The 72,089-nt window shown below is 42.7% G+C and overlaps 1 protein-coding gene across 5 annotated transcripts; it reads right to left on the bottom strand.

Annotated features, from left to right (window-relative positions):
- Positions 1-32,627: 32,627 nt before the first annotated feature.
- On the bottom strand, positions 32,628-69,559 carry LOC126284670 (UDP-glycosyltransferase UGT5-like). Of its 5 annotated transcripts, none has more exons than XM_049983774.1 (6): positions 69,486-69,559; positions 64,397-64,719; positions 62,233-62,810; positions 48,067-48,289; positions 33,631-33,850; positions 32,628-33,496 (listed from the first exon to the last, which is right to left on the bottom strand). In XM_049983774.1, the coding sequence occupies exons 2-6, from the start codon at positions 64,635-64,637 to the stop codon at positions 33,199-33,201; spliced, it is 1,560 nt and encodes a 519-aa protein (XP_049839731.1). In that variant the 5' UTR covers positions 64,638-64,719; positions 69,486-69,559; the 3' UTR covers positions 32,628-33,198. The 5 variants fall into 5 exon arrangements, with proteins under 5 accessions (XP_049839731.1, XP_049839733.1, XP_049839732.1 ...); XM_049983776.1 differs by having other exon boundaries at positions 64,397-64,699; positions 69,486-69,543; XM_049983775.1 differs by having other exon boundaries at positions 64,397-64,709; positions 69,486-69,541.
- Between the last annotated feature and the right edge of the window lie 2,530 nt (positions 69,560-72,089).

Here is a 72,089-nt window from a genome sequence, read left to right as displayed (position 1 = left end):
TGTATGCTTAATTATATTACTAGAAACAAGTTTTTATTTAATGGGTATATGAATTAAATGCAAGATATTAATCCATATTTATCATTTTTCAGAAAGCAATACCGTGTAAAAGAAATGAATTAAACAACCACAGTGGTTTACTATGAAATGGAAATTTTACCATTAGAATGAACGAAAGAAAATGCAATACTATGCCATGAAGAGTAAATGGATCAGAATTAACAAGCATTAACCAGAATATACTATACACATCGCATGATAGCAGTCTTGACTAATTAATTTTCTTTCAGAGTACAAGGCGATTGATGCAGACTGTCAGACAGAACTTCAGATGTTAATTTTAGTGATGAAATATGCTAGAAGTAAGAAACTCTATACTATATGAAATAATGAATGATAATGAATAATTGTGTGAAGTAAATGATAATATGAATATGTGTAATGAAGTGTCTATTTTTTGCAGATGATAATAAATGATGATGAATAGTTATATGAAGAATATGCTAATATGAATAATGAAGTTTTTCTTTGCAGATGATGATAATGATGTAGTTTATATATTTACTGTTAGTTAAGAAATGCTATGTAGTTATTTAAGTATTTGCTGCAGTTCCTTTTGACAGTAGGTCTTATGTCGCACAGTATAATGACTGAATGTTTTGGAAAAGACAGCTAGAGTACATTCATATTAAGTACATGTTTCATTACCTGTTAGTTCGAAGTTCACTATTTTTCAGCATAATATGCATTTCTTCTTTCAGCTCAATAACCCTTTTTGTATTTTTTCCAGGAGAAACTTTTCGTGACATAATATGCCATAAGTAGTTAGTTATTAAACCTGTTCTAGTACTTGCATTTTGTTACCCAGTTGTGTCTATCATTTATGAATGTGATCACATATACTGTACTTGTTTCATAACGTTGCTACAGCTGACTCATGACTCATGACGTTAATAATCCTTATTTCCAGCAATAAGTCAAAAGCAAATATTTTCATGCCCCAGCAATTAATTATCCATCCCAGTGCAATGCATTACCAAAAAAAAAATTATTCCGAGTCCCAACTATCACTAGTATACAACTAAATAATGCTATCAGTTTAAGATATATTTTTAGTCCTAAAGACAATGCAAATTTTCTGTATAATGATTCCATTATATCTATGTATTATTGGAATACCGACCTTGAGTAATAGTTCCAATGTCTTACATTTTAAATATGTCTTATGTCACTTACATGATATCGTATATAAACACCAGTAACTTGATGGTACACTCAATAACTCCTGTTTTAAATGATGACTTGTGAATAACACTGAATAGTGTTTTGTAACACTATATGAATACTTTGTAACTAGCCAGTGAATGTCAATAATTCAATAGCTCCTGTTTTAAATGATGCCTTGTGAATAACACTGAATAATGTTTTGTAACACTATATGAATACTTTGTAAGTGGCCAATGAGTGCCAATACACTATATGAATACTTTGTAACTAGCCAATGAATGTCAATAATTCAATAGCTCCTGTTTTAAATGATGACTTGTGAATAACACTGAATAATGTTTTGTAACACTATATGAATACTTTGTGACTAGCCAATGAATGCCAATAATTATTCAGATCGGTTGATACATTAGTGTTAGTCTATGATGACTAGCATAAGACTTAATGTGTCCTTCACCTTCTGACCTAATTACTGCAATATCCGTTTATCCTGTCCATCCTCGTGATCATGGAGCACTATGTTGGTTTTTGCACTAATTCTACGTTGCTGCAAGAGTATGGATTCTACAAGAATATGGTGTTGACATATCAAGCTGTCCACAACCTTGAACGATGGAGATGTTATTATGGTCCCACTGTTTGGTGTACCTAATGTACTACCAAAATGATAACATTGAATATTAATACAACATTTTAGTGTCTTGGCTACACTGATAAATACTTCAGGGAAGAGAACTTCAGATTGTCTCACTTGGTGTTGTGGTTCTGTAGAAAGATATGGACTTTCAGTGCAGCTACGTGCAACCTACTGTGCTACAACCATGATGCAATCCTTCCCATTCCTTTCCTAGTTTTTGTAAAATGGTGAAGACTTATACAGTGCGTTAAAATTTTTGTAAAACGGTAGAGACTTATGCAGTGCGTGTGCACTTTATTTAATTTCTTAATGTTTTCAGTTCATGTGAAAAAATGGTAAAAACTTATACAGTGCATTTAAATTCTTGTAAAATGATAAAGACATATACAGTGCGTGGGCACTTTATTTCTTTTGTTAATGTGATCAGTTCATGTAAAAAGGCTAAACACATATACAGTGTGTGTGAACGGCCAGTGTCGGTTGGCCAGTCAGTGTGCTCCCTGCCGCCGTTGGATAAGCAGCTGCAGCAGCAAGTCGTATAACCCTAGCTTACTTATTTGTTACATAGTTTAATTAATTTCTTTGCGTGTTTTTGGGTACTTGCATTGTTTAATTCATATATTTCGGGCGTATTATAGTATTTGACAGTTGTAGCATCGCGCTTTAGCGTTTACTTCGTAGATTCTTATTCAAATTGCGTGTGAGTTTCGTATAGGAGGTGCAATTTCGAGTTTTAGTTACTGTAATCGTAAATTCAGCAGATTGTAGCGCAGTCGTTAGGCATTTGTACAGGTTAGTTGATACATTCTTTGCGTGTTCCGCTTGCGTTATCTAGGCACCGACTCGTGTTTCAGTAACTGTTGTTAAACATCGATTAGAATGGACAGGGACTGCGATTGCTGTGTTCGGATGAGGGCTGACTTGGCATCCCTTCGCTCACAGCTGCAATCGGCGCTGACTTCGGTCGCGCAGCTTGAGGCTGTTGCCAATGGGCACCACTGTGGGGAGCCGGACTCGGGTATCACGGGGATGTCAACCTCATCCCGTCTGTCCCCAGATCGGTCTGCCGCTGTGGTTGCCCCGGTTGCTGCCCGCAGTGGGGCTGAGCCCTCGCCTGTGGTTGATTGGGAGGTCGTTCCAAGGCGTGGCAGGCAGCGAAAGGCGTCCCCGGAAGCTGACCAGAAAGCCTCCCCGGTGCGTCTGACAAACCGGTTTCAGGCACTGTCTCTGGCTGAGCCAGATGCAGCTGCCTGCCCTGTTTCAGAGGATCATTCTCAGCCTTCAAGGTCCGGGCAATCGCAGAGGTTGGGCTTACTGGTAGTTGGGAGCTCCAATGTTAGGCGCGTAATGGGGCCCCTTAGGGAGGGGAAGAAATCCAGTGTGCACTCCGTGTGCATTCCGGGAGGAGTCATTCCTGATGTCGAAAGGGTCCTTCCGGATGCCATGAAGAGCACAGGGTGCAGCCAGCTGCAGGTGGTGGCACATGTCGGCACTAATGACGTGTGTCGCTTTGGATCTGAGGAAATTCTCTCTGGATTCCAGCGGCTATCTGATTTGGTGAAGGCTGCCGGTCTTGCTTACGAGATGAAGGCAGAGCTCACCATCTGCAGCATCGTTGACAGAACCGACTGCGGACCTTTGGTGCAGAGCCGGGTGGAGGGTCTGAATCAGAGGCTCAGACGGTTTTGCGACCGTATTGGCTGCAGATTCCTTGACTTGCGCCATAGGGTGGTGGGGTTTCGGGTTCCGCTGAATAGGTCAGGAGTTCACTACACTCAGCTGGCGGCTACACGGGTAGCGGAGGCTGTGTGGCGTGGACTGGGCGGTTTTTTAGGTTAGAAGGCCTCGGGAAAGTGCGGGATGGGCTGCAATGTCAAAGGGTGCTTGGCAATTACAGGACGTGCTTGGATCAAGGAACAGTTGGAATTATAGTTGTAAATTGTTGTAGTTGCGCTGGAAAAGTCCCTGAGCTTCAAGCGCTAATAGAAAGCACAGAAGCTGATATCGTTATAGGTACAGAAAGCTGGCTAAAGCCTGAAATAAGTTCTGCAGAAATTTTTACGAAGTCTCAGACGGTGTTCAGGAAAGATAGATTAGGCAGAATTGGTGGTGGAGTGTTGGTGTCTGTCAGTAGTGGTTTATCTTGTAGTGAAGTCGAAGTAGATACTCTGTGCGAATTGGTGTGGGTGGAGGTTATACTTAACAGCCGAATTAAGTTAATAATTGGCTCCTTCTACCGACCCCCAGACTCCGATGATACAGTTGCGGAACAGTTCAGAGAAAGTTTGAGTCTCGTAACAAATAAATACCCCACTCATACGGTTATAGTTGGTGGGGACTTCAACCTACCCTCGGTATGTTGGCAAAAATACTTGTTCAAAACCGGTGGTAGGCACAAAACGTCTTCCGAGATTGTCCTAAATGCATTCTCCGAAAATTATTTAGAGCAGTTAGTCCACGAACCCACGCGAATTGTAAATGGTTGCGAAAACACACTTGACCTCTTGGCCACAAACAATCCAGAGCTGATAGAGAGCATCATGACTGATACAGGGATTAGTGATCACAAGGTCATTGTAGCTAGGCTCAATACCATTTCTTCCAAATCCATCAGAAACAAACGCAAAATAATTTTATTTAAAAAGCGGATAAAGTACCACTAGAAGCCTTCCTAAAAGACAATTTCCATTCCTTCCGAACTGACTATGCGAATGTAGACGAGATGTGGCTCAAATTCAAAGATATAGTAGCAACAGCAATTGAGATATTCATACCTCATAAATTGGTAAGAGATGGAACGGATCCCCCGTGGTACACAAAAAAGGTCCGAACGCTGTTGCAGAGGCAACGGAAAAAGCATGCGAAGTTCAGAAGAACGCGAAATCCTGAAGATGGGCTAAAATTTACAGACGCGCGAAATTTGGCACGTACTTCGATGCGAGATGCCTTTAATAGGTTCCACAACGAAACATTGTCTCGAAATTTGGTAGAAAATCCGAAGAAATTCTGGTCGTATGTAAAGTACACAAGCGGCAAGACGCAGTCAATACCTTCGCTGCGCAGTGCCGATGGTACTGTTATCGACGACTGCGCCGCTAAAGCGGAGTTATTGAACGCAGTTTTCCGAAATTCCTTCACCAGGGAAGACGAATGGAATATTCCAGAATTTGAAACACGAACATCTGCTAGCATGAGTTTCTTAGAAGTAGATACCTTAGGGGTTGCGAAGCAACTCAAATCGCTTGATACGGGCAAGTCTTCAGGTCCAGATTGTATACCGATTAGGTTCCTTTCAGATTACGCTGATACTATAGCTCCCTACTTAGCACTCATATACAACCGCTCGCTCACCGATAGATCTGTACCTACAGATTGGAAAATTGCGCAGGTCGCACCAGTGTTCAAGAAGGGTAGTAGGAGTAATCCATTTAACTACAGACCTATATCATTGACGTCGGTTTGCAGTAGGGTTTTGGAGCATATACTGTATTCAAACATTATGAATCACCTCGAAGGGAACGATCTATTGACACGTAATCAGCATGGCTTCAGAAAACATCGCTCTTGTGCAACGCAGCTAGCTCTTTATTCGCACGAAGTAATGGCCGCTATCGACAGGGGATCTCAAGTTGATTCCGTATTTCTAGATTTCCGGAAAGCTTTTGACACCGTTCCTCACAAGCGACTTCTAATCAAGCTGCGGAGCTATGGGGTATCGTCTCAGTTGTGCGACTGGATTCGTGATTTCCTGTCAGGAAGGTCGCAGTTCGTAGTAATAGACGGCAAATCATCGAGTAAAACTGAAGTGATATCAGGTGTTCCCCAGGGAAGCGTCCTGGGACCTCTACTGTTCCTGATCTATATAAATGACCTGGGTGACAATCTGAGCAGTTCTCTTAGGTTGTTCGCAGATGATGCTGTAATTTACCGTCTAGTAAGGTCATCCGAAGACCAGTATCAGCTGCAAAGCGATTTAGAAAAGATTGCTGTATGGTGTGTCAGGTGGCAGTTGACGCTAAATAACGAAAAGTGTGAGATGATCCACATGAGTTCCAAAAGAAATCCGTTGGAATTCGATTACTCGATAAATAGTACAATTCTCAAGGCTGTCAATTCAACTAAGTACCTGGGTGTTAAAATTACAAACAACTTCAGTTGGAAGGACCACATAGATAATATTGTCGGGAAGGCGAGCCAAAGGTTGCGTTTCATTGGCAGGACACTTAGAAGATGCAACAAGTCCACTAAAGAGACAGCTTACACTACACTCGTTCGTCCTCTGTTAGAATATTGCTGCGCGGTGTGGGATCCTTACCAGGTGGGATTGACGGAGGACATCGAGAGGGTGCAAAAAAGGGCAGCTCGTTTTGTATTTTCGCGTTATAGGGGAGAGAGTGTGGCAGATATGATACACGAGTTGGGATGGAAGTCATTACAGCATAGACGTTTTTCGTCGCGGCGAGACCTTTTTACGAAATTTCAGTCACCAACTTTCTCTTCCGAATGCGAAAATATTTTGTTGAGCCCAACCTACATAGGTAGGAATGATCATCAAAATAAAATAAGAGAAATCAGAGCTCGAACAGAAAGGTTTAGGTGTTCGTTTTTCCCGCTCGCTGTTCGGGAGTGGAATAGTAGAGAGATAGTATGATTGTGGTTCGATGAACCCTCTGCCAAGCACTTAAATGTGAATTGCAGAGTAGTCATGTAGATGTAGATGTATGTCATTTGTTAATATATTTTGTACTCATTGCGTATATACTTTGTCATTTCTGAATATGTTTTGTACTCAGTGCGTGTGCACTTCATTTAATTTCTTAATATGTTGTGCACTTATCAATGATGTATATACTCTGTGATTGTAGCCTTAGTAAACTAAATAGATTATAGAAAAATTTGTTGCTCATGGCAAGTCCAATTGACTCACCATCGCTGCCAAATTTTTGCCCCCAGTGGAGGGTTATGTAAGAGGTCCATAATTAAAGAATTTGTTGCTAGCGCACTCGAGCTGATGTAATTTCGATGTATTGCTCACACGCAGCCTGCGATATGTAAGCTAGAAGAGAATCTGAGACCAAAGAGCAGTATTGACTGCAGTAGGAACTGTGTGGCAGTAGGAGTAAGTTGTTACTAGCGAGCAGTCGTGTCTGGTGTATCGTGTTGGCTGGCCCGGTCGTGTGCAGCGATGGCAGAGCCTGAGCGTTGTAGGATAAGGTAAAAGCAGCCTCGCGCATATGTGGTAATATTAGATCAAGTCCCATGTAAATATTTTAAAAAATCTGTTAATAATAATCTTTCTCATAAAAAGTAACTTTTGACATTTATCTCAATTTAAAGGATTCACTAATTTCTGCAATCCTTGGCAATCCCGATTATTGAAAAAGAAAAGTCAGTTCCTTCCTTTTTTATAAGACAAGTCTATCGGCCAGCATTGCACTTAGCTGCGCCAGGAAAATTTCTTATAGGAGCAGATATATACGCGTTATTCGGCGACCTAATTAAGGTAAGATTTTTCAGTTTATTCAAAATGATGTATCAGGGCCATGACGCAGTATTGCTGACGTCCAAAATTTACCAGGTTAAATTGACTGTCAATTATTGAAAGGTTATAGGTTTGTCACATTGTATTATATTTTCACTGTTGGGTAGTTACGCTAAATGAGAGTATTATTCATAATATTTTATTTTGTGGGGAGGTTACAACATATACACGTTGCAACAGTTTTGTAATCAAATTCCTGATCTTCCTTATGGAACTTCGCTTTAAAATATACAATACTCAGAAAATCTATCAATAAATTTATTGTACTTTTATAAGTTGAATGCAATTTTCGCGTTTCCTGCATTATTTATGTCAAACGCCAATTTCTTGTTACATTTCTATAGTTCTATCCTTACAATCATTCTAATTACCGAAAAAAAAGTCCCACAATTTTGGATGGAAAAGTTGGAAAATCGCAAGCTCTTGCAGGGTTAACGCATAATTAACCGTCTCTCATAATATGATAATCTTTTTATTTATTTCTTTAATTATCTATTTAAACGAGCTTACAGCCCCGACTATTGGAGAGCAATGCATTTACGTTTCCTTTGTCTCTTCCACCTTTCCTTCTGTAAATACGCGCGAGAATTGTGAAGTAATATTAGTGGTACGCTTATAATGAATAATTTGGTACTGTATTGTGCGTAGCTCAGTGTTAATCAAACCATTTTGACGCTGCACATCATGGAATCGCCATTATAACTTTTCTGTAATTACTACATTTTATTTTACAATCAATACGCAGTGCATGCGGGTGGCAGTACTCGCAGTTTTTAACGATATTACGATGTCAGGGCACTTCTCATGCACAAGTCAGGCTCTCCTCCTTCATGTCCACACCTTACACAATTACTAACAGAAAACCTTCTGTATTGCGCATCCATCAAAGAATTTTGTAAGATACTCCACCACAAATTTTAAATGTAAAATGAATATAACCAATTGTCACGCAGATATATTAGAAAAATTCCAACTGGATATTATGAGCTGCACAAGACGAAACGCAGAACAAGCTTAACACAAAAATTGTAATTCAGAGTAGGAGAAGAGGAGAAATGTTTTGAACGGTCTGTAAGAATAACTGACACACCCAGTGGTTACGGTTACTGCAAGCCACACCACACGTTGGGAAACAGGCCCAAATTGCTACTAGTTTACTGTCGACTTGAGATTTTCGCACACAAATGTTTTATTCATATCTTACGGAAACTAGCAGTACGGCAATAAACAGCCTTTTAAACACGCCGCTAACGGCAATCAAGTAATTTACAGCAATGCAACAGTTTAAAAATTTCTTTTAAAAACGGCAATCAAGTCATTTATAGCAATACAACAGTTTAAATTTTTTTATGTAAACACACACACACACACACACACACACACACACACACACACACACACACACACACACACAGAAGAAAACAGTACGGCAATAACAGCCTTTCAAAACACGCCGCTAACGGCAATCAAGTGATTTATAGCAATACAACAATTTAAAAAAATTCTTTTTTAAAAAAAACCACAAAATTCAAAACAAGCCGCTAACGGCCATCACGTAATTTATAGCAATACAACAGTTTAAAAGATTTAGTGAACATTAGTAAACAGGCTACTAAAGTGCATACAGAACTTTGTTAATGAAGTACGTTGAGGTAGTGAAACTACCAACACCTCCATTAAAAAGAAAAAAATCAAAGGCCTCAGAAAACACACGATTAATGGCAATAAAGGAATGGAGGATTTTAAATAGTTTTTAAACCAAAGTGTCTTGGAATATCATTCGAACATCACAGATATGACGGAGCCGTGTAAGGCGGCCACAAATCACCCACTCAGGGATGCTCAGGCTAGGCAGAATACTGACCAATTTAAATACGCCCGTAAACACAATTGGCACTCACAAGCTGGTCACTGCACCGACTTTTGGCCAGCGAAAACTTGTAATAAGATGGTTTAACTTGCTGACAGAATTAGAGCTAACCTCGTGCAAGGAAACACAGTCCTGAATGAGCGACCATATGATCAACCAACAAGAAGCCTGAATTTACTCATAACGCACGACAGAATAGCAAAACCAACTGCCAAAACTACACATGCCATCGGGCAGTAACGAGAGGAGGAGGGAAGATAGCTGTCTTCAAGTACACTGGTGCCGGGGACAGGAAACCCGATCGGCGGAGGCCACAATGGAGAAGAGACACTGGTTACGCAAACGTATTACTTAATGATTAAATCTTCCACTAACTTAACTTGCAATTATGCTCGAACAGGCGGTACACGACCTCCGATGGCAAGGATCCACAAATCCGACCGCGCACGCGTCGCCAGTGTACCCAACACGCCACGGTCACGCGACAACACGCTCTGTCACCGGAGTTCACGTCTTCTCTTCAACGTTGACGGGTAGTGACCGCTCCTTCACGTTAGCTGTCCCCTTTTAAACTTCAGGATTTAAAGAAGCTTGTTAACGCCACACCAAGGCGAAATGAACAGCAACTACTCGTGGGGCGATTCTGTATACAACCGACACGCGGGGAGCTCTTCCGTCAACTCGACCCGCTCGTTACACACAGCCGACATACATCACGTGGCGACTCGGTACAACCGACCACGCCTACTCCGCGCTGGCGAGCCACACTGCCCTCCCGCCCACCACACTCTCTCTGAGCACACGCTCCTACTTCCGCGCCACCACCCGAAGTTACCACCGGTCGAAGATCTTATTTCCTCCATAGCAGTTTCCCGAAAGCAAGAACGCGGATATCGATAGCAGAGGGAAAAGACAACCAAGCAGCCACTTAATGACAGACAACATATCAAACAAACACGTAAGGGGATGAAAAGGAAAACCAATGCACTCTAAATACAAGGTGTAACACGAGTCGATACACGGCTCAATCACATTGATTCTCATATATGGTGATGAACCAAAGTTTGTGGCTACGTGCTTAAAAGCGCATTGGTGCACCTCTGGAACGCAATGATGCAGTGATTATGCGTACCATGGATTTGACAACTCCTTCGTCGTTTTCGTTCTCCGGAGGTGCGTGGCACCAGGCGACTTCGTAAAAGTCACTCAATTCCTGTACATTACAGGCTGAAGATGTAGCCACACCCATGGCACTCAATACCATCCCAAATGGAAACTGGAAATTTATGGTAAGTTCCCATGGGACCAAACTGCTGAGATCATCAGCCCCTAGGCTTACACTCTACTTAATCTAAAAAACTGACTTATGCTAAGGGCAACACACACACCCATGCCCGAGAGAGGACTCGAACCTCCGACGGGGGCAGCCGCGCGAACCGTGGCAAGGCGCCACAGAACGTGTGGCTACCCCGCGCGGCCTTGCCAGATGGTTCCATCAGGTTCAGACCAGGCGACTTTGGTGGCGAATAGGTAAAGGTGAATTCGTTGTCCTGCTCCTCAAACCACTGTAGCATGCTTCCGGCACTGATGCACGGATAGTTTACCTGCTGAAAGAAGCCACTGACGTCGCGAAAGACACCACGGATGAAGGGATGCACGTAGTCCGCAATGATGTCACGTGGCTTACAGTCTAAATGGCGCCTTCTATTAGTGGCACGTATACTATAGAAGCCCATGTAAGTGTCCCCCAATAACAAAACACCATCCCTACCAGTCTGCGTCTGTGGCGTGGTGCGTATTTTCAGACTGTGGGCCTGATTTGACAGCGAATGTGGATACCACCATCGAAGAAAGAAGGATCCTTTATTGTATGATTATATGATAGCGGAACAAACACTGGTAGCAGTTGCTTCGGTAAAATATTTGGGAGTGTGCGTACGGAACGATTTGAAGTGGAATGATCATATAAAATTAATTGTTGGTAAGGCGGGTGCCAGGCTGAGATTCATTGGGAGAGTCCTTAGAAAATGTAGTCCATCAACATCGACCTATACTTGAGTTTTGCTCATCAGTGTGGGTACTGTACCAGGTCGGGTTGACTGAAGAGATAGAGAAGATCCAACGAAGAGCGGTGCGTTTCGTCACAGGGTTATTTGGTAAGCATGATAGCGTTGCGGGGATGTTTAGCAAACTCAAGTGGCAGACTCTGGAAGAGAGGCGCTCTGCATCGCGGTGCAGCTTGCTGTCCAGGTTTCGAGAGGGTGCGTTTCTGGATGAGGTATCGAATATATTGCTTCCCCCTACTTATACCACCCGAGGAGATCACGAATGTAAAATCAGAGAGATTCGAGCGCTCACGGAGGCTTTCCGGCAGTCGTTCTTCCCGCGAACCATATGCGACTGGAACAGGAAAGGGAGGTAATGCAGTGGCACATAAAGTGCCCTCCGCCACACACCGTTGGGTGGCTTGCGGAGTATAAATGTAGATGTAGATGTAGATGAACCTGGTGTAGTAAGAAACCGACTTCATTTGTACGGATTCGCGAATATTCTGTTCGTCAACAACGCATAAATATCATTGCTGCGCAGTCGCTGTGTTCACGAAAATGTTGCGCTGACACTACACGCCCACACACCGCGCGATCTGTGCCCCAAGCGTTTCTTTATTGTTTGAGTTTGTTGCCAATCGCTACGTCGCCGTGTCAAAGATAAAATGAAAGATTCGTTAATTTGTGACAGTAATGATCAATGTTTACAGTTCATGTTGGATGACGAAATTGTTGTAAACATATTGCAGGCAAACGAGTAGCAGAAAACGCAAGAAGACGAATCAGAAGAAAGCGTAGATGCAGAAAATGATGCAAAATCATGTCGTGCGGAAGCATTTCAAGCCCTGGGAACATATTTCAAATCGTCCAAAAAAGAAATACGGTGTGAGTTTCCTATAATTACAACGAATTCGTGATTTAGGAAATATGAAGACAAAAAATTGTTGACGCCTAATGACAGTTACCATACATGTTAAACAAAATTAAATATGACTTGTGTTAGGTATTTTGTTATTAAGGAGGCAGTATTTTACTGATTTTAAGAAAGCCTGTAAGCACATACGAAAATGTGTCTCCAATATCTTAACAAACATTGATTTTTGTTGATATTAATAAGTTTAACATATGTGAGTGACTTCGCTCATCTTTCTGAGGTTAATAACAACGGGTCCGGTTTACTCAGTCTCCACTGTAATGCATCCTACCAGGATTTTTCATTGATGTAATGTCATTGCTTCCGTGCCCACTGCAATCCTAACTGACGGTATGGTTGATTGAAGAAAGATAGATGTACGGGTCATCTGCTCGGCTGTCCGACGTTCAACGAACAACGGAACACTTGTCCCTCCCTACACTGTAGTTCGTCGTCAGATATGACGCACATGCTCACAAATCCTGCCTCACAGAGCACGAAAGCCTCCGGTCTCCCAGTCCTGTGACGAGGTGTGGAAAAGTACAACACATTGTCGTGTACTTGTGGTTACACTACTCACATTCCACAGACGCTCGTTCGCAGGCGCTGTGCCATAAAGATCTTCCCTTTGTCGGCCTCTTTTATGTCAGTGGATATTCCCGTTTTTGGCCCATATCGTCGCTAAAAAGTGTTATGACTTCCTTTGCACACTGTGTGGTACTTTAATGGATACAGGAGCGAGTAACAGATGCCGTTCATGAACAGAGAATTCATATATTAATTTATTCTACATATACTGTAATATAAAAGAGTAAAAATAATATACATAAATTTGGTGCTGAAGCTGCAGCCTTCAGCTGCTAACGCTAGATGTGGGAGTAGAAATATGTAAAGATACAAAAGATTCCTTTGCCCCTCCCCCCATAAACCATGGACCTTGCCGTTGTTGGAGAGGCTTGCGTGCCTCGGCGATACAGACAGCCGTACCGTGCGTGTAATATCAACAAAGGAGTATTTGTTGAGCGGTCAGAGAAGCATGTGGTTCCTGAAGGTGGGCAGCAGCCTTTTCCGTAGTTACAGAGGCAACAGTCTGGATGATTGACTGATCTCACCTTGTAACATCATCCAAAACGGCCTTGCTGTGCTGGTACTGCGGACGGCTGAGAGGAAGCAGAAACTATAGCCGTAATTTTTCCCCAGGGCATGCATTTCTCCTGTATCGATAAATGAAGAGAGAATCCTCTTGGGTAAAATATTCCAGATACAAAATAATCCCCCATTCGGATCTCCGGGCGACTACTCAGGAGGAAGTGAGTTTTCAGGAGAAATAAAATTGGCGTTCTAAGAATCGGACTGTGGAATGTCAGATCGCTTAATCGGAGAGGTAGGTTTGAAAATTTTGAAAAAGGAAATGTACAGGTTAATGTTAGATATACTGGGAATTAATGTAATTCGATGGCAGGAGGAACACGACTTCTAGTCAGGTAAATACAAGGCTATAAATATAAAATCTAATAGGTATAATGCAGGAGTAGGTGTAATAATGAATAAAAAGTAGAAGCGAGGGTAAGCTGCTACGATCAGTATAGAGAATGGATTACTGTAGCCAAGATAGACATGAAGCCCACACCTACCACAATAGTACATGTTTATATGCCAAATAGCTCCGCAGATGAGGAGATTGAGGAAATGTATGATGAGATAAAAGAAATTATTCAGACAGTTTAGGGAAACGAAAATTTAATAGTCATGAGGGACTGGAATTTGAGAGTACGAGGAAAAGGAATCAAGGGTAAAGTAGTAGGTGAATATGGACTGGGGAAAAGGAATGAAAGAGGAAGCCGACAGATAGAATTTTGTACAAACCATAATGTAATCATAGCTGATACTTGGTTTAAGAACCATGAAAGAAGGCTGTACATGTGGAAGGGACCTGGAGACATCGGTAGGTTTCAGACTGATCGTATAACACAGGCCAGTGAAAAAGTTTTCTTAAAAAACTTTTTTTTTACTTTTTTAGCTGATCTTTATAGATTTCTATGAGCAGAATCCAAATCTAGCCTTAGTTTCTTTGTGTCACCCATAGTTTTCGAGCAATAGGCTTTTTCTATATAGTATAAAATCCTATGCTATACGGTAAATGGGGACATGACTAACAGTAGTCCCCCATCATGTTGGTGTTCCAGCGGCCTTGGTAGCGTTTTTCCGCCACTAGTTTTAGATGAATCAATAAACAGCCTCCAGTCTTCTTTTTTGTATTCAATACCAAACTCATTCATTAGACTAGCGGTGTCTGAACAGTACACTAAATCACCTCCCTGTTGCAAAAACTTGGAAAATTGCTACTTTCTCTTTCTATATATGTATATGCTGGTTCCAACTGCCAATAATCTCTTTTCGTTTAATCTAGAACCAAGAAATTCAGCTTTTTTCGTTAAGTCCAGATCCCTAACCAAATCGTTAAGATCGGTCTGAGGAAACAATTTGGGCTCTAGACTTCCTGTATTACAATGAAATTCATCATCATCTGGTTCATGTAAATCCGATCGTACATCAGAAAATACTTCAGTTTGAATAGAATTTAAATCATCTGGTGTTTCATGAACCGGCATATCTACACCATGCCTTACTGGTCGGATGGCGGACGGAAGGTTACGGTAGTTTATTACCTTCTTGTTTCTGGATTTATGACCAGTAATATCAACACTGCAAAAGTAGCAATCATTGGAATGACTTCTTGGCTCCCGGCGTATCATAGGAACAATAAATCTAAAACCTTTTTTCTCCTTTTTGGACCACTTTCTCAGATCTTCAACACACACTTAACATACCATATGCGGCGCCCAAGATTTATCTTCATCACCATGTTTAGATCGAAAGTATGATAGATAAACCTTTTTCACGAAGTCTGTAATATTTCTTTGGTGTTTTTAATCACAAATTGACCACAAATATAACAAAAACTGTCACCAGAGTTCTTACAACCACAATTAGACATTGTACTGAGCACATCTACAGGAAACTGGAAAGTGAGGTTAGAACACCATTTGTTAACACAAAAATAGAATCGGTCTCTTTTGACAGACCGACGTCATCTACATTCATTCTTCTCTTTTAAATTATTTTAACTATATAAAAGCCGTTAAATTATTTAAAAATCTCTAAATTTAAAAAAAATTAACTGTAAAATGTGGAGAAATGGTGGGTGATACAGCTTTTTAAGTATCGTATTAGGATTTCGCACGTTAAAAACCATAAGAATAAGGTAATTTCACCAAAAACGTTTTTCCATCTTGGCCTGTGTAATGGTAAGACAGAGATTTCGAAACCAGATTTTAAACTGTAAGACATTTCCAGGGGCAGATGTGGACTCTGACCACAATTTACTGGTTATGAGCTGCAGATTAAAAACTGAAGAAACCGCAAAAAGGGAGGATTTTAAGGAGATGGGACCTGGATAAACTGAAAGAACTAGAATTTGTAGAGAATATCAGAGGGAGCATTAGGGAACGATTGACAAGAACGGGCGAAAGGAATAGAGTAGAAGAATAATGGGTAGCTTTGAGAGATGAAATAGTGAATTTAATCGATGAAAGGAGAAAATATAAAATGCAATAAATGAAGCAGAAGAAAGGAATTCAAACGTCTAAAAAATTAGATCGCCAGAAAGTGCAAAATGGATAAGGAGGAATGGCTAGAGGACAAATGTAAGGATGTAGAAGAATATATCACTATGAGTAAGATAGATGCTGCTTGAGGGAAAATTGAAGAGACCTTTCGAGAAAAGAGAACCACCTGTATGGATATCAAGAGCTCCTAGGAAAGCAAGGGAAAGCAGTAAGGTGGAAGGAGTCTATCTGTACAAGGGAGATGTACTCGAGGGCACCATTATGGAAATGGAAAGGGACCTAATTGAAGATGAGAAGGGAGATATGGTACTACGTGAAGAATTTGACAAAGCAATGAAAGACTTAAGTCGAAACAAGTCCCCGGGAGTACACAACATTCCGTTAGAGCTAGTGATAGCCTTTTGGGAGAGCTATGAGTAAACTCTTCCATCTGGTGAGCAAGATGTATGAGAAGGGCGAAATACCCCTTCAAGAAGAATATAACAATTATAATTCCAAAGCAAGCAATTGCTGACAGAGATGAAAATTACCGAACTATCAGTTTAATAAGTCTCGGTTGCCGAAGAATGGAAAAAGTGGTGGAAGCTGGCCTCGGGGACGGCCAGTTTGGATTCAGGAGAAATGTAGGAACGTGCGAGGCTTTCATGACCCTGAGCTTTCTCATAGAATATAGATTAAGGAAAGGGAAACCTGCGTTTATAGCATTTGTAGACTTAGAGAAGTGTTTTGACAATGTTGACTGGAATACTCTCTTTGAAACTCTGGAGGTAGCAGGGTTAAAATACAGGGAGCGAGCCACGCGGGGTAGCCGCACGGTCTGTGGCTTGTGACGGTTCACGCGGTTTCCCCCATCGGAGGTTCGGGTCCTCCCTCGGGCATGGGTATGTGTGTTGTCCTTAGCGCAATTTCGTTTCAGTTAGATTAAGTAGTGTGTAAGACAAAAAAAATGATAAACAGTTTTTGAGAATGTAACGAGACAAGCCCTCATACAAGTCTGACAGATGGCCAAATGGCGGCTAGAAAGAGAGACTTGGAATGGGATGAAGCCAAAGAAATCGCCAATAGCCGGAAGAGTTCGATGACACGAAGGTCCACGTAAAGAGGTAATAGGTCACAAGGACATGCGCGTCGTCCTGTCCTGAAAATTGCTATGCACCACAAAGTGCCCATATTTTAGCAAAAGCATGATGAGAATAAAACTGCAAGGCAGTAATATTCGCCATGAATTAAGAAAAAAAATCTGATTTTGAGCTAGAACATTCTCTAGTTAATGGAGGAAAATCTGCGACATTTTTTGCTCCAAAAACTGTAGTTTTTTTAAACAAACAGGAACGGACTAAAGTTGTTAAGCTGAGCTGAAACTTTGCCAGTCTCTTTTTGCGCGAAACTGGCAACTTACATATAATACTTTTATTAATTTACAGACTGGAGTGATATTGATTGTAAAAACGACGAAAGCAGTAATTTTCTCGGCATCTTGCACACGTTATAAACGCCGCATTCTTACAGTTATGTGATTGTTATATGAAGTTTCTACATTCATAAAAACTTCTCTCTCATTGTGCAGTTTGGCAACGATCCTACGCACAATGCATCATTTTGCCAGAAATTAGCGAATTTAGTTGATGATGTAAAATGGAATATATTGCAGTGCAGTTTTCTCGGGACGTGTTTTCTTCTTGTCTGTCGTTGATATAAGAGGAGCTTTGAAGCATTTAGAGCAAATTCTTTACCTGACGGCTAAAATAGACGTTGCAGGATTGTGTTAGTGGGGCACATTTGCCCGCATCTCGTGATCGTGCGGTAGCGTTCTCGCTTCCCGCGCCCAGGTTCCCGGGTTCGATTCCTGGCGGGGTCAGAGATTTTCTCTGCCTCGTGATGGCTGGGTGTTGTGTGTTGTCCTTAGGTTAGTTAGGTTTAAGTAGTTCTAAGTTCTAGGGGACTGTGACCATAGATGTTAAGTCCCATAGTGCTCAGAGGAATTTGAACCATTTTTTTGGGGCACATTTTACTTTGATAATGCGCTATGGCAATCCTCCATCTTAAAGGATCTCGTCGTATGTTTACACATTTGTTTGTCTTCCCCACGAGTCCAATAACAGACGTTAGTCACCCTGCACGTAAGGTACGATCACCTCGCTCATAATTATTTGTGTAAGGCTGTTGTATGTTCCCCAGATTTTGAAGCAGTGACGTTATTCCTATAATTTGACTCGTAATCATCCACCATTATTTTGAATGCTTGATTCAGAAAGAATCAACACTCTCTTTTAGGAAAACGTAGAATGTTGGAAGTAATTTTCCTGATAGGCTTATAGCATATTGCGCTGTATAGGAGAGGGTTTCTTTGTTCATATCCAGTCGTATCACGTGAATTATTTATGTCCCACGATGGTCCAGATTACCGTTATAAGTGATTGGTACTGGCAACCTGGAAAGAGACCATACGAATTTAATTTTTGATTATACGTGACATTAGAAACAGTATTTCGGTTGACGTCAACAAATGAGAACTCTCTACTTACCTGATTGATGGGAGTTGCTAATGTAAAAACTGAAGAAAAGTCCACGGAATGACTCGACGTCACAACCATCGAATCACCATTCTTCACTCTTTCTGCTGCGCCAGCCGCGACATGAAAACTACGTTAACATATTCATAAATGGCTCATGTTTCGCTCGACACAAGACAAAAGAGCTATTTTTTCTAAACACTCTAAACACGCCCAATTCTGTCACTTTCATTTCTCTCTAAGTTCTGCGTATGCCATAGATTTCGCAGAAATCGGTTATGACGAATAGACGCGGTCCCCTTGTCAGATTTAGTGTGGACTTGGTGATAATAGGCAATTCGCGCCTTGCAGTAGGCATTCCATCTTACACAGCTGCGAAGCATGCTGCCTTTGGAGAGGGGAAGGACCTCTGAAATAAGCAGAGAAGTGTCCACAGTGCTTCCTATTATCTGCATAATTACTTCACAATACATGCTTTAACGTTTGGTGAGGGTGAGTAGAACCCGTTGCAAACTATTTCCTGTCCTTTCACTCTCGAGTAGCGTATGAGAAAAATGAACATGTACTTCATTCCATGCGAGATCTGATTCATTTCGACACGATGGTGGTTTTATCGTATGGAGGATAAAGTCAAAAAAATATTTTGGCTTTCGAAGGAGAAAGCTGGGCGTAGTAATTTCTTGAAAAGATCTCGTCACATCAAAAGCTCCTTTGTTGCCTGCATATCATTTCCGTTACACTCCCTCCCCTATTTCGCGAAAATGCTAAACAAGCAGCCTTTCTTTTAACTTTATCGACGTCCTCCGTCAATTACTTTTGGTAAGCATCCCATATCGCGCCGTGTTACACCAGAAGAGGATGGAGTAGCGTAGTGTAGGTTTTCCCTTTAGTAGATTTTTCACACGCTTCGAGTGTACTGCCAACATAACGCAGTCTGTTTCTCCTACGTCACAAAATTTTATTGGTGATGGTTTCAATTTAAGGTGTTCGTATTTGTAACAGTTAGATATTTATTGTTGTACGATGTATCATGTAACCGAAATTTAACTGTATATTTGTATTCATGTCAAGAACTTCAAACTTTTTATTGGTCAGTGTCAGCTGCCGCTTTAGCATAACGCAGCTGACTCGTCTAAATCATTCTGTAATTTCTTTTGGTATTCAGACTACTTCATTAGTTAGTAAAAGACAGCCCAGATTTTATCCTAAAATGTACGGACTAAGAACAGCAGAGGGTCTTTAACATTTCCTTGTGGAACCTCTTACTCACACACATAAAAAAAAGTTTTGGATCTCCCCGGTTCCCAGAACTCCTGAAGACAGACGTTGACTGTGGGTATTGTATCACAGACACAGTACCTTTGACTGTTCAGTGATGTCACTAAAACCGCCCAAAGATGTAAACAACCATGCATGAGCAGCGCCAATTAGACAGAGGCCGTTCGACAGCCGATGAGTTCCCATCATTCCACCAGGAAGAAGGTACACGGCTAATGTTCAACAATGCCTAGACGGTCAGTAACGCTGTTCGATCGCGCCCGCATTGTTACTTTGTGCCAGGAAGGGCTCTCAATAAGGGAACAATAAGGGAAGTGTCCAGGCGTCTCGGAGTGAACCAAAGCGGTGCTGTTCGGACATGTACAGGAAATATCGATGACATGCCTCACTCAGGCCGCTCAAGGGCTACTACTGCAGCGGATGACCGCTACTTACGGATTATGGCTAGCAACGCAACCATATTGAATAACGCTTTTCGTGCAGCCACAGGACGTCGTGTTACCTCTCAAACTGAGCGCAATAGGCTGCATGATGCGCAACTTCACTACTGACGTCCATGTCGAGGTCCATCTTTGCAGCCACGACTCCATGCAGCGCGCTACAGATGGGCCCAACTAGTTGCCGAATGGACCGCTCAGGACTGGCATCACGTTCTCATTACCGATGAGTGTCGCATATGCCTTCAACCAGACAATCGTCGGAGACGTGTTTGGAGACAACCCGGTCAGGTTGAAAGCCTTAGACACACTGTCTAACGAGTGCAGCAAGGTGGAGGTTCCCTGCCGTTTTGGGGTGGCATTATGTGGTGACGACGTACGCTGCTGCTGGTCATGGAAAGCGCCGTAGCGGCTGTACGATACGTGAATGCCATCCTTCGACCGATAGTGCAACCACATAGGCAATATATTGGCGAGACATTCGCCTTCGTGGACGACAATTCGCACTCCCATCTTGTACATCTTGTGAGTGACTTCCTTCAGCATAACGACATCGCTCGACTAGAGTGGCCAGCATGCTCTCCAGACATGAACCCTATCGAACATGCCTGGGATAGATTGAAAAGGGCTGTTTACTACTCTGAAGGATCTACGGCGAATTGCCGTTCATGAGTGGAACAATCTGGACCAGTAGTGCCTTGATGAACTTGTGGATAGTATGCCATGACGAATACAGGCATGCATCAATGCAAGAGAACGTGCTGCTGGTTATTAGAGGTACCGGTGTACAGATATCTGGACCACCACCTTTGAAGGTCTCGCTGTATGGTGGTACAACATGCAATGGGTGGTTTTCATGAGCGATAAAAAGGGCGCAATTTATGTTCATGTTGATCTCTATTCCAATTTTCTGTACATGTTCCAGAACTCTCGGAACCGAGGTGATGCAAAACTTTTTTGATACGTGTATATAACTTCGATTTCACTTGATGACTTGTCGTCAGTAACTGTGAACCTTGACCGTTGTGACTAGAAATGACGAACCGAATCGCACTGCCGCACGATAATCGATAAGAACTAAATTTGAGCAGAAGCCGCTTGTAACGAACGCTGTCAAAAGCTTTCTGAAAATATTCTTCGTGCGAATAAAATGGCACTTTAGTTTCATATGAACAGTATTTTCTAAATCCCTACTCGTTGTTTGTCAATAAGTGATTTTGTTTGAGGTATTTGGTACTGTTAAAGCGCAGTGTATGTTCTAAAATCGTACTAAAATGTATGTCGACGACATGAACCTTCAAATTCACCGGATTACTATTCTGTTGTGTTGGCGTGATTTACGCAACTTTCCACTGTTGAGGTACGGATATTTCGCCAAATGAGCGGTTGTAAATGATTGCTAACAACGGAGCCATTTCATCATCTGAAACTAACATAATTGGTATACAACCTGGAACGGAATAATTTCCTTTATTCAGTAATTTAAGTTGCTTCCCTTCGCTATTGGTATCTTCTTACAATTAACTCATAATGACAGCAATTCTTGTTTTGAATTTTGGAATATTTACTGCTTTTAAGAAAACTGCAGTTTATTTGTGACAAATTACAAATCAGAATATCTTTATAGTGATGAGCCAAAATATAAACCATATGCTTAATAGCCTGTTTGTCCATCTTTGGAATGAAATACATCACTGATTAAGTGTATTAGGGATCTGACAGTTTGGTAGTAGGTTTGTGGACCTATGTGGCATAAGCTGTCTACGCACAGGTCATATAATTCCCATCAATGAGGTTGCCACTGATTTGCATACGTGGTGATGGCACCCGATTGGTGGGTTCCATAGTATTTACATCAGGCGAATTTGGTCGCCGTGCCATCAACGTGAGTCCACCGTCATCTCCTCAAACAACTGTAGCACGGTTCTGGATCCGAGACCGGACAATTATACTACATCTACATCTACATCCATACTCCGCAAGCCACTTGACTGTGTGTGGCCAAGGGTACCTTGAGTACCTCTATCGGTTCTCCCGTCTATTATTGTCCGTGGATAGAAGGATTGTCGGTATACCTCTGTGTGGGCTCTAATGTCTCTGATTTTATCCTCATGGTCTCTTCGCGAGATATACGTAGGAGGGAGCAATATACTGCTTGTCTCCTCGGTGAAGGTATGTTCTCGAAACTTCAACAAAAGCCCGTACCGAGGAGCTACTGAACGTCTCTCCTGCAGAGTGTTCCACTGGAGTTTATCTATCATCTCCGTAACGCTTTCGCGATTACTAAACGATCCTGTAAGGAAGCACGCTGCTCTCCGTTGGATCTCTTCTATCAACCCTATCTGGTACGGATCGCACACTGCTGAGCAGTATTCAAGCAGTGGGCGAACAAGCGTACTGTAACCTACTTCCTTTGTTTTCGGATTGTATTTCCTTAGGATTCTTCCAATGAATCTCAGTCTGGCATCTGATTTACCGACGATCAAATTTATATGATCATTCCATTTTAAATCACTCCTAATGCGTTCTCCCGGTTAATTTATGGAATTAACTGCTTCCAGTTGCTGACCTGCTATATTGTAGCTAAATGATATGGGATCTTTCTTTCTATGTATTCGCAGCACATTACACTTGTCTACATTGAGATTCAATTGCCATTCCCTGCACCATGCGTCAATTCGCTGCAGATCCTCCTGAATTTCAGTACAATTTTCCATTGTTACAACCTCTCGATATACCACAGCATCATCCGCAAAAAGCCTCAGTGAACTTCCGATGTCATCCACAAGGTCATTTATGTATATTGTGAATAGCAACGGTCCTACGACAGTCCCCTGGGGCACACCTGAAATCAGGCTTAACTTCGGAAGACTTCTCTCCATTGAGAATGACATGCTGCGTTCTGTTATCTAGAAACTCTTCAATCGAATCACACAATTGGTCTGATAGTCCATATGCTCTTACTTTGTTCATTAAACGACTGTGGGGAACTGTATCGACCGCCTTGCGGAAGTCAAGAAACACGGCATCTACCTGGGAACCCGTGTCTATGGCCCTCTGAGTCTCGTAGACGAATAGCACAAGCTGGGTTTCACAAGATCGTCTTTTCCGAAACCCATGCTGATTCCTACAGAGTAGATTTCTAGTCTCCAGAAAAGTCATTATACTCGAACATAATACGTATTCCAAAATTCGACAAGTGATAGACGTTAGAGATATAGGTTTATAGTTCTGCACATTTGTTCGACGTCCCTTCTTGGAAACGGGGATGACCTGTGCCCTTTTCCAATCCTTTGGAACGCTAAGCTCTTCTAGAGAACTACGGTACACAGCTGCAGAAAAACGTAACCGTCGAGAAAGACATCAAATGTGAAGGGATGCAGGTGGTTCGCAGGTGTCAGCATGTCTTCGATTACTACCGCAGGTGACGTGCCAAATCAGGTTAATGTCTCCCATAGCATAATACAACAGATGGAGCGCTGCACGTTTCGAGACACCGTTTACCTTCATAACGGCAATTGTGGGGAAGACCATCGACCTAATGTAGCAAAAATGTGATTCTCCCGAGGAAATGACACGTTTCCATTGATCGACAGTCGAATCCCTATGGTCCCGTGCCCACTGCAGGCATAACTGGCGATGCCGCTGGGTCAACACGTAGAGGTGGTCTGCTGCGGAGCTACATTTTCAACAATGTACGATGAACGGTGTGCTCCGAAACACTTGTGCGTGTACCAGCATTGTGCTCTTTCGGTAGAGATGCCACAGATCACCATCTATCCTACTTTACAGACCATACAAGTCTCCGAACTCTACGTTCTGTGAAGAATCGTGGACGCCAAACCATTTAGCGCCTAGTGGTAGTTTCACTCTTCTTCCAGCTCATTTTGTAGATGCTCACGACAGTAGCACATGAACATTCGACCAGCTTCGATGTTTTCGGTATGCTCATTCACAAGCTTTGCGTAATAATAATCTACTCTTTGTCAAACTCGCTTATCTCATTGGATTTCCCCATTTGCAGCCCGTGTCTCGCTAGGGTGGTCCCCGTTCCCTGTCTGTTTCTCTTAAATACTTTCATCACACGCCACGTGGCCTCAATGCCACCAGGCGGCGGTCAACGTCGCTGTGGGCAGTGGTCATAATGTTTTGGCTTATCAGTGTATTTGATGATTAAGAAAGAAAAAGAAGTCATCGCAGCTTAGTAGTTTACTAGGCATGGTTCTGTTGTAGATAGTGTATGCTTGCTGCCTCCGACCTCTACAGCGCCTATGTGATCATCACTGTGGCGATTAGAAGGCTTCATTTTACACATTGGGTCCCACACAAAACAAGGAAACTGTTGTTCAGACAGTGAGTAAACCGAGTAATTACTATCGTATACAGCAAAATATCTAATCAGAAATATTCATTTCATATGCTCATATTGTAATGATTGCTCTTCAGTTTCAACATTTCGTTGACAGAGAACAGCAACTTTATTTAAATTCGTTAAAACGTTTATTAGTGGTTCTTTCAACAGTAGCAGATATTTTTAGGCGACTAATTTCGAACCCTTAGAGGTTCTTTTCAAGCCTGGTCCATTGAGGCTACAAAAACAGTACGTAGTTATCAGTGTACAGTGAATGTAAAAGTGGTATTACAATAAAAAGTTCAAATGTAACAGAAATTAATGATTTGGATACAAACATACCTGCAGTGGCAGCGCCTGATCTATATAATAAATACTGAGAGGCAACACCCGCTCTATAAATGTCAGCAGGATGAACGCCACAATCCACACATGCCTGTTACCAGGTCAAAATGAAGCTGCATCACCACTAAGTGGACAACGCCTATCAGTATAGACTGACCGTTTTGCATCCACACGTCCACGCCTCAACACCTGATCTGCATTATAGGGGAAAATAACGATTAATGGCTCACTCTTGCCCACATACTTGGAGGTATTAACCAACCCAAAAACTTATGACTTGTGATAGCTATAGTTGTTAGTCTGATAATGGGAGAAATACTGATGTAATGTCGTTCAGTACACCATCCTGTCACCAACATAAATAGCTACAGTTACGCCCATTACATCTTGTATACTCGTATACATGATGAGCTCCTCTATCCTCTTATACGTCTATTTTCTGTATATATATATATATATATATATATATATATATATATATATATATATATATATATATATATATATATATATATATATATAGTAGTTTTCTCGCAGTCGTTTTCTTCAATCTCAAAGTTGTTATGAGAGGCAGCCTCATAGGAACATGTATAAGGGTTAAATATCGCGTAAAATTAATCGTCACAAATGTTTATGTGTGTTTGGCATATATTGCCGTGATTGGTTCTGCTACGTTGCTGAAGATTGACTGCGCAGCTCCTACACATCATTGTCATAGTGCCGGTCTCTCTCGTACGACTTCCATATTTTTGAGACCACCGAAGTAGTAATCGACTTGCTGCAGATTGGGTACAATCGTGGTTCTGTAGCTACGGCATTTTTGTTGGAAGGCATTGAGCGTTTAATGTAGCAGAGGGATAAATGTGTTAACAGATTACTTCCGAAACAATAGTTTCTTTACTTAACTCCAATCTGTCTCTTTTTCATTATTCACCGTATTTCAATAATCCCGTAACGCAGACGGACAGCTCGGTGCAGGTCAGCTGAAAGAGCGAGGTAGGGCGAGCACAACAGGGGAGAAGTGGAGGAAAAATGGTTACAAACTTGATGAGTATTAGAGGACACATCTTAGAACTGAATATCGCTCTCAGTATGTGAGATGTTAGCATTTCGTTCTAATAATGGGACTGGTTTCGGATCACTTCACGATATCTTCAGACGAAAGTACAAGATAAAAGACAGAAGTGATTTTAAAGCTAAGTGAGCAATATATTATATAAAAGGCGTAGGTATTCCTGATTATAATAGGATCAATCTCAACGGTTCGAGCTAAGAAGTACCTGAAAGCCTTAAGAGTGGAAAAACATTCCAAATCACTCGGTTGTATCGTATATCTGTCCCCCGACATGAGTAATGTCGATAAACGAAGAATTTTATCATCTGTGGTATTCCAGTTTGTGGACTACCGAGAAATTCTCGGAACGTGACTAAAACAAAAATCCCTATCGCGAGACCTATTCCAGAGATCGCGTTATAGTACCTGTGGTAACATGTTTTCTTCTTCAATACGAGGACCGGTTTGATGCACATCTCCATGCTGTTCTGTTCTGTGCAAGCCTCTCCATCTTCGGATGACTAGTGCAGCTTACTTTCTGTATACATCTATTGGTCCAGCTACAATTTTTATCTTCCACACTTCTATCCAGTACTAAATTGGTGATCCGTTGAGGTCTCAGAATGTGTCCTATGAAGCCACCCCTTCTTCTAGTCAGACTGTGCTACATATTTCTGTTCTCCCCAGTTTTATTCGGTACCTCCTCATCAACAACGTGAGCTGCCCACCTAATCTTCAGCATCTTCTATAGCAGCACATTTCAAAAAGCTCATATTTTCTTCTTGTCCCCACTGCTCATCGTCCATATTTCAATTCCATACATTGCTACATTCCATACAAATGCTTTCAGAAAAAACTTTCTAACACTTATATCTATATTCCACATTAGCAAATTAACTTTTCCTGCTGTTACCAATCTACATTTTATATTCTCTCTAGTTCGGCCATCACTAGTTATTTTGCCGCTCAAATAACAAAACTCATCTACTACTTCGTTTCGTTTCCTAATCTAATTCCCTTAGTGCCACCTAATTTAACTGCCTACATTCCATTATTCTTGTTCTGGTTTTGCTGATCGTCACCCTACATCTTCCCCTAAAGACACTGTCAATTCCGTTCAACTGCTCTTTCAAGTCGTTTGCTGTCTCTGACAGAATTACATTGTCATCGACAAACTAAAAAATACTCACTTCTACTCCCTGGACTTCAATTCCTTTCCCAGATCTTTCTTCGGTTTTCTTTACTGCTTAATCTGCACATATTGAACAACATCGGGGATAGGCTGTTCTCGAGCACATCTTTCCTTTCATTCTTCTCGGCTGTTATAACTGCCGTCTGATTTCCATATAAGTTCTAAACAGCCTTTCGCTCCCTGGATTTTATTCTTGCTGCCTTCAAAATTTCAAATCGAGTACTGCACTTAACATTCATTTTCTCCAAATCTACAAATGCTATAAATGTTCATATGCCTTTCCTTAATCGATCTTCTAAGATAATTCGTAGCGTCAGTATTGTCTCCCGTGTTCCTACATTTCTCCGTAATCCAAGCTGATCTTCCCCAAGGTCGACTTCTACCAGCTTTTCCATTCTTCTGTACAGAATTCTTGTTGGTATTATGCAGCCACGACCTATTAAAAAGATAGTTGGGTAATATTCACACCTGTAAGCACCTGTTTTCTTTGGAACTGGAATTATTACATTCTTCTTGAAGGATGAGGGTAATTCTCCTGTGTCATACATCTTCCACTCCAGATGGAAGAGTTTTGTCATGGATGGCTCTCCCAAGACTGTCAATAGTTCTGACGGAATGTCATCTACTCCATGGACATTGTTTAGAATTAGATCTTTCAAGTTTCTATCAAATTCTTCTCACAATATCATACCTCTCATCTCATCTTCATCTACGTCCTGTTCCATTTCTGTAAGTACAGTCTTCATCTCCCTTGTATAGACCCTGGTATACTCCTTCCACGTTTGAGCTGTCCCTTTTTTTTTGCATAGGACTGGTTTCCCATATGAGATCTTGATATTTATACAACAGCTCCCCTTTTTTCCAAAGGCCTCTTTAATTTATATCCTGGCAGTATCTATCTTTCCCCTAGAGAAATATGCTTCTAAATCCTTACATTTTTCCTCTGGGCACTCCTGCTTAGTAATTTTGCACTTCCTGTCAATCCTATTTTTTACGCGCTTGTATAATTTGCTGCATTCTCCTTTCATCAGCTAAGGTTTTCTATTAGGCCTTGTCTTTTTATTTAGTTGATCCTCTACTGCCTTTACTATTTGATTTCTCATAGCTACCAATTCGTCTTCTATTGTATTCCTTTCCCCTGTTCAAGTAAATAGTTGCCTAATTTTGCCTCAGAAACTCTCAGAAATCTCTGATTCTTTCACCTGATCTAATTCCCATCTCCTTAATTTCCTATCTTTTCTCATTTTCTTCGTTTTAATCTACAGATAATGACCAATAAATAGTGATCATAGCCACATCTTCCCCTGGAAATGTCTTACAACTTAAAATCTGGTTCTAAAATCTCTGTCTTACCCTTATATAATCAGCTTGAAACGTATTCAGCCTTTTTTAATGATAATTAAACCAAACGTTAGCGATGATTAAATTATGCTCTGTGCTAAAATCTGTCAGGCGGCTTCCTCTTTCATTCCTTTTCCTCAGTCCAAATTCAGCTGCAACTTTTCCTTCTCTCCTTTTCCTTACTATTGGATTACAATGTCTCATCACAATTAAATTTCCATCCCCCTTAACTATCTGAATACCTTACTCATCATACATTTCTTCAATCTCTTCGTCACCTGCACAGCTGTTTGATATATACTTGTACTGCTATGGTGAGGATGGTTTTTTTATCTATCTTGGCTACAATAATGCATTCACTATGCAGTTCATAGTAGCTTACCTGCCTTACTATTTACTTACTCATTACTAAATGTACTCTTGCATTAGGCCCATTAAATATTGTATTTATAAACCTGTACTCGCCTGATAAGAAGTCCTGTTCCTCCTGTAACCGAACTTTACTATTTCCAACTATATCTAAATTCAACCTGCCCATTTCCCTTTTTAAAATTTCTAACCTACCTGTGCCATTAAGGGATCTAACGTTCCAATCCGCAGAACACCAGTTTTGTTTCTCCTGATAACGACATCCTTCTGAGTAGTTCCCGCCCGGAGATCCAAACGGGGGACTATTTTATCTTCGGAATATTTTACCAGATGCCATCATCGTTTAACTAGCCGTTCGCAGTAGGAGCATAGCAAGACCATTTTGGTTAGTGTTACAAAGCGAATCTGTTTCCCCTGCAAGTCTGAAAAGCTGTTGCCCCTCTTCAGAATCACACTTGTGTCTGGTCCCTCAACAGATACACATTAGCTATTAGTATCGCTGAGGCAAGCAAGATATCCCAACGACGGCGTGGACAATGGTTGGCAACATATCCTAATAACATTTCATTGACACTGAAGCTATCTATGAGATAGGCTGAGAATATTTGCCTTGCTATGCCATGATGTTATTGACTAATAGATGAATACTGGTTAGTTTTCGCGCTTTGACATGAAAATCATCGTATTGTGTTCCTATTCCACTACATCGCTATTGAGGCTGTCATAGAGCGTTTCCAACGCTGTATATAATTTAAGTTACGTGTACATAGACTGTGACTTCTAATGCCGACGGTAGTGTGACAGTTCCCGCCACATCATTCTGGATATTTCGTGCACTTTAGTCATTTTATTCCAAGTAATATTAAATCTGGAGCATTCATGCACAGGCATCACCTGTCCAGCTGATGGTTCATTCACACAGCATAGTCCTCTTAGGAAGAAATGCTATCCAGACGTCGCAATACTCTTGCAGTATGGGCGTCAGAATGGAGTTTGTTAATAAAAAACTTCAAGCAAAATATTCAGCTTCCAATGACGTCGAATAAGGGACAAATACCCCTACAAATATCCTTTATCAATTCTGCTTCTAATTAATTCAAAAGTTTTATATAACAATTGCCGGGACGACGTACGGCCGAAAACAGTCGAAGATGGAGGTTGCCGAATATCTAAAACTGAAATTTAACCCCCTAAGAAGTCAGTCAACTCTCGTATTTGGTTTAGGACACATTTCGTGTCTCTTACAACAAGGCTGTAGTAATACTTCCGTTCTCTGTGTCGCTAGGTCGTCCGTCATAGAGGACGACGTTGTGACCGAAGTTTCCTCCAAACTGCAGAGCCCTCACTGAACAACCTTCAACATTTAGATTAAATTCATGACGTAACCGTGACCACAACATCACAGAATGGATGGTGTCATGTGAGAATATGACTTCTGGCTGTGAAGAACGCTGGCTGCCATGGATTAACGCCCAGCAGACTGCGATTAGGAGTCGGTAGGTGTAAGACCAATCCGAATAACTGGCGATTTTCTTGTGACTCCACCCTGTATGTGTGCGGAGAAGAGTTAATCATGGATCATTTCCTCATCTGCAAGCTGTGTCCAACTACGGCACATGCTCTCTAAAAAAATGGCAGCAGCCTATGAAGCCTAACACGTGGCTAAATATTGGCCACACAACATTCAAAGTGCGTCTTATTATGTGATACCTGTTTCTAGAAAACTGGTATTGCTTTTATTATCAGACTAAAATTATCTATGTATGTGAGCCGTCCTGTCGGCTCGCGTTGGTGCTGTTTGTAGGTTTCCTCCCTCTGTTGGAGGACAGACTGTATCCTTTAGTTGGCATGGTTGCGGTTGTTTGTCTTCTTTTCGCCTTGACTGGGGCCACTCGAAAAATGGCTCTAAGTACTATGAGACTTAACATCTGAGGTCATCAGTCCCCTAGACTTAGAACTACTTAACCCTAACTAACCTAAGGACATCACACACATCCATGCGCGAGGCAGGACTCGAACCTGCGACAGTAGCAGCAGCGCGGTTCCAGACTGAAGCGCCTAGAACCGCTCGGTTACAACGTCCGGCCTGGGACCACTCGTTTCGCAAGCGTTGCCTGTCTGCTAGTGGCAGCAGCGACGGTTATGATGTAGTAACTGTTGCCCTACTTTTGGGGCGACGCCGTGTTTTTCTGGGTCGTCCGAGTGGGCAGTTCGGTTTGCTGCCTGTAAGGGCTGTGGTTACGAGGGTACACGACCTCGTCGTAAACAAGATCCAGCAAGCTTTAAGATGAGTGCGTTCAATCCAAGTAGAGTGGAGTCTGTCACCCGTGTGGGCCCCGTAGTGCGTATGTGATGTTGTGTCAGATTATCATCACGCCGTCGTGTGCAGTTTGGTAGATCTGCGTAACGTTTAGTAGTTGAAGACCCCACTGTGTTAAAAGCACTTGGCTCAGTGATTAGACAGACGGTGTGGTTCCTCAACTGTGAATTAATAAAGCAGTGAAGAGATTAGTTTCACTCTGCCTACCGTCGTCAGAGTAGTCACAGTGAGTTCAGTGTGCGTTTGTGTGGATAATGAATTTGATGTCACTCATGTGGTACTTGGTTTCGGCTTGCTTTGCGACTGTTTCAGCAATGACGTGTGGTTGCTGATTCTGGCTGGTTACATTTCGGTTTTGCCTCGCACGCAAATCGAGTGGGGTTTTAATTACTGTTAGTTTGTCTGGTGTTCTGTATTGTGACTTGTTTGTTCAGATTTTCGGGTTTGTGGAATCGGGCGGAAATCTGGTAGTGGTTCCTTTCTCGTTCCAGGCGCTCTGAACACAGCATTCTGGGGACGTAGTGCAGACCGCCGGTTCAGGCTTTGGCGTATTGTTCCATCGTTGCATTGGTCTATCGGGCGTCAGGCAGCTTCGGCAAAATTGTCACTAGTCATTCGTTAGATTGCCACTAGTCTGAGTTACCATCTTGTGCAGTGAATGCAACTCTTGGCTGTCTATCTCATCGCTCGCGAGAGTGTTTATTGCCAGACTTTCTCAGAGGTCGATTCCTGGAGCACCGTCTGTGATTTGTCCTTGTGTTTTATTATTGTATTATTTATTATCATACCTTGTAATGACTGCATTAAAGGTTATGTATGTCTAGTGAATAGTTCCGGTCGCCTTCTGGAATGAATCTAGCAGTGTAAGGGTGGTGTTACAAGGTTACCATCATCTTTTTTCACCCGTTTGCTGGTCAGTTGCTTGTTTCTTTTAATTAACCTTTGCCTGTATTTGTTGTTTTACAGCAGGTTTCTAAATTTTGTATATAATTGCCGTTCCTGGCGTGTAAGGCCTTCAGTCGTGATTGTGGTCATTTGCTTAAAACAAAATTCGATATTTGTATTTTAGCAGTAAGCCTTAAAACCTTATTTACTGCCATTCCTGGATACCTTCTGCTGTGTCTGTGGCCACTTACTTTTTAATATTTCATTACCTGTAAGTTGTAATTGCAGCGAGTTCTTAAACATTCTTAATTTATTGCCATTCTTGGCGTGTAAGGCCTTCAGCTGTAATCACAGTGGCTTGTTTTCTAAAACATTATCTGTATCTGTATTTTATGGTGATTTGCTAAATTGTAACGCACTGAAAGCACTATTATTTACACAGTTGTTTATTCCTTCATTAATAACGTGTGGTACTTTTATATTTATTGTTTCTGGAATTACTGTTTTAAAAATAAATGTATGTAACTGTAAAAGGCAAGCAATAGTAACTGATTACAGCCCCGTTCACAATCGTAACCGAATGCTGCATCCCTTTGGCTATCGGTTTCACTATGTTTATATTATGTGATGTATGTTTTCAGACATAATTAAATAAAATAAAACTGTGGCACATACGTTGCTGGGGTGGTTATTATTTTATTTATCTATTTCACACGTTTTACTAGATCGTAATATTACATGCGTATCCGGAATGATCATCAGTGCCGGTGAACGGTTGAGAACTTTGTACAAATTTATCAGTTCAAGAGTAGAGTTCTTATGGTTATCTTAAATAAATGTGAAATAATGACATTTCTTTTTTATTATCAAGACGATAGTACCCCAGTATGGCAGTGAAATAGTGAGCCTCAGGTACAAGCATAATATTTCCAGTCAACAAGTGTCACTTCTGCCGGGACAAAGGGTGCCAAAGTGAGTGATAATTATGTACCAGACGGGCGCCAGCTCGGAGTGCAGGACGAGTAAGTACTTGATCCAAACAGTACCGTGACGTATCTCTTAGTGTAACTCTATGGAGGCGCCAGCACAGACTAGAGGTAAAGAGGTAGGTCAAATTTATGACCGACCACGGAAGTAGCCCGCAGAACTCTTGCGACAACTTATGTTTTTTACGTGATAACTGCGTTCACACACTTCTGGGTCCTACAGCGAAGGGCACGTGCCAGACGGGAGCAGTCCCTGAAAATTTAGTCTCGTTTGGAAACTTTCTTTTTGGTCATTACAGCGGGAACATGCCTAATCGTTCTCAACAGCAGTCGGAGTATCACAGAGACACTAAAGAGAAGTATAACTGTAACTAGAATAATAGCACCAACAACATCCAGCAAGAGCAGCTGGAACCACGAGAGATCAAGAGCCCCTGAACGCAAATGTTGAGCTCCTTTGTGCCTTATGACGTATTCTATCCAGTAAACTGCTTCTTCCAGAGGCGTCCTTGGACTGTCATGGAACAGCCGAGATCTGTACTGCACTGCTTCTCGATAACTGGAATCAGTACAGACATATTATTAGCAAACCCAGAAAATTAATTACATATGTTCAATATTAAAATAAGGGAACACCTTATTACATTACAGAACGAACAAATGAAATTTAAAAGGGAGAAATGCTGTTCGTACCTGGAAGTTTCCAGTACTTCACTGACGGCCCAAGTAATTGACTCCAGAGATATGTTTGCAAATGTGATTTTAATTCCAAATCCAAGCTCCTCAGCTCTGTTCATATTGTGGAACTGGTCTGCGAAGACAGGGAATCCTATGACCGGTATTGCATGGTATATTGCCTCTTGAATACCCATGAGACCGCCGTGAGTCATAAATAAACGAACATTCTTATGAGCTGTAACAAAGTTTAGAAAAATTAATCGCCGTCTCAAACTAAAGTCAGTGGCATGTAATATAAAAAATTCAGACCCCCGATAGGCTTATTTATATGATGATTTTCTAAAATAATTTATCGTTGGTATTTGACATACACACACACACACACACACACACACACACACACACACACACAGACCAACAAACAATCTGCAAAGATGTGAAGGAGTCGTACTTCATGATTAGGAGTAAAATACAAAAATAGACCAGTTTGCAGTAAGAGGGCAACTTAATACCTGAAATGTTCAAATTTGTGTGAAATCTTATGTGACTTAACTGCTAAGGTCATCAGTCCCTAAGCTTACACACTACTTAACCCAAATTATCCTAAGGACAAACACACACACACCCATGCCCGAGGGGAGACTCGAACCTCCGCCTGGACCACCGCACAGTCCATGAATGCAGCGCCTCAGACCGTTCGGCTGATACCGCGCGGCACTTAATACCTGACACAGATATAATATTCTCAAGATGTTGCGTGGTTGGCAGCTCAAGAAATAAAATAGAATAACGTTCAAAAGGAGAAACACGACTTTTCAAGTTGAAGACTTCCATCTCATGTAATCGTGCAGGACTTGCTAAGCACTAGTATGACCCAAAGACGGTCTAAGCAATATTTCTTTGAACTTTATCGATGTCCGCCGTGAATCCTATGTAGTGTAGATCACACACCACGCACCAGTACTCTTGAAGAGAACGGACAAGTATAGTGTGGATAGAGTCTTTAGTATATTAGCTCCATGTTCTAAAAGTGCTGCTAATAAAACTCAATCTTTGTTTCACATTCACACAAGGTTTTACATATGATGCTTCCAGTTTGGTTCCCTAGGTATTTAACTTTGTTGATTTATTGTGTAACCAAAATCTGACGGAAGCTTTTTAGTACTCACGTGGTCGACCACACACTTCTTAATGCTTGGTATCGTTCGCCACTTTTCGTACAGTACAGATGTCTTGTGGAAATAATTTTGTAATTGGTACTACTCCATTACTGGCTTTGCCAGACGGTAAACGACAACATCATCTGTAAACCATCGAGGAAGGCTGCTCGGATTGTCTTCTATATTGTTTTTGTGGAATATAAACTGCAGAGGGTCTATAAGAGTTCACTGGGCAACGCCAGCTACCACTATTGTTTCACTCAATGACTTTCTGTCAATTACTACGAACTGTGACTTTTATGACAAGAAATCGTGAATCCAGTAGCATAACTGCGATGATACTCTACTTGATTACAAGAAGCTTGTGAAAACGGTCTCGACAGCCTTCTTGAAATCTAAAAATATGGAATCAACATGAAATCCCTTGTCGATAGCACTCAGTACTTCGTGTGAACAAAAAACCTGTTGTATTTCACAAGAACGATATTTTCTGAATCTGTGATGATGTGTAAAAACATCGCATTCTCCGAGGTATTTCATGTGTTCTATTTTTTTTTTGGTCATCGGTCTACTGACTGGTTTGATGCGGCCCGCCACGAATTCCTTTCCTGTGCTAACCTCTTCATCTCAGAGTAGCACTTGCAACTTACGTCCTCAATTATTTGCTTGACGTATTCTAATCTCTGTCTTCCTTTACAGTTTTTGCCCTCTACAGCTCCCTCTAGTACCATGGAAGTCATTCCCTCATGTCTTAGCAGATGTACTGTCATCCTGTCCCTTCTCCTTATCAGTGTTTTCCACATATTCCTTTCCTCTCCGATTCTGCGTAGAACCTCCTCATTCCTTACCTTACCAGTCCACCTAATTTTCAACATTCGTCTATAGCACCAAATGCATCTCAAATGCTTCGATTCTCTTCTATTCCGGTTTTCCCACAGTCCATGTTTCACTACCATACAATGCTGTACTCCAGACGTAGATCCTCAGAAATTTATTCCTCAAATTAAGGCCGGTATTTGATATTAGTAGACTTCTCTTGGCCAGAAATGCCTTTTTTGCCATAGCGAGTCTGCTTTTGATGTCCTCCTTGCTCCGTCCGTCATTGGTTATTTTACTGCCTAGGTAGCAGAATTCCTTAACTTCATTGACTTCGTGACCATCAACCCTGATGTTAAGTTTCTCGCTGTTCTCATTTCTACTACTTCTCATTACCTTCGTCTTTCTCCGATTTACTCTCAAACCATACTGTGTACTCATTAGACTGTTCATTCCGTTCAGCAGATCATTTAATTCTTCTTCACTTTCACTCAGGATAGCAATGTCATCAGCGAATCGTATCATTGATATCCTTTCACCTTGTATTTTAATTCCACTCCTGAACCTTTCTTTTATCTCCATCATTGCTTCCTCGATGTACAGATTGAAGAGTAGGGGCGAAAGGCTACAGCCTTGTCTTACTCCCTTCTTAATACGAGCACTTCGTTCTTTATCGTCCACTCTTATTATTCCCTCTTGGTTGTTGTACATATTGTATATGACCCGTCTCTCCCTATAGCTTACCCCTACTTTTTTCAGAATCTTGAACAGCTTGCACCATTTTATATTGTCGAACGCTTTTTCCAGGTCGACAAATCCTATGAACGTGTCTTGATTTTTCTTTAGCCTTGCTTCCATTATTAGCCGTAGCGTCAGAATTGCCTCTCTCGTGCCTTTACTTTTCCTAAAGCCAAACTGATCGTCACCTAGCGCATTCTCAATTTTCTTTTCCATTCTTCTGTATATTATTCTTGTAAGCAGTTTCGATGAATGAGCTGTTAAGCTGATTGTGCGATAATTCTCGCACTTGTTAGCTCTTGCCGTCTTCAGAATTGTGTGGATTATGCTTTTCCGAAAGTCAGATGGTATGTCGCCAAACTCATATATTCCACACACCAACGTGAATAGTCGTTTTGTTGCCACTTCCCTAATGATTTTAGAAATTCTGATGGAATGTTATCTATCCCTTCTACCTTATTTGACCGTAAGTCGTCCAAAGCTCTTTTCAATTCCGATTCTAATACTGGATCCCCTATATCTTCTAAATCGACTCCTGTTTCTTCTTCTATCACATCGGACAAATCTTCACCCTCATAGAGGCTTTCAATGTATTCTTTCCACCTATCTGCTCTCTCCTCTGCATTTAACAGTGGAATTCCCGTTGCACTCTTAATGTTAACCACCGTTGCTTTTAATGTCACCAAAGGTTTTTTGACTTTCCTGTATGCTGAGTCTGTCCTTCCGACAATCATATCTTTTTCGATGTCTTCACATTTTTCCTGCAGCCATTTCGTCTTAGCTTCCCTGCACTTCCGGTTTATTTCATTCCTCAGCGACTTGTATTTCTGTATTCCTGATTTTCCCGTAACATGTTTGTACTTCCTCCTTTCATCAAGCAACTGAAGTATTTCTTCTGTTACCCATGGTTTCTTCGCAGCTACCTTCTTTGTACCTATGTTTTTCTTCCCAACTTCTGTGATGGCCCTTTTTAGAGACGTCCATTCCTCTTCAACTGTGTTGCCTATTGCGCTATTCCTTATTGCTGTATCTATAGCGTTAGAGAACTTCAAACGTATCTCGTTATTCCTTAGAACTTCCGTATCCCACTTCTTTGCGTATTGATTCTTCCTGACTAATGTCTTGAACTTCAGCCTACTCTTCATCACTACTATATTGTGATCTGAGTCTATATCTGCTCCTGGGTACGCCTTACAATCCAGTATCTGATTTCGGAATCTCTGTCTGACCATGATGTAATCTAATTGAAATCTTCCTGTATCTCCTGGCCTTTTCCAAGTATACCTCATCCTATTGTGATTCTTGAACAGGGTATTCGCTATTACTAGCTGAAACTTGTTACACAACTCAATTAGTCTTTCTCCTCTTTCATTCCTTGTCCCAAGCCCATATTCTCCTGTAACCTTTTCTTTTACTCCTTCCCCTACAACTGCATTCCAGTCGCCCATGACTATTAGATTTTCGTCCCCCTTTACATACTGCATTACCATTTCAATATCCTCATACACTTTCTCTATCTGTTCATCTTCAGCTTGCGACGTCGGCATGTATACCTGAACTATCGTTGTCGGTGTTGGTCTGCTGTCGATTCTGATTAGAACAACCCGGTCACTGAACTGTTCTCAGTAACACACCCTCTGCTTTACCTTCCTATTCATAACGAATCCTACACCTGTTACACCATTTTCTACTGCTGTTTATATTACCCGATACTCATCTGACCAGAAATCCTTGTCTTCCTTCCACTTCACTTTACTGACCCCTACTATATCTAGATTGAGCCTTTGCATTTCCCTTTTCAGATTTTCTAGTTTCCCTATCACGTTCAAGCTTCTGACATTCCACGCCCCGACTCGTAGAACATTATCCTTTCGATGATTATTCACTCTTTTTCTCATGGTAACCTCCCCCTAGGCAGTCCCCTCCCGGAGGTCCGAATGGGGGACTATTCCGGAATCTTTTGCCAATGGAGAAATAATCATGACACTTCTTCAACTACAGGCCACATGTCCTGTGGATACACGTTACGTGTCTTTAATGCAATGGTTTCCATTGCCTTCTGCATCCTCATGTCGTTGATCATTGCTGATTCTTCCGCTTCTAGGGGTAATTTCCCACCCCTAGGACAAGAGAGTGCCCTGAACCTCTATCCGCTCCTCCGCCCTCTTTGACAAGGCCGTTGGCAGAATGAGGCTGACTTCTTATGCCGGAAGTCTTCGGCCGCCAATGCTGACTATTTATCAAAATTTAGGCAGAGGCGGGGATCGAATCCGGGACAGAAAACGTTTTGATTATGAATCAAAGATGCTATCCCTAGATCACGGGTCCCATTGTGTTCTAATGGACCCATAATTCAGTGGGTTACTCCCATTTCCAGTGTATTGGCTTGACCTGTGCGAGTATCCATTGTTTCCTACTGCAAATTGACGTGAAAAATTTGCGTCTATAATTCAGCGGATTACTTCTATTTCATTTCCTGAGTATTGGTGTGACCTGGGCAACTTTCCCTCATTAAACACAGATCTAAGTCGTGTAGGATTGCTCATATGAAGCTACTGCATCAGCATAATTTGAAAAGAACCCAGTCTGGACCGGGAAAATTAAATGAATTGTTTTTTACGCCACGAGTATCTACTTATAATGATAAAGCACAGATCAAGTGCAACAAGGCAGTAAAACCTCGAAAAGTGTTAGACCAATGCACTAAAAAAAATTTCTCCATAGTCTAATAAACATTGAGACGGTCACAGGATACGTTTTTAAAATGAGTATAATGTATAAATATATACATAAATGGGAAATACCACTAACAAAAGTTCTGAAACACTTTTGGCCGACACACTCCAAATTATTACACGACATGGCCTATATGTTTTTTTAAACATAAATATACATTTTTTCTGTTAAAACATACTACAAGAAGGAAAATGCTGTCCTAAGTTGTGATGCGAAAATGTGCGGTTTAATTTTCTTTCTCGCAGTCCGTTTAACTACAATACTGGCCATTAAAATTGCTACACCAACAAGAAATGCAGATGATAAACGGGTATTCATTGGACAAATATATTATACTAGAACTGAGATGTGATTACATTTTCACGCAATTTGGGTGCATAGATCCTGAGGAATCAGTACCCAGAACAACCACCTCTGGCCGTAATAACGGCCTTGATACGCCTGGGCAGTGAGTCAAACAGAGCTTGGATGGCGTGTACAGGTACAGCTGCCCATGCAGCTTCAACACGATACCACATTTCATCAAGAGTAGTGACTGGCGTATTGTGACGAGCCAGTTGCTCGGCCACCATTGACCACAGAAATTTTCAATTGGTGAGAGCTCGGAAGAATGTGCTGACCAGGGCAGCAGTCGAACATTTTCTGTATCCAGAAAGGCGCGTACAGTACTTGCAACATGCGGTCGTGCATTATCCTGCTGAAATGTAGGGTTTCGCGTGGATCGAATAAAGGGTAGAGCCACAGGTCGTAATACATCCGAAATGTAATGGCCACTGTTCAAATGGGCGTCAATGCGAACAAGAGGTGACCGAGACGTGTAACCAATGGCACCCCATACCATCACTCCGGGTGGTACGCCAGTATGGCGATGACGAATAAACGCTTCCAATGTGCGTTCACCCGATGTCGCCAAACACGGATGCGACCGTCATGATGTTGTAAACAGAACCTGGATTCATCCGAAAAAATGACGTTTTGCCATTGGTGCACCCAGGTTCGTCGTTGAGTACACCATCGCAGGCGCTCCTGTCTGTGATGCAGCGTCAAGGGTAACCACAGTCATGGTCACGGAGCTGATAGTCCATGCTGCTGCAAATGTCGTCCAACTGTTCGTGCAGATGGTTGTTGTCTCGAAACGTCCCCATGTGTTGACTCAGGGATCGAGACGTGGCTCCACGATCCGTTAGTCATACAGATAAGATGCCTGTCATCTCGACTGCTAATGATACGAGGCCGTTGGTATCCAGCACGGCGTTCCGTATTACTCTCCTGAATCCATCTATTTCATATTTTGCTAACAGTCATTGGATCTCGACCAACGCGAGCAGCAATGTCGTGATACGATAAACCGCAATAGCGATAGGCTACAATCCGACCTTTATCAAAGTCGGAAATGTGATGGTACGCATTTCTCCTCCTTACACGAGGCATCACAACAGCGTTTCACCAGGCAACGCCGGTCAACTGCTGTTTGGGTACGAGAAATCGGATGGAAACTTTCCTCATGTCAGCACGTTGTAGGTGTCGTCACCGGCGCCAGCCTTGTGTGAATTCTCTGAAAAGCTAATCATTTGCATATCACAGCATCTTCTTCCTGTCGGTTAAATTTCGCGTCTGTAGCACGTCATCTTCGTGGTGTAGCAATTTTAATTGCCAGTAGTGTACTATAGTAGGACTATCACTAGAAAATTTGTTTTTCCCATATACATTCTTTCTCCTTGAAAGTAATTCTAAACAAAATTTTATGCACACCAGTACGCTGCTTTTTTTTCTTCCTCACAGTCGGTTTTAACAGAAAAATGTAAAAGAAAGTTCCATTTACGGTCTCTCAGCTTGTGATTACGAGACTACGCTATCTGCATCTTACGAAACTTGCTAATCCTATGCGTTCGCAGATTGAAACCATGTGAAATACTGTCACTGGAGCTACTAACCTCAGAAATCCAGCAGCTGGAGATATCTCTCTCGTACTCCATATGCCAATGGGCCGAACCGTTTTTTAAAATCATTTTATGCGACTGCAGTTCTCAATGGAAGTTTCGCTTGCAATATCAATGAACACAGCGCAAAGTCAAAGAGAGGAGGTAGACGATGTAGAGAGAAAGAGAAGGGGAGGAAATTTAATAGAGAGAGGGAAGGAGAAAATCGTCAGGGAGACGGACGAGACGGAGATGAAGAGACAGAAGGGATCGAAAAGATGGAGAGAGAGGGTAGGAGGAGGTGGAGAGGGAAAAGGGAAAGAAGGAGATGGGTGGAGAGAGGGAGAGGAGAAGGAGGAGATGGTCAGAGGGAGGGGGAGAAGGAGATTCGGACGTATATCCAATTCCAATACATATTTAGCAATTGCGGAGTGTTGCTGCAATTCGTGGGTAATGTTCTGCGCGCATATACTCTCTAAGAAAAAAAAAGTCGCACCAAGAAGGAATTATCCAAATGGGACCGAAATAGGTAGATGTGATAAACATGAGCATACAAACAAATTATTACAATTTCAGAAAAAATGGATGATATATTCAAGAGAAAGGGCTTCACAAACTGAGCAAGTCAACAGCGCGTTCTTCCACGTCTGGCGCGTAAGATGGTCAAAATCTTGAGCTGGTGGGACGGCCCGTCCACAATATTCCAAATGTGCCCAATTGGGGAGAGACTGGGGGACTCTCCTGGCTCAGGTGGTGTTTGAGAATCACGAACACAAGCTGTAGAAGCTCTTGCCGTGCGCGGGTGGCCGCTTGCCTGCAGAAATGTAAGCCCTGAATGGCCTGCTATGAGGGCAACAAAACGAAGCGTAGAATATCGTCGGCGTACCAGGGCTGAACCGTGATTTATTTTCAAAGAATATTAACACATTTAATCACACTATGTAAGCATGGAATTAGTTGCCAGGGAATAACTGATGAAATAATAACCAAATTCCTTTTAACAAATGGGAATTTTATTCACTTTAATAGTACCTAAAGGCATTTTTAAAATAAACAGATTTAAAATTATAATCAGAAAGCACCCTCTAAATATCAAAGTTGCAATTTATTCAAAGGCAGAAAGAAACAAGTTTTGACAGTATGAGCTGTCGGGCAGAGAACCTTGCCGCTCCCTTTTGACACGGCCGTAGTTACGAACACTCACAACAGCCTCTGAAAGACTACACTGGTAACTTTAAACTAAGAGTTTTAACAATTTACATAAGCACACAAACTATGCAGCCCCCTGTACGAGGGTTGGAAACGGTAGAAAACACTAACAATTAAAACATTAACCTTGCCACCGAAGGTGCAACTTGATTTTAACTTCTAAGAAAAGTCTTGCGGTGAAAGGGTGGCAACTTTATACAGGGTGTTACAAAAAGGTACAGCCAAACTTTCAGGAAACATTCCTCACACACACAAATAAAGAAAAGATGTTATATGGACATGTGTCCGAAAACGCCTAATTTCCATGTTAGAGCTCATTTTAGTGTCGTCAGTATGTACCGTACTTCCTCGATTCAACGCCAGTTGGCCCAATTGAAGGAAGGTAATGTTGACTTCGATGCTTGTGTTGACATGCGACTCATTGCTCTACAGTACTAGCATCAAGCATATCAGTACGGAGCATCAACAGGTTAGTGTTCATCCCGAACGCGGTTTTGCGATCAGTGCAATGTTTACAAATGCGGAGTTGGCAGATGCCCATTTGATGTACGGATTAGCACGGCGCGATATCCGTGGCGGGGTACGTTTGAATCGAGACAGATTTCCAGAACGAAGGTGTCTCGACAGGAAGACGTTCGAAGCAATTGATCGGCGTCTTAGGGAGAACGGAACATTCGAGCCTATGACTCGCGACTGGGGAAGACCTAGAACGACGAGGACACCTGCAATGGACGAGGCAATTCTTCGTGCAGTTGACGATAACCCTAATTTCAGCGTCAGAGAAGTTGCTGCTGTAAAGGTAACGTTGACCACGTCACTGTATGGAGAGTGCTACGGGAGAACCAGTTGTTTCAGTACCATGTACAGCGTGTGCAGGCACTATCAGCAGCTGATTGGCCTCCACGGGTACACTTCTACGAAAGGTTCATCCAGCAATGTGTCAATCCTCATTTCAACGCAAATGTTTTCTTTACGGATGACGCTTCATTCAACGTGATCAAATTGTAAATTTTCTCAATCAACATGTGTGCGCTGACGAGAATCCGCACGCAATTGTGCAATCACGTTATCAACACAGATTTTCTGTGAACGTTTGGGCAGGCATTGTTGGTGATGTCTTGACTGGGCCCCATGTTCTTCCACCTACGCTCAATGGAGCACGTTATCATGATTTCATACGGGATACTCTACCTGTGCGACTAGAACATGTGCCTTTACAAGTACGACACAACATGTGGTTCATGCACGATGGAGCTCCTGCTTATTTCAGTCGAAGTGTTCGTACGCTTCTCAACAACAGATTCGGTGACCGATGGATTGGTAGAGCCGGACCAATTCCATGGCCTCCTCGCTCTCCTGACCTCAACCCTCTTGACTTTTATTTATGGAGGCATTTGGAAGCTCTTGTCTACGCAACCCCGGTACCAAATGTAGAGACTCCTTCGTGTTCGTATTGTGGACGGCTGTGATACAATACGCCATTCTCCAGGGCTGCATCAGCGCATCAGGGATTCCATGCGACGGAGGGTGGATGCATGTATCCTCGCTAACGGAGGACATTTTGAACATTTCCTGTTACAAAGTGTTTGACGTCACGCTGGTACGTTCTGTTGCTGTGTGTTTCCATTCCATGATTAACGTCATTTGAAGAGAAGTAACAAAATGAGCTCTAACATGGGAAGTAAGCGTTTCCGGACACATGTCCACATAACGTATTTTCTTTCTTTGTGTGTCAGGAATGTTTCCTGAAAGTTTGGCCGTACCTTTTTGTAACACCCGGTATACTAAAATGATTATTTAAATAAAAGCCCATGAAATTCTACAAGGTTGGCCAAACAATAGTTAAGATGCACTACAGTACACAGATACCGCCTTTCAAGATCATAGGCAATAATATCAAAGTTTCCAAACATCAGAACATATTTCAGGTATTAGGCCGTTACACTCTAAGCAATAAATTCGTTAACACACCAAATCCTACAACTAACGTATGGTAGATTGATAGGGAGATTACCGAACAACCTGAGCCGCAGGTTGCTCTAACCCGCCCCTATTCCACAAGGGAAAAACGGATCACCCGATGTATAAACAACCACCTTCCCGCGGGTGGGCAAACGGAGAAGAATTGTGGGACGACCCCACAGCAAAACGGCTGGTGAACTCACCAAGAAAACAAGTAGAATTTAACGAGGATAAATCAAACAACATATCACCATTCATTTAACTTCTATTAAACTGCGATTTCTCGAGAAGACCTGGCGCAGCACCCCCAAATCGCTCTCCCGAACCGTCCGCTTCAACGGACGCACGAAGTCGCGCCGATCTCCCGTCTTACGGCGTCGAAGCTCGCACCGGCCAGACCGATGTCGTGGGTTGACTCCTGTTGCTCTCGTATCGACCGCGAAGTCACTACCCCTCGCTATACGCCGTGGCCCACTGGACTCACGTGGCGATCTCACATGCGCCGACGCTCAAGAGGGACAAGTCATCTTGTGTCTCAGTGCGCGACCGACCAACTGATCGATCCAACCGCCCATGACCAATGCTTGAGCAAAGTCGAGCATACTGTCGGCCTAACGCGCTGACTCAGATGCACGAACTTAGCCCTGACCGGGCGACCACTCGCTGAGTTCTCTTACTGGCGGCGTGGGAAGACTTTCATTTTGCCGGCCTTAAAGGTTGATCCGAACGACAGACATACTTGCTCTCCGATCGACAGACGGACACTAACTGCCTAACAAATGCGGACGAGAGACAGACTAGCAAGCTGGCTACGAGAGACTCACCCAGACTGACCGACTGGCGAGCTCATAGCGCCCCTTAAATGCACGTGAACAGGCAACCTTTCCCCTTTCCCACTAGAGGGAGACACCAAATCTGCGATTGCCACAGCGGCGCCACCGCCAGAAACGGAGGGGGAGTGCTTCATACTACGCTCTTGACGACCTAACGCGCCAGTTGGACAGAATTTGGTACAATATCCACCAGGAAGAAATCCAACAATGCTGTTAATCAATGGCAAATCGAATAACCACTTTGATAAGGGCCAGAGGTGGACCAGTGCGTTTTCGACTTTCTCCATTTGTGAAGATCTTCCTGTTGAATAATTCATGGACTTTTTTCTGAAATCGTAATTATTTGTTTTTCTGAATATGTATATCACATCTACCGATTTCCGGCCCATTCGGTTAGCTCCTGCATGGTGATTCGTTTTCTTTTTTTTAATCTTTTTTAAAATACATCAATCGGAGCTGCGTGGAACGGAAGAAAAAGAAAACACCACCCTACTGCTGCAGGGCCAAACGTGATGCGGAGTAGCCCTAGAAAAGGACACTTATAGCACCTGCTAGGGATCAGAAATCACTGCTTCAAACAAAAACAGACCGATCACAGCAACCAAAAATCTAAGACAGCACGCAGGAGAAGTGCTGCTGTAGACGGCGCTCTTCGTTCACCGAGACAGACAGTGAACCGAAAGGAAACACTTGCTGTCAATACTGCTAAATCAGAACTATTGGCCCCAACGGGAAAAATAATGTCCCATGTTCATCTCAAGACAAAGATATACATTTACCAGATCGCCCTCGAACTGCGAGCTAACATACCAAAGATGTTCGGGCCAACATGCGGTTCCTCTTCGTCGAAATGTCTTGGTTGAAACTCGTCTAGGGGTTGAACTGCACGTGTCGCATTACACGACCTAAATTAGACACTTGTGACGCTTTAGTTAAATTGTCTGGCTGACGGCAAGTTTGCCAAATACAAAGTTAACATATAGTAACAGTAATAATAATATCTGGAACTAAATTAACGACCCATAAATGATGTAGGCCACACAGTTGCGATTCGGTTAGAGTAATGTTTATTCAGAAAGCAAATTAATAGTGAAAGCTGTCGTATCTAGAGTTACTGTTACACTCTAGCGCATATCCACTTGACACAGTTCGATCATTCACAGTCTCATCGCGTAATACAAGTTATCTACGTGAAAAGTTAGAGTTCACAGCAGGCGCGAGGCTGCTCACCGCTCAGAGACTATCTCTCGCGACACCACACAACGCGAAATTTTCTAAGTCGTTTCACTTCCTATCTGCCTAAAGACCGACCATCCGCTTTCGCGTCTGCACCGAACTGCACCCTTTCATGTCTCCAGCCGAACTGCGTGCTTTCGCGTCTGTAGCAGCACTATCCCTCTGCCCTTCCCCGGCCGCACTTCCGGCTCGCCGAACATACTCGCTCAGCTGACTAGTACAGTTCCCTTTCCTGAAGCCGTCCATCTGATTGGCTACAGCTTGTTCTACATTATTTTACATTTTAACATATTTCAATAATCAAAGCTTGACCGCTTTCACGTTCCAAATAAAGTAACAATAATACCCCTTGTTAAATAATTTTACATAAAACCAGTACTATTTCCTTCTTAACTTTGAATATCACGGCCAGTAGCCTTGCACCAATGTGCTCTCTGATAAATAAAAAAGAACGAAAGTAACTATTATGAAGAAACTTGCAACAAATATTATATTACGTAATTACTGAAAAAGGTGTCATGCTGTCATCGTTCAATGTGTTTTGCGTGGAGGAAATGACGATATGATGCTTAACTGAAAATACTGATAATTTAAACTTACGAAATATTTTAAGCAAATAGCGGTGAATCTTCCTGGCAGATTAAAACGGTGTGCACTGACCGAGACTCGAACTCGAGACCTTTCCCTTCGCGGGCAAGATACTGGCAGAAGTAAAGCTGTGAGAGCGGCCGTGAGTCGTGCTTCGGTAGCTCAGATGGTAGAGCACTTGCCTGCAAAAGACAAAGGTCCCGAGCTCGAGTCTCGGTCGGTGCTCACAGTTTTAATCTGCCAGGAAGTTTCATATCAGCGCACACTCCGCTGCAGAGTGAAAATCTCATTCTAGCCACAGAGTTGATATTTACAACGTTTGTAATTTTAATGATGCACTTAAATATATGAAGTATCGATCGTTAAGATCGACCAAACCGTTCAGGCTTTGGCATTCAGGTCTTTGTTACAAAACTTGTTAATTTCACTTTAATAGTAAATATTATAGACATGATCAATATCCAAGATTTATTGGAATCACCATGAAAATTTATGTAGGATGGCATATTGAAATAACTGTGGCTTGATTCCCTGCATTACTACAGAATTAAATAGTTTTCATAAATGTTTCCCTTTATGGCCAATCTTAGGTCCGCAATATTTAATGCTCTACGTCTCCTTGGCCACAAACGGCTTCGACTGGGTTTCCTAATGACGTAGGTTCTCGTCTGTCTCACTCGCACACTACAGCGCTTAGGCCTCAATAGACAATAGACGCATGTGAATATTGCCACGTCGTAGTGAATCTGTACCGTTTGTGGCATGCAGTCCTGGACGACAGGGGTCAAATGGTTCAAATGGCTCTGAGCACTGTGGGACTTAACTTTTGACGTCATCAGTCCCCTAGAACTTAGAACTACTTAAACCTAACTGACCTCAGGACACCACACACATCCATGCCCGAGGCAGGATTCGAACCTGCGACCGTAGCAGCAGCGCCGTTCCAGACTGAAGCCACCCGACCGACTGACAAGGTTCGTTTTGACAATTCCTGTAGGCTGACTCTTTCGGCCATATATTTAAATCAGAGCACCTTGCTCGTTAACTCACAGAACCCAATAACAGACTTATTGGCAACAACACACAAGAAGAGAACTAATGTACATGCAATGAGATGAATACAATTAATTAGAAACAAGTTTACTCAGCGTAGATACTAAATAATGACAACGGTTACCAATAAATGTTGAAAAAAAAGGGTATGTCACAGGTATCGAGACAGTGACAATTTAGAAAATGCTGCATTCTTCTTACCTAATATATCTTGCTGTGGCAACCATTTAGATGTCATAACATTACTTGGTTGTTTTGGCAGCTCGTCCTCATCGACCTTCCACAATACTCTCTGCTTCAGACGCGAGAAAGCCTCAACGAAGGCCAATTTCGTCTCGTTTTTCATGTCTGTACTTTTAACATTGGTGCCAAGACTGAAATATATAGCTCCATTCTCTGCGTCATCAAGGAACTTCTGTATATTCTGTGGAAATGCAATTTCAGCGGGTTTTACTTTATAAGTCTTTAGGCAGTCAGCACACAGTACATGTATATAGAAAAGAAGTCAGTCGAATGAAACAACTGTTTTACTGTTGAAGGTAAAATGTTCTACGATGTTAGGGCTCGTCATGGCCCTCTTCAGTTTCTTTCAGACGAAGGACGTTTCGACCCCTCTGCTGGGATCTGCTTCAGAATATACTGACAGTCTTCACCTAACTGTGAACACTAGTATGTCCGGAAGAAACTGAAGAGGACCAGGATGCTGCCTAATGTTGTAGAAGATTTGATCTTAAATAATAACAGATACGAAAGTCTACATACTTAGACAAGTTTACTGTTACCAGTCACTATGTGTTCATTTTCAGGACTCGTTTCGCAAGTATAAACATCCATCATGAGGTAGATATAGGCTGGGACACTCAGATGTTTAGGACGGGTGGTAGGGACAGAGCATCAAGTGACATTATACTGAGTGCACTATCCGAAAATTACCTCGAGCAATTAAACAGAGAACCGACTCGTGGAGATAACATCTTTGACCTGCAGATAACAAACAGACCCGAACTTTTCGACTCTGTAAGTGCAGAACAGGGAATCAGTGATCATAAGGCCGTTGCAGCATCCCTGAATATGGAAATTAATAGCATATATAAAAAAAGGGAGGAAGGCTTATCTGTTTAGCAAGAATAATAGAAGGCAGATTTCAGACTACCTAACAGATCAAAACGAAAATTTCTGTTCCGACATTGACAATGTTGAGTGTTTATGGAAAAAGTTCAAGGCAATCGTAAAATGCGTTTTAGACAGGTAGGTGCAGAGTAAATCTGTGAGGGACGGAAAAAACATACCGTGATCCAACAACAAAGCTAGGAAACTACTGCGAAAGCAAAGAGAGCTTCACTGCAAGTTTAAACGCATCCAAAACCTCTCAGACAAACAGAAGCTAAACGATGTCAAAGTTAGCGTAAGGAGGGCTATGCGTGAAGCGTTCAGTGATTTCGAAAGTAAAATTCAATGTGCTGACTTAACAGAAAATCCTAGGAAGTTCTGGTCTTACGTTAAATCAGTAAGTGGATCGAAGTAGCATATCCAGACACTCCTGGGGTGATGGCATTGAAACAGAGGGTGACACGCGTAAATCTGAAATACTAAACACCTTTTTCCAAAGCTGTTTCACAGAGGAAGACCGCACTGCAGTTCCTTCTCTAAATCCTCTCACAAACGAAAAATGGTTGACATCGATATAAGTGTTCAAGGAATAGAACAGCAACTGGAATCACTCAACAGAGGAAAGTCCACTGGACCTGACGGGATACCAATTCGATTCTACACAGAGTACGCGAAAGAACTTGCCCTTCTTCTAACAACCGTGTACCGCAAGTCTCTGGAGGAACGGAAGGTTCCAAATGATTGGAAAAGAGCACAGGTAGTCCCAGTCTTCAAGAAGGGTCGTCGAGCAGATGCGCAAAACTATAGACCTATATCTCTGACGTCGATCTGTTGTAGAATTTTAGAACATTTTTTTGCTCGTGTATAATGTCGTTTCTGGAAACCCAGAATCTACTCTGCAGGAATCAACATGGATCCCGGAAACAGCTATCGTGTGAGATCCACCTCGCTTTATTTGTTCATGAGACCCAGAAAATATTAGATACAGGCTCCCAGGTAGATGCCATCTCCTTGACTTCCGGAAGGCGTTCGATACAGTTCCGCACTGTCGCCTGATAAACAAAGTAAGGGCCTACGGAATATCGGACCAGCTGTGTGGCTGGATTGAAGAGTTTTTAGCAAACAAAACACAGCATGTTGTTATCAATTGAGAGATGTCTAGAGACGTTAAAGTGACCTCTGGTGTGCCACAGGGGAGTGTTATGGGACCATTGCTTTTCACAATACATATAAATGATCTAGTAGATAGTGTCGGGAGTTCCATGCGGCTTTTCGCGGATGATGCTGTAGTATACAGAGAAGTTGCAGCATTAGAAAACTGTAGCGAAATGCAGGAAGATCTGCAGCGGATAGGCACTTGGTGATGGGAGTGGCAACTGACCCTTAACACAGACAAACGTAATGTATTGCTAATACATAGAAAGAAGGATCCTTTGTTGTATGATTATATGATGGCGGAACAAACACTGGTAGCAGCTACTGCTGTAAAATATCTGGGAGTATGCATGCGGAACGCTTTGAAGTGGAATGATCATATACAATTAATTGTTGGTAAGGCGGGTGCCAGGTTGAGATTCATTGGGAGAGTCCTTAGAAAATGTAGTCCACCAACAATAGAGGTGGCTTACAAAACACTCGTTTGACCTATACTTGAGTATTGCTCGTCAGTTTGAGATCCGTACCAAATCGGGTTGACGGAGATAGAGAAGATCCAAAGAAGAGCGGCGCGTTTCGTCACAGGTTTATTTGGTAACCGTGATAGCGTTACGGAGATGTTTAGCAAACTCAAGTGGCAGACTCTGCAAGAGAGGCACTCTGCATTGCGGTGCAGCTTGCTCGCCAGGTTTCGAGAGGGTGCGTTTCTCGATGAGGTATCGAATATATTGCTTCCCCCTACTTATACCTCCCGAGAGATCACGAATGTAAAATTAGAGAGATTGGATCGCGCACGGAGGCTTTCAGACAGTCGTTCTTCTCGCGAAACATACGCGACTGGAACAGAAAAGGGAGGTAATGACAATGGCACATAAAGTGCCCTCCGCCACACACCGTTGAGTGGCTTGCGGAGTATAAATGTAGATGTAGATTTACATGTATTAATATGGCGTGAATGTGTTGTTATGACTTTGGGGAACTTGTGAAGCTGTGTGGTAGAGAAAAAATAATTTATTTGATAACGTGACTTACAGTTTTGTGGAAGTCTCTGTCTGAAAGGATAAACGAAAATACAGATGTAAACATAAGAGAAGAAAACAAAAATACCTCTAGTGGTCACAAGATGCGTCTCCTGTTGTGTCACATCATTTACACTATCACATTTTGTAAATACGGAAGGGAGTAGAGATGGAATGTAGAATGTAGTAGTTCAAAGACATTTGGCAAAGTAAACCACTATAGTCTCAGGGCATCTTGAACGCCTTCGGTTGCACAGATGAACATAAATGTATGTGTAAATATCTCTAGTGGTCACGTTTACATATGTTAATACTTCATACAAATTTAAGCAATCAAGATGAAATGTTAGAAAAATCAACTGTAATAATTATTCTTCCAAGAGTGTGAAAATTTATATCTAAAGAATAATTTACATATTATTACTATTTTACATGTTAGTGTGTGTGCGCGCGCGCTTGTGTGTGTGTGTGTGTGTGTGTGTGTGTGTGTGTGTGTGTGTGTGTGTGCGTGGGTGGGTATGTGTGAGGAGTTGTGGATTGTTAAGAGTACATGAATACCTAAGTGATGGTTGAATTAATACATGGACTATGATTTTTAGAATATTTACTGACAGATATATTCCTGACCTAGACAGAAACAGTCACGATCAACACACAAAGCTTTGCATACAACTGTAAAATGTAGTGGATGTCTTATTTTGTTGATATGCGGTAAATTTCTGACCGATGTTTTAGACGGTGGTAAAATATTTTTTTATGCCCTTCCATATTATGTATGTTGTTCTTGTGGTCTTCACTCCAAAGACTGGTTTGATTCAGCTCTATGTGCTACAGTATCGTTTGCAACCCTCTTCTTTACCGAGTAACTACTGCAACCTACATGCCTCTAAATCTGCTTACTGTATTAATCTCTTGGTCTCCCTCTACGATTTCCATCCGTCCACCCCCCCCCCCCCTCCCATGCTTCCCTCCAGTACTAAATTGGTGACCTCGTGATGCCTCAGAATGTATACCACCAATCGGTTCCTTCTTTTAGTGAGGTTGTACCACGAAGTTCTGTCCTCTCCAGTTCTATTCAGTTCCTCCTCATTAATTACTTGATCTAGCAATCTTATCAATCTTATCTTCAGCATCCTGCTGTAGCACCACATTTCAAAAGCTTCTATTCTCTCCTTCTCTAAACTGTTTATCGTCCATGTTTCACATCCGAACAAACGATTTCCTTACCATCGTCAATGTACATTTATTTCCTCTCTAATTCGACCATTATCAGTTATTTTCCTGCCCAAATAGCAAAACTCATTTACTACTTTAAGGGTCTCATTTACTAGCCTAATTCCCTCATCATCATCTGACTTCATTCGACTACATTCCATTACCCTCGTTTTGCTTTTGTCGCTGTTCATCTTATATTCTCCTTTCAAGACACTGTTCATTCCGTTCAACTGTTCTTCCAAGTCCTTTGCTGTCTCTGTCAGAATTACAATGTCATCGGCAAACCTCAAAATTTTTATTTCTTTCCCCTGGATTTTAATTTCTACTCCAAATTTTTCTCTTGTTTCCTTAACTGCTTGTTCAATGTAGAGATTGAATAACTTTGGGGATAGCTACAACCCTGTCTCACTTCCTTCCCAACCACTGCTTCCCTTTCATGCCCCTAGAATCCTTATAATTGCCATCTGATCTCTGTACAAATTGTACATCGTCATTCACTCCCTGTACTTTACCCCTGCAATCTTTCGAATTTGTATTCCAGTGAACATTGTCCGAAGCTTTCTCTAAATCTAAAAATGCTATAAAAGTAGGTTTGCTTATCTTCAACCTAGCTTCTTAGATAAAGCTTAGGGTCAGTATTGCCTCGCGCGTTTCTACACTTCTACGGAATCCAAAATGATCATCTCCGAGGTCGGCTTCTATCAATTTTTCCACTCGTCTGTAAAGAATTCGTGGCAGCATTTCGAAACCGTGACTTATTAAACTGATAGTTCAGTGATTTTCACACCTGTCAGCATCTCTTTGCTTTTGAATTGGAATTATTATATTCTTCCTGAAGTCTAAGGCTATTTCGCCTTCTCATACATTTTCCCCACCAGACTGAAGAGTTTGGTCGTGGCTGGCTCTCCCAAGGCTATCAGTAGTTCTAACTGAATGTTTTCTACTCCCGGGCCCTTGCTTCTACTTAGGTCTTTTAGTGCTCCGTCAAATTATTGACGCAGTATCATATCTCCCGTCTCGTCTACATCTACGTCCCTCTCCATTTCCATAATATTGTCCTCAAGTACATCGCCCTTGTATAGACCCTCTATGCATCCTTCCACCTTTTGGCTTTTCTTGTTTGCTTAGGACCGGCTTACAATCTGAGCTCTTGACATTCATACAGATCTCTTTTCTCCAAAGGTCTCTCTTTTTTCTGTAGGTGGCATCTACACTCCTGGAAATGGAAAAAAGAACACATTGACACCGGTGTGTCAGACCCACCATACTTGCTCCGGACACTGCGAGAGGGCTGTACAAGCAATGATCACACGCACGGCACAGCGGACACATCAGGAACCGCGGTGTTGGCCGTCGAATGGCGCTAGCTGCGCAGCATTTGTGCACCGCCGCCGTCAGTGTCAGCCAGTTTGCCGTGGCATACGGAGCTCCATCGCAGTCTTTAACACAGCTTACACTACACTCGTTCGTCCTCTGTTAGAATATTGCTGCGCGGTGTGGGATCCTAACCAGGTGGCATTGACGGAGGACATCGAAAGGGTGCAAAAAAGGGCAGCTCGTTTTGTATTATCACGTTATAGGGGAGAGAGTGTGGCAGATATGATACACGAGTTGGGATGGAAGTCATTAAAGCATAAACGTTTTTCGTCGCGGCGAGACCTTTTTACGAAATTTCAGTCACCAACTTTCTCTTCCGAATGCGAAAATATTTTGTTGAGCCCAACCTACATAGGTAGGTATGATCATCAAAATAAAATAAGAGAAATCAGAGCTCGAACAGAAAGGTTTAGGTGTTCGTTTTTCCCGCTCGCTGTTCGAGAGTGGAATAGTAGAGAGATAGTATGATTGTGGTTCGATGAACCCTCTGCCAAGCACTTAAATGTTAATTGCGGAGTAGTCATGTAGATGTAGATGCCGCGACAGCGTGGACGTGAACCGTATGTGCAGTTGACGGACTTTGAGCGAGGGCGTATAGTGGGCATGCGGGAGGCCGGATGGACGTACCGCCGAATTGCTCAACACGTGGGGCGTGAGGTCTCCACAGTACATCGATGTTGTCGCCAGTGGTCGGCGGAAGGTGCACGTGCCCGTCGACCTGAGACCGGACCGCAAGCGACGCACGGATGCACGCCAAGACCGTAGGATCCTACACAGTGCCGTAGGGGACCGCACCGCCACTTCCCAGCAAATTAGGGACACTGTTGCTCCTGGGGTATCGGCGAGGACCATTCGCAACCGTCTCCATGAAGCTGGGCTACGGTCCCGCACACCGTTAGGACGTCTTCCGCTCACGCCCCAACATCGTGCAGCCCGCCTCCAGTGGTGACGCGACAGGCGTGAATGGAGGGAGGAATGGAAACGTGTCGTCTTCAGCGATGAGAGTCGCTTCTGCCTTGGTGCCAATGATGGTCGTATGCGTGTTTGGCGCCGTGCAGGTGAGCGCCACAATCAGGACTGCATACGACCGAGGCACAGAGGGCCAACACCCGGCATCATGGTGTGGGGAGCGATCTCCTACACTGACCGTACACCTCTGGTGATCGTCGAGGGGACACTGAATAGTGCACGGTACATCCAAACCGTCATCGAACCCATCGTTCTACCATCCCTAGACCGGCAAGGGAACTTGCTGTTCCAACAGGACAATGCACGTCCACATGTATCCCGTGCCACCCAACGTGCTCTAGCAGGTGTAAGTCAACTACCCTGGCCAGCAAGATCTCCGGATCTGTCCCCCATTGAGCATGTTTGGGACTGGATGAAGCGTCGTCTCACGCGGTCTGCACGTCCAGCACGAACGCTGGTCCAACTGAGGCGCCAGGTGGAAATGCCATGGCAAGCCGTTCCACAGGACTACATCCAGCATCTCTACGATTGTCTCCATGGGAGAATAGCAGCCTGCATTGCTGCGAAAGGTGGATATACACTGTACCAGTGCCGACATTGTGCATGCTCTGTTGCCTGTGTCTATGTGCCTGTGGTTCTGTCAGTGTGATCATGTGATGTATCTGACCCCAGGAATGTGTCAATAAAGTTTCCCCTTCCTGGGACAATGAATTCACGGTGTTCTTATTTCAATTTCCAGGAGTGTATTTTACCTCTAGTGGTATATGCTTCTACATCCTTACATTTGTCCTCTAGCCATTCCTGCTTAGCATTTTTGCACTTACTGTCTATCTCATTTTTGAGACGTTTGTTTTCCTTTTCGCCTGCTTCATTTACTGTATTTTCTTATTTTCTCCTATCATCTATTATTCAATATATCTCATGTTAGCCAAGGATTTCTAGCACCTGTCGTCTTTTTACCTACTTAATCCTCTGCTGCCTTCACTATTTCATCTCTCAAAGCTTCCCATTCTTCTTCTGCTCTATCCCTTTCCCCCGTTTTTGTCAACCGTTCCTGAATACTCCCTCATAAACTCTCTACAACCTTTGGTTCTTTCAGTTTACCAGTTCCCATCTCCTTAAAATCCTGCCTTGTTGCAGTTTCTTCAGTTTTAATCCTAGAGTTTATAACCAAGAGATTGTGATCAGAGTCCACATCTGCCTCTGAAAATGTATTACAATTTAAACCTATTTCCTGAATCCCTCTGTCTTACCATTATATAATCAGTCTGAAACCTTCCGTTATCTCCAGGTCCTTTTTTCCTTTTGTGGTTAATATAATTACTTATCTGTAACAAAATGGAATGTAGGGCTCTGTTATGTGAACACTGTACATTTAGTCATTTTTGTATATTTATATCCGTGTCAATACTGACTGTGTAAGTCGCCCCTCTTTTTATCTCCTTTTCCGACTTGTAGTTGTCAGCTGACTATGGTGTAAGAACCAGAAAGCCGGTTCGTGACGAAATAAAAACAAATTTGCAGATAATGTGTAAGAACACTTGGAAGTGATATACACCGAAGGTGCGTTTGTTACGGAACCAGATATCGATTGTTCGTGATGAAACAAAAACAAATTTGCAGATAATGTGGAAGAACACTTGCAAGTGATATACATCGAAGGTGCGATTGTCATGGAACCAGATATCGATTGCGAGAATCGATGCGTAATGTGCGGCGAAGCGAGCGACTTTTCAAATACGACACGAAACTAGTATGTCGAGTTATGTTAATATGAAAATATGATAATAATTGCGCCGGTTTGATGTATTTAAAAACAGCCGCGAGTTTTGCAGTGTTGTCGGTATTGTTATTACCTCTACTAAAGTACAGAGGCCTAAGAAACTCCGGAAGACGAGTCCATTTACGTTTGTAAATGGGGCTATGTAAGTGGATCAGGTTTTATTGTCAAAAATGATAACACATTCGGAGAAGAAGCAAGGCTGTAAATATGACCACAGCTCGTTTCAGTCACAGAAATTAAATCTGTGCTATTAGGTTCCTGCTTAACTATGTCCTCGACAATCGTGGCATACTGCTGCGACTGAATAGAGCAGTAATCATATTTTCAGTCTTGCTACTCCTCTGAATGTGTTATCACTTTTGGCAATAAAAACTGACCCATTTACCTTGCCTATCCAACCACCTAGCCCCATCATTTAATTTAAAAAAAAAAACACGCTGATCATTTTAAATGGATACTGCTTGGCGGGCTATACACAAAATACTTTTCGTTCATGTCTTGTCGTTATAGTTGTAATCGCTGTAAACAAAATCGATGTCTGACTCCGTGACAATCGTCGTACCTTGGATATAGTAGGTGTAGAAGAATGAAACAGGAATTCCCCTATAGATGGTGCTAGCCGTCAGTGTAGGGCCTGTGAGGCCTCGTTTACAGTACCATCTGCTTCCTGAAACAGTTGACGACGAATTTCAACACACAGTAACCCAAGTTCCATACATTTGCTTCAAACCCGTAAACATATCGAGTTTTGTGCCTGAAAACTACGATTCGCGGACAGCATTGGTGTTCTATTATCATTTGAAGAAACCACCGAAAAAGTTCCAAGACAACGAATTGCAGACCTTATTGGATAAAGATGATACTCAAACTGAACAGGAACTAGCGGAACAATTCGCTTGAAAGCTATGGGAAAGGTGCAGAAAGTGGAAAAATGGGTTCCGCATGAACTGAACAAAAGACAGCAAGCAAATCGAAAGATCACTAGTGAAATGCTGCTTGCCAGCGACAAAAGAAAGTTGTTTCTCCATCGAGTAGTCGCAGGTGATGAAAAATGGATATATTCTGAGAATCCTAAGAGTCGTAAATCGTGGTTAGATCCAGGCAAACCATCGACATCCAATGCAAGGCAAAATTCGCTTTGGAAAGAAGACAATGCTCTGAGTTTGGTGGGATCAGAAGGGTGTCATTTACTATGAGCTGCTAAAACCTGGTGAAACCGTTAACACTGATCCATACCATCAGCAAATGATCGATTTAAATCGAGAATTAGGTGAAAAACGACCGGAATATGGAAAAACGCAACACAGAGCCACATTGCTTCATAATTACACCTCATCACACACAGAAAAACACGTCGGGGAAACGATCGAGGTGTTCAGTTGGCGGCCTATTCTCCAGACTTGGCTCCATCCGATCATCATCTGTTTGCATCACTGGGACACACTCTCGCTGAACAACGCTTCGGTTGGTATGAACATGTACGAAAAGGGCTATCTGACTGGTTCGTTTCAAAAGAAGAACTATTTTGTTGGTGTGGCATTCATAGCCTGCCGGGGAGGTGAAATGAAATGACCGTATGGCAGTGTTGGCCGGGATGTCCAAGTCGTGTTCGGCCGCCAAGTGCAAGTCTTATATCAGTCAGCGCCACATTGGGCGACTTGCGGCCCTGATGAGGATGAAATGATGATGAGGGCAACACAACGCCCAGTCCCCGAGCGGAGAAAATCTGCAACCCTGCCGGGATTCGAACCCGGGCTCAGTGCATGGGAGGCAACACGTTGCCACCCAGCTAAGCGGGGGGACTGTCGGAGAGGTAGAAGAAATGTATAAATAGCAATGGAGATTATTCTGAATAAAATATTGTTTATCAGTTTCAAACAACAGACGTGTAGTTATTGCAACGAAATTTTAGTTTCATACTTCTGCAACTGGTATATGGCTTGCGAGCTTTCTTCGGAATTACGATTTTGCTGAACATTAGGAAGTGTTTCAACGTTACCTTTTTGGCGAACCAGTCATTGTTGAAGTAATGCAAAGATGGTAATCTGTACAAAGAATCGAGTGCAAGCAGTTTGGTAGGTTTCTGTAGTCTTTGTAGCTTATGGGAAGACATGTGTTTGATTTTCGGTTCAGCGAGCCAATCGCAGCGCTGCCTGCCGAGCGAGGAACGCTGGGTGGAGTTAAGATATAGTCTGTCGTATGCTGGTCGCTGTTTAGGTGAGACGTTGCCGAACTGAATGGAGCCGGTCGCTGCTTTCCGTGTTTGATAACGTGTCATATTTATTGGAGTTATCCAGGGGTATTGCTTATGATCAAAGTGAGTTTGTTAAGCATTCGTGGACATTAGCATGTCGTGGGAAAATTTTTGCTGATGTACGGAGCGAAGTTGGAATGAACGCCCCGAATGAAATTTTGCTCCGCCTGTTGTTGCTAAGTATTTGTCTTACGAGAACACCAGACAAAAGACAAATTCAGTCGTTTACTAGTCTGAAGCGTAGTTCAATCAGCTCATTCACTCTTCCATTCAGATGAGATTATTTAAGTTATACACAGTGTATAGAGTTAGGCTCATATGATGTTTACTAATCTGGTCCACTTGCAAATGTCTTTGTATGTATGAGAGACATGGGTTTCTCTGTTCAGCTGAATTTTGAATTAATTATATAACGTGAAAAACAAATATTTTCTCTCGTTTAAAGACCCTGGTCAGTGACTTGATGGCTCTGAGCACTGTGGGACTTAACATCTGACATCATCAGTCCCTTAGAACTTAGAACTACTTAAACCTAACTAACCTAAGGACATCACACTCACCCATGCCCGAGGTAGGATTCGAACCTGCGACCGTAGCGGTCGCGCGGTTCCAGACTGAAGCGCCTAGAGCCGCTCGGTCACAGCGGCCGGCCAGTGTCTTGATACTTAAGCGCATTATCGTAACTTCTACCCTCCTATCATTACATGGTCACGGTTTCTGGAACGCAACCCTATCTCTGATAACTGACGCATTTGCTAATTTTCGTGTAACACTTAATATCAAAGATAGCATCCTATATTCCAAACATTACGTATTCTGGTTTTACTGGCTGCATTTTACAGCAAATGAGGTAGGCCGATACGCTGCTGCTACTTGGAGGAACGCGGTACGTGGTTCTTCAGAAATGTTCACGGCCAGTGTTTCGTGTTTGACTGCTATAACCACAGAAACCAGGTTAACATCTCCTCCGCAACTGACAAGTCGAAATGCCAAAGCACATTCATTATTACTGAAATATTACAGACGAATTGCAGGTTCACTTGTGTTTCAAAAATGTTCAAAATCTCTAAGCTTACACACTACTTAACCTAAATTATCCTAAGGACAAACACACACATACACACACACACACACACATGCCCGAGGGAGGACTCGAACCTACGCCGGGATCAGCGGCACAGTCCATGACTGCAGCGCCGTAGACCGCTCGGCTAATCCCGCGCGGCACACTTGTGTTTAACTTGTCGATGCTATGTCTACTATTTTCACGTTGCGCGATTTACATAGGTGAGCTCTGCTCAGTTAACTTTTATTGGTGAGGCTACAGTCAGATTGCGTTTATAAAGTAATTAGCTGTGTCATTATTTGTTCTGTTATAAGGAATAATTCCTTCAAATCAGGGCACTGCAAAAAGCGCAGACACTTTACGCCCTTAGCTCTCAGGACTAAATAATATTTAATTATTCATTTTTAGGAAATGGAACCGCCACATGTGTATACAGGGCCTCCCAAAAGGGATGGTCAATATTTAGAGATATGACAGGAACGATGATTCTAAGCAAAAAATAGTCTAGTAAACATGGGCTCTAAAATGCATGCCTTAAGACCTATGAGCACTTGTTCATCTTCACTGCTGAGAAACTGTGAAAACTCTTACGGGTGAGTTCTAAAATCTATGCTTACTAGACAATTTTTTTTCTTTTTTTTTGTCCATACTACATCCCACAGTAATATGGAAAGCGATGAGATCACTTTAAAAGAGGTTTGTTTCATAGCACCGCAGATAAAGTGTTCATACTCTTAAGGTATGCATTTTAGAGCCTCTGTTTACTGTATGAGGGTCACTCTAAAAGAATTTCTTTTAGAAGAATTTTTGTAAAAATAGAGTTTTCATTCTGCATGTGTGGAAGTTTTAGTGTGTAGATACATCCTTCCCGCTTGTTTTCAAACTTAAGTCAACCTATTCCCTTGAGTGGCTCTGTCACAGCATGATTTCAAGGTGGCGCAACACGTGACGTTCGTCAGAAGCATCGTGCTGTCATAGAATTCCTGTGCTGTGAAAACGTGACAGTGGGAAACATCCACAAGAGGTTGAAAAAGACGTATAGAGATGCTGCTGGCGATCGCAGTACAGTTAGTCGGTGGGCAAGAGGTTATGTGATGAAAGCGGGCACGGCAATATTGAGGATTGTCCTCGCAGCGGCAGGCGTCGTAGTGCACACACTCCAGACAATGTGCAGACAGTTAAGGAATTGGTGACTGCTGACAGACGAGTCACAGTGAACGAATTGTCACGCTACGTTGGGATAGGGGAAGGAAGTGTTTACAGAATACTGACAGTGTTGGCGTTTAAAAAGAAAAACGTTATGCAGCGAACTTTTGAAACAGTACGAGAATGGTGGAGATGAATTTCTCGGAAGAATTGTGACAGGTCATGAAACATGGCTCCATCATTTTTCACCAGAGACAAAGAGGCAATCAATGGAGTGGCATCATGCAAATTCACCCAAGGAAAAAAAAATCAAAACCACAACTTCTGCTGGGAAAGTTAGGGCTATGGTGTTTTTCGATTCCGAAAGATTCTTGCTTGTGGACGTCATGCCAAGCGGAACCTATAAATTCTGATGCATATGTGACGACACTGAAGAAACTTCAAATGGTTCAAATGGCTCTGAGCACTATGGGACTTAGCATCTGTGGTCATCAGTCCCCTAGAACTTAGAAGTACTTAAACCTAACTAACCTAAGGACATCACACACATCCATGTCCGAGGCAGGAATCGAACCACCGACCGTAGCGGTCACGCTGCTCCAAACTGAAGCGCCTAGAACCGCTCGGCTACACCGGCCGGCAAGAAACTTTAAGCTCGACTGAGTCGTGTTCGACCACATCGGCAAAAGCAGGATGTTTTGCTGTTGCACGACAAGGCACGGCCACACGTCAGTCAAAAAACCATGGAAGTGATCACAGAACTTGGATGGACAACACTGCGACTATCACCTCTTTGGGAAACTGAAAGATTCTCTTGGTGGAACAAAGTTTGAAGATGATGACTCCCTCGTGCACGCTGCCAAACAGTGGCTCCAACAGGTTGGTCCAGAATTTTGACCGTGCGGGTATGCAGGCGCTAGTTCCAAGATGGCCTAAGGCAGTTGAGAGGGATGGAAATTATGTGGAGAAATGATAATATTGTTCCTAAAGAATGCATCTACAAGCTATAAAATTTAAAAATGGAGAATAAAAGATGGATTAAAAAAATAGTATGCATTTCTTTTGGAGGCACCCTCGTACATTTCTGATTCGAGTGATGGTTCCAGTCATATCCCCGAATACTGACCGTTCCTCGTGGGACACCCCACGTACTTCCCTTACTGCTCTACGTGGCTTCAGTGCCGCCAGTGGTAATTCATTCATCGTGTTTTGGTTTATCAGTGTGTAACGAACGTAGGGAATACTCCATCAAAAGAAACTTTCAGTGCATTACCTGTGGGAGAGCCTTGGGAGCCTTTATGTGCATTCCTCCATAACCGACAACGTTGGGAAGCATCGGCCGCGGGCGGTTGAAGCTGAGATGCCAGTTGATCATGACCAGGGACGTGGTGCGCTCCAGATGGGCCAGAGGCGGAGCGCCGGGCACGAAGTTCTGCACGACGGCATCGACTGCGGGCAGGTAGACGTAGCGGCGGTACGCCCTCACCAGGAGGCCGTAGGCCGCGTTGTGAGCGCGGTCCAGCAGGGAGTCCAGCCGACCGTAGTCCAGGAAGGCGTCGGGCACGTAGGCGGACGGCCGCGGGTTGGCCACCATGTCGTCCATCCAGGGCGCCCCCTCGAAGGGGCAGGTCCCCACTATGGGCACACGGAATTTGTGGGCGAGCACCAGCAGGCAGTCGTTGAAGAACAGCTCCGTGATGAGCAGGTCGAAGCTCTCGTCCGGCGACGCCAGTAGTCGCTGAACCTCGGGCTCTTCCATCAGCCTCGGACACGAACGCTCGCCGTACCGCATCAAGCGCCTCATTATACCGATCTTGTCCGCCCCAAAGGAGAAAACATCTATGTACGTGCCTACGAGGGAAGGGCTTTAGTGAGGAGGGAGCAAGTGCACTTCTAGGATAGTACCTGTGGTGGAGGGTGGAGCGTGTGACAGTCTGCTGTCTCGCAACAGAAATATAAAATATTTCACTTTATTATATATACACTACTGGCCATTAAAATTGCTACACCAAGAAGAAATGCAGATGATAAACGGGTATTCATTGGACAAATATATTATACTAGAACTGACATGTGATTACATTTTCACGCAATTTGGGTGCATAGATCCTGAGAAATCAGTACCCAGAACAAACACCTCTGGCCCTAATAACGGCCTTGATACCCCTGGGCATTGAGTCAAACAGAGATTGGATGGCGTGCACAGGTACAGCTGCCCATGCAGCTTCAACACGATATCACAGTTCATCAAGAGTAGTCACTGGTATATTGTGACGAGACAGTTGCTCGTCCACCATTGACCAGACGTTTTCAATTGGTAAGAGATCTGGAGAATGTGCTGGCCAGGGCAGCAGTCGAACATTTTCTGTATCCAGAAAGGCCCGTACAACATTCGGTCGTGCATTATCCTACTGAAATGTAGGGCTTTGTAGGGATCGAATGAAGGGTAGACCCATGGGTCGTGACACATCTGAAATGTTACGTCCACTGTTCAAAGTGCTGTCAATGCGAACAAGAGGTCACCGAGACGTGTAACCAGTGGCACCCCATACCATCACGCCGAGCGATACGCCAGTATGGCGATGACGAATACATGTGCGTTCACCGCGATGTCGCCAAACACGGATGCGACCATCACGTTGCCGTTAACAGAATCTGGTTCATCCCAAAAAATTACTTTCGGCCATTCGCGCACCCAGGTTCGTCGCTGAGCACACCATCGCTGGCGCTCCTGTCTGTGATGCAGCGTCGAGGGTAACCGCAGCCACGGTCTCCGAGCTGATAGTCCATGCTGCTGGAAACGTCAGGTGGCTTGCGTAGTTTGGATGTAGATGTAGTTTGTGTGTTGCATATGGTTGAGCAAAAGCTCGCAGACGAAGACTGGTTGTATCAGCATGACAAATCACCCTGTCATAAAGCAGCATCTGTGACGCAACGGTTTGAGGACAATAACTTTTGTGCAATGACCTGATCTTCCCACAATTCCGACCTGAACCCACTAGATCATTTTCTGGATGAGATAGTATGAGGACTCCACTCCGGACCCCAGCGTCCAACTTCACTAACTCCTGTGGTTTCGCCACTTGAGGAAGAATGGGCTTCCATTTCCGCACAAACATTGAGACATCTAATTGAAAGCGTCCCCAGCACAGATCAAGCCGTCACACAGGCGAAGGGTGGACATACCTCATATTAGTGTCCACTAACAAGTGCATGGATACTGTTGAGCAGCTATTGTATATGTTGTTGAAGCAACATTGCTCCAGAAGAAATAAAATATCCTAGTATAAGTGACTGTAGCTGTTTAAAATATAGCTGCAAGTGAGTTATCTCACTTAGCAAGACAAGAAATAGGTTTATATGATAGTCGGAGCACAGATCTGTGAACGATTGATGACGATCCTGCTGTTACGGCAGGTCGTTGTGTTGTGACTCACCCGGCATCAGATCGAGGTGCTCGCCGACTGGCGCAACGGTCCAGTTGTGGTGGGGCTGGGGTTCACGGTGCGAGGTGAGGATGGTGACGTGGTGCCCCCTCTCAGCCAGCTCCCAAAGCAGTGGCCGGAACACGTTCCAGTGGCTCCAGGCCGGCACGCTGTACACGGCCAGGATGCGGGCCGCCGTCGACCCCGACAGCCAAGCGGCCGCCACCAGCAGCTGCCTCCACGGGGCACCCATCTGTGGCTCCAAAACTTGTTGTGTCCCTTCAGTCTCAGTCTCCTGCACTTCCGGCTAGCCTGCTAATAAAAGCTGAAGGGCTCTGTAGACGATAGTGAACCATGAATTTAGTTAGCAGCAGATTGATTAAAAAATGGTTCAAATGGCTCTGAGCACTATGGGACTTAACATATGACGTAATCAGCCCCCTAGAACTTAGAACTACTTACACCTAACTAACCTAAGGACATCACACACATCCATACCCGCGGCAGGATTCTAACCTGCGACCGTAGCGGTCGCGCGGTTCCAGTCTGTAGCGCCTAGAACCGCTCGGCAACATCGGCCGGCTGTAGGTTGATTACAATATCGATTTTTCCATATGAGCCAATAGGAAAAGTATAAAGTTCGATTTGTCTTATTTTATTTATACTCTTGTCTTTGAATTTAACCAAACAAATGGTTCAAAAATGGGTCAAATGGCTTTGAGAACTATAGGACTTCTGAGGTCATCAGTCCTCTAGAACCTAGAACTACTTAAACCTAACTAACCTAAATATATCACACACATCCATGCCCGAGACAGGATTCGAACCCGTGACCGTAGCGGCCGCGTGGTTCCAGACTGTAGCGCCTGGAACCGCTCGGCCACCTCGGCCGGCTTAACAAAACAAATAACACGCTTAACTCAAAATACATTTTAACGACTCAACAGCTTCTTCCACCGTTTCCTTCAATTCTAGTCTGATCAAGTTCAATCGTGCCTCGAAATTGGAGTGTCAAAAGTACCACAGACAAGTATCATAGATATCGAGAATAGGGGAACGCTATTATGAAATCAGCTGAAGTTATCGATTTCGAGGGCCTGTTTGATACACGATGACGGGACTAAATACTATTAAGATCGACTGTACGTCAACTGAATATCAAAATAAATTGGATGATGCAGCTGTATGGCGATGTTACATTGCTAGTGCAGTGAAATAACACCTGAAGGTTACAAATGAGTCCATCGTCCATGAATCGCGGACCTTTCGCCGGAGGAGTGGCTTGTGGGCCTCTACGGTACATACGCCCACGCCGTAGGTGCAACCACAGCGCAAGGGCATCTGTTGCGAGGTCAGACAAACGTGTGATTCCTGCACAGTGGCAGCATTCTTGTCAGTATTTGCGGGGGCAACAGTCTGGCTGACTGACTGGTCTGGCGTCGTAACATCAACCAAAACAGCCTTGCTGAAAGCAAGAGGAAACTATAGCCGTAATTTTTCCCGGGAGCATGCAGCTCTATTGTACGGTTAAATGATGATGGCATCCTCATAGGTAAAATATTCCACAGGTAAAATAGTCCCCCATTCGGATCTTCTGCCGGGCAGTACTCTGGAGGATGTCGTCATCAGGGGAAACAAACTGGTGTTCTACGGATCGGAGGGTGGAATGTTAGATCCTTTAATCGTGCTGGCAGGATAGAAAATTTAAAAAGGGAAATGTATAGGATGAAGTTAGATATAGTAGGAATTAGTGCAGTGCGGTGGCAGGAGAGACAGGACTTCTGGTCAGGTGAATACAACGTTCCAAACTCATAATCAAGCAGGGGAACTGCAGGTGCAGATTTAATAGTGAATAAGAAAGTAGGGATGTGGGTAAGCGACTGTGAACAGCATAGTAAACAGATAAATACAAAGCCAAACGCAACACAATATTACAAGTTTATATGCCAAATAACTTTGCAGATGGTGAAGAGACTGAAGAAGTGTATCGTGAAGTAAAACAAATTTGTCACCTTGTTAAAGCACACGAAAATTTAACTGTGATGGGGCACTGGTATTCTGTACTAGGAAAAAGATGGAAAAATTGTACGTGAATATGGACTTGGTGAACGGAATAAGAGAGGAAGCCACCTGGTAGAGATTTGTGCAGAGCATAATGTAATAATAACTAACACTTGGCTTAAGAATAATGAAAGAAGGCTGTACACGTGGAAGAGACCTGGAGACACCGTAAGATTTCAGATTGGTTATGTAAATGTAGGACAGTGATTTTGGAACCACATTTTGAATTGTAAGACGTTTCCAGGGGGAGATGTGGACTCTGACCACAATTTATTGGTTATGAACTGTAAATTAGAACTACAGAAACTACAAAAGGTAGGGTACCAGGGAGATGGGACCTGGATAGGTTGAAAGAACCTGAGAGTATTGGAAGCCATTCAGAGGGACCATTAGGCAACGATTGAGTAGAACAGGGAGAATAAAAGCAGTAGAAGGCGAACGGGTAGTTTTGAGAGATGAAATAGTGAAAGTAGCAGGATATCAAATGGGTGAAAAGCCAAGGCCTAGTAGGAATCCTAGGATAACTCTGTAAGCTTAGGGACTGATGACATTAGAAGTTAAGTCCCACAAGATTTCACACATTTTTGACTTTTTTTTGTCATTTCCATTACCCATTAGGAGCGGGCTAGCAGCAGCATAAGCGCTGCTCTTCAGCTGAGAGACATAAATTGATAGGGAGACATTATAAACAATATAAAGAACATAACATGGCGGAATATAGAAACAAAAAAAGACAGAAGAGAAGAAAAGAAGGCATACAAAGCGGTGACTGTAAATCGGAGAGAAAAATCTAAAAAAGTACTGTACACAGAAAACCACACACTACATTAAAAGGCGACAGGCAAAGTATGGCTGGAGCATAACAATTCGTAGAACGAGTAAAACTGCCACGTGACGGACAGCGTAGCAAGGATCAGTCATGGACGAAAGACACGTCGAGCACACAATTGAAACCACATCACTAGATGACACTGTATAGTGACACCAAAACACAGCACTAACGCAGCAAACTAAAAACGATTAAGAACTGGGAGGATCTGCAGGGGGTAGGGGCGACAAGGGAAATGGAAGGGGAAAGGAGGTGAGGAGGAGGGGAGAAAAAGGAGGATGAGGTGGGGGGCGCGATGAATGAGAGCTGGGGAGGGAAGGGACAGTGTAGGAAGACAGCTGAGGAGGGGGTGCAGAGACTCAGGGAGTGAAGGAGAAAACTCCGCTCTAGGAGAAGGAGGGGAGAGGAAAAGGGAGGTTCTGGGGAGGGGAGGGAGAAAGGCAAGGTTACAGTTGGAAGGAAGGGTATATGTCACAGTAAAGTTCAAGATCCAGGAGGGGGAGGCGCTGGAAATTGCCCTGATGAAGGAGATGGAGGGTGTGCAGGTGGAGAGAGGGAGGGATACAGCGATAGAGGTGCGGCAGTGGGTGGGGGGTGGAGGATACAGCTAAAGTCAATGCATTTGTTTTGTACAACTCAGTAGGGTTTTCCTAAGCGAGAGTGCACACAACTTCCGATATTGTAAGCATCTTGTTACAGCTTCGTAGAGAACACTTCCTCAAACGTGAACATCATGATATCCATTTTTTATGGACTTTCCGCTCCAGGTCATGAGTAGTGACGAACGCTTGCCTACGAGAGTGGTTTGAAAAGTCCTCTGAATCACAACGAGAAGTCAGCGCTAGCACAACGAGTTGTTTACGTGATATTCATTGGACTGTTACCAGTCCACACGTGTCACGTCAGTGCTCTTGGAAGAGAGCTGTGGCAGTGACGTGATTCTGTTGTTGTTCCCGCATAGTAATTTGCCAAGATGGAAAAAAAGAGATTCGTGCAGTAATTAAGTATTTCGTAAAGAAATGTATGAAAGCAAAGGACATTCACAGCGATTTCCAGAATACACTGGGCGACTCTGCTCCTTCATATTAAACTGTTGCCAAGTGGACAAATGAATTTAAATTCGGTCGGCAGAGCTTACATGATGATCCCCGCAGTGGTCGTCCAAGATGCGTCACTACTCCAGAAATTATTGCACAAAATGGCCATGGAGGATCGCCGATTGAAAGTGCATGAAACTGCTCACGCTTGCCAGATGTCATCTGAAAGGGTACATCACATTTTAACTGAACAATTAGAAATGAAAAAAAAAATATCTGCAAGATGGTGCCGTGACTCTTGCCGTTGTATCAAAAACGCGCCCTCACACATGTGTCGTCGCCATGGCAAAATTACACGAAATAAGGAATGAATTGTTGCCACATCCGCCTTATTCATCTGATATGGCTCCGTCAGACTGACGTATCTTCCCAAAACTGAAAATTTTTCTTGGTGGACGAAGATTCCGTTCAAAAATAAGAATTGGGAGCTGGAGTTGACAACTATTTTTCAGACCTGGAGGAAACTCATTTTAGAGATGGGATCAGGGAACTGGAACATCGTTGTACCAAGTGCATTAATCTACAAGGAGACCACATTAAAAATAGAAAAGTTTGAGTGATGTAAGTACTTTTTTTCTATTCCGTTTGGAGAACTTTTCAAACCACCCTCGTACTTCGTTTCATATCGTGTACATTTCTGAAACCATCTTAAAATGCTCTTCGCCATTTTCTATGTCTTCAAGCGCTCACAGCGTGTTCACCAGACATTTCACTAATCTGCTGATGCATTTCTAGCTTTCATGTCTCTTCCATTAAAAAAAACAAAACAAGGAAGAGCGCGGAATTTTAAATGGACTCAGTCGTATTAAAAAAGACGCGTGAATGAACGTTAATTAAATCGAAAGCTATTGCATATGTGTTTGTGGATGAGTAACAGTTGGAGATACTTTACGAGCATGCGCAGTACGGCAGCTGCAGATCTCCAGCGGCAATATTTCAAAACGGTACTGATTTTAAAAATGGGCCTCGTATTTACTATTTCCCCTGAAACACACTGTGTGGATAAACGGTCAGACGTCGATGACGTGGTTGGCAGATATCTGGGAAGTGACTACGATGTTTTTACGGTCACATGACAAAACTAGGCCAACTGTTACTTATAAGATGACCTCACCTGGTCCCAAGTGGCTCGTGAGGCTGCTCTTGCACAGACTGGTGATCGGCGACTGCGCCATGACGGCCACAGATAGGTCCACAACAGCGTCCTTGTCTCGCGTTTATCGCGCCTGATAAATGGGTCACGACCACTGTGAGGCTGCAATGGCATCAAGCGATCTCTGCTGCTTGTCGCCTGTCAAGAAAATTCTCGTGCCGAGGACGATAACCATGCAAGATTGATTTATGCCTTTTGAAGTAATACTGCAACCTTTCTTTCGGGAAATGTTTTCCGTATAACAGAAAACAAGTTGATTCAATAGGTCAATACGGGAACCGCATGACAGTCGAATTTTTGTACACATTTTAGGTCTACACCTTCGCTTACGCCGTTTTGCAATAGACGGCAGTAGCGGAAAAGGGGGTTCAGGTGGATGGTCATTAGGTGTAATACAATAAGCTTAGGCATCTGTAAACATAATGCCATAAAATATTAGTCGATTTGTGATTGCATAATAAGGTTATTCTCGATTAAATATGTCAACTTACGTACCCATTTCTCGTAGTTTAACATGAACAAATCTCCGGCTGTGGCTCTTAAACGTGCACAGAATGTTTTCAGCGCCCTAAGAACGGTGATTTTGATGTTGAAGACCGGCATGGCAGTGGAAGACAGAACGTTTTCGTAACTAATGAAACACACGAGGTCAGTCACAAGACATCATTATCGAAAGCAAACGCGTTCAAGTCCATCACTGATACACAAACGGCCCCAATACAGTGATGGACACGTAAAGGTAATTTTGCAGCAGGTCAGTGCTCAACTTCATGTCGCAAAACCCTTCAAAATACACATGGAAACGTTGAAATGAGAAGTCCTATTCCTCCCGCCGTGTTCTCGATACGTTGCTCTCTCTGACTACCACTTTTTTCAATCAGTGACATAGCTGACCAGCACTTCCGATCATATGAACACGTGCAAAATTGAATCATTCATGGATCCTCGCGAAAGACGCCCAGTTCTTCCGCCACGGGATTCGTATGCTATCCAACAGATAGGAGAATGTAGTGGCCAGCGATTGGCAATATTATGGATCATAATTTTTTTGTAAGGTTTTCAGAATAAAGCCCCGAACTTCGAGAAAAAAAAACGGCGGAAGCAAAATTGTAGACCTAGTATATATTTTTTTATATTTGCAGTACATCAAGATCGGAACTCAAATATCAATCAGCGAAAGCAGTTCTTTGCAACTTTCAAAAATTCTCGAGAGAACTGACTTTGATGTTTTTCGACCGTCTTCAGTGTGCTAAAGCAACGCAGATTTTTTCGACGTCCCCCCAGCAAACCAGATGAAACGCAAAGACTTAAACTGGAAGACGATCTGGTCATATTCTGCAGACAAATCCTTAAACTAAATGTTGCGCTAAGCAGTTTACATGTTCATAAATGATTTGAGGCCGACAGCTGCTCCACAATCACAGGTCTGTGGAAACGAATACAATTTAAATCAGCAGGATTGATATCAGTGACTGTTGGCAAAATAAACAGCAAGAAAATAGTGTATATGAACGTCAAGTCGTTTCCAACATCCAAGATAAGATCGTTCATATATTGTTTTATAAAGTGCATCCGCAATGAGAGAGGAGAGTCTACGTACGAATGAAACGAAACAACACTGGAAGAACGATAATCACGAAATCCTCAACAATAAATGGAAAAGAGAAAAGTTCTAGCCATTTATACATTTTATTTAAATGCTGTATTTAAAGTTAATGTAAATTATCGCCTACAAAACTTGGCATTGTGGAACTGACCCGAAGACGCAAAGGAGACCTAGTTATGTTTATAGTACTATGCCATTTACATTGTATACACGCTCTTGTAGAAAAGTTAATAATGATGAAAAATACATGCACAATAAATTCGTAAATAAAAAGTGTAATGTGGCTGTGAGTTTGATTTCCAGCCGTGGCAAAATTTTAAGCAGTGGTGCATCTACCATGAACATTTTCCTGAGGCATAAAATACAAAATCATGAAAAAGAATTTAATTTGTAATTTTTTAAAATTTAAGTAATCTTTTACAAAAGATCAATGACGTAGGATTTACATATGCAATGAGAACTGTATTCTTGTGTGTGATACGTAATTAGAAATAAGACACCCAATTTTCATAATAACTACAATTCGATATGTGTTATTTAGCATATATTTGATGAATTTTGTATTGAAATGACATAGTGATTCGAACAGAATGGAAGAAAAATCAAAAAATAATCTAAACAATACTCGAACTATCGATTACGTGTCTCTAACGCCACTTATTTGTTTCCATCTGTATGTATTTTAAACTTCACGGAATTGCTAGTAGAAAATGCACCTCTGTTTGAAAATTGGCATCACCCAGGAATCTAAACTAAAACTCCTGGTCCTATGCGAACATTCTACCACGTAGGCACACTGCCTGTAGGTAAACAGCAACCTTGCTTTAGCATATTCATCATCATCATCATCATCATCATCATCATTTAAGACTGATTATGCCTTTCAGCGTTCAGTCTGGAGCATAGCTCCCTTATAAAATTCCTCCATGATCCCCTATTCAGTTCTAACATTGGTGCCT

The sequence above is a fragment of the Schistocerca gregaria genome, chromosome 8 (genome assembly GCF_023897955.1).
Source record: "Schistocerca gregaria isolate iqSchGreg1 chromosome 8, iqSchGreg1.2, whole genome shotgun sequence".
Taxonomy (NCBI): Eukaryota; Metazoa; Arthropoda; class Insecta; order Orthoptera; family Acrididae; genus Schistocerca; species Schistocerca gregaria.
This window is presented reverse-complemented; position numbering and strand designations above follow the sequence as displayed.

Coding starts and splice junctions, on each gene's coding strand:
- LOC126284670 (XM_049983774.1), bottom strand. CDS start 64,637: ATGGGTGCCCCGTGGAGGCAGCTGCTGGTGGCGGCCGCTTGGCTGTCG. Junction 62,811..64,396: donor GCACCTCGATCTGATGCCGG/GTGAGTCACAAC, acceptor CTTCCCTCGTAG/GCACGTACATAGATGTTTTC. Junction 33,851..48,066: donor GCCACAGCAAGATATATTAG/GTAAGAAGAATG, acceptor ACTTTGTTACAG/CTCATAAGAATGTTCGTTTA.